The following is a 72,089-nucleotide window of genomic DNA, read 5'->3' as shown; positions in this document are numbered from 1 at the left end:
GCTTATAAGCTAAAATTAGCTTATAAGCATTTGTTACTTATAAGCTAATTTTTATAAGCTCAAACAAACACCCCTATAATTGCTTATAACAAGGGTAATGATAAGTGCTACATTGAAGAGAGCTGATGAATTACACCACTGCTGATTGATTAAATTTGTCGTTTATTATGGGCTTTATCAAATATGACCTGCAATTTTTTGCTCTATACTTGTAATACTAATAAGTAGCTATTATATGTTCTTAGGTTAAAACAGGTATGCTGCCTTCAACTGACCTAGTCCAGGTTTTCCGTCAGAGTCTTAGGGAGGTATGCTATGTATTTAAATATTTAGTTTCTTTATTTCAATTCTAGTAGCTTTGAGTTGACTTATTCTGGTAATTGAAGAATAAAATCAAAGGGGGAACTTGTTTGAATTAAAATAATATAAAAATCTAGAATAAGAATTTTATTAGTTATATATATCAGACACTATTTTGTTTGAAATTTAGAGATTTAAGTCTTATTATTACTTGTTTTAAGTTAGAGTTTAATTTTCCTAATTAGGTTTTTGTTAGGATTTCTTTCAAGCCAATATATTATATATAGAGCCTCAAGTCATTATGTGGGAGGGCTTGAAAGACTTGATGAATATTGAATGTTGGAATTCTCTTTCACTCTCATTCTTATTTTTTTCCTGCCTATCCCACATCTTAAACAAGGGTGGTGCTTAAACAAACAATTAATTCATTTTCAGAAATGTGCTTGTCAAAGGGGGTGACCTTCATGATTCATGAGATGCCATTCATATTTTCTTTGATGGTAAAGTTAAGCTCCTGTTTTTGATGTATTTCTGAAGAGTTCATGTCACTGAGACGCAACTTCTTTTGATTATTGAAGGTGAGGACTTTTATGAGTTGCGTAATACTCATATATGGTACCGGTTGCAGTTTGGCCTCCTGTATATATAGCAGCTGAGCTAGCAAAAAGTTTTCCGATGCTCTGAGCTGTTAAGGTATTTATTTATGTAGATGCATGTCTTCTTAGGTTTAGCTCTAATAGTTATGTGATGCAAGGAGGTCTGGTGACAAAAAAGCTTTGTTTTTGTTTACAGTATTCTTAATTTACTGATCACCTAAAACAGTGGGATGTACAAGGAGTTAGATATCTATTGTGTGAGTTGTTATTTACCAACTTTTTCGCCAGTAGTACTAGCTAGTAGTTCAGTTTATGCCTGGATTTCTTGGTACATAGTTTGTGTCAATGTTTGTGCTTTGACGATTGAACCTTAAAGATTCACCTTCCAGTCTATTTGTATATAGAACCATGTTCCTCAGGCTCTATGTTTTTTGTGTGTCACTCATTTCTTTTCCTTCTTTTCGATCAGCAAACCAATTCTCATAGGTGGGGCTAAAAGCTTCATTGAAACTGCCCTTGGAAATGGACCTCAAGCGCCCTTTGGTCACCTACTGAGGCTAAAGAGTACATCTTGCAGGCAAAAGGCATTTAATTCAAGTGACTTATTTTTGTATGCCGTCACGGATACACGGACTAATGTTCATGGCATTTGACCCGAGCATGTTTGAAAATTTGTCGTCTCCATGGTGTACCTCTAGTGATAAACGACAGTATTGATATTACCGTTGCTTGTGATTGCCTTTGCCCTGAAAACACCACAGGAAGCCCAACAAGCTTGGATGGATGGAGCTGATGACATTGGTTGTGGCGGAGTCTACCCAATTAACACCAAGGCAAACAATCTCACTGCAGGTTTGGATGGATTAAAAACCGTTACCTGTGGTTGCGATTGGTCGCATCTGATGTGATGAGACTCGGTTTGATTGTGTTTTCCTGATTGTTATAAAGGGTGTAGCAGATTATAATTGATTGTGCTTTAGTTAAAATTGATAATTGCTGAATTTATTGAATATAGTTTTAAAGTTAATATCTTCAGTATAGATATTTTCTAAATTTAATCAAGATTTCTCATTCTATATATTCACGAGTTATCTCATATTTTATGCATATCAAAATATTTGATGTGTCATTTTCTCTCTCTTATTTAGTTGAAAATTGTGGTCCAATAAGAAAAATTTATGATAAAAGAGCATAAATTATTAATGTGTATCAATATCAAGAACATCAACTGGAAAAATAATTAAAAGATATTTATATTATGAATGTGGATAAAGAAATTCAAATGGAAAATAATTTAAAAAATAATAGAATTCCGTTGTCGGGTGAGAAAAATAATTAAAAAGAACTGAATTCCGTTACCGGGAATCGAACCTGGATCTTTCGAGTGAAAGCCGAATATCCTAACCCACTAGACTACAACGGAAGTTGCGTACAGGAGCCAGCTTAAATATATTTATATTCTAAGAATAGTTCAAATCCTCCAAAGGATAGAACTTGGAATAAATTGCCACTAAAATTTTAGATTAAATAAAACATATCATATTATTTAAGTATTTATATATTTTGAAAGAATTTAATCATATGTATTCTTATTTTTAAATGAATAATTCAACATATGAAATGGCATATAAATATGTATATATGATAAGATTTTATTTAACATACATATAGGTTGCGTGGTACATCAATCTCATATAAACTTTTATACATAATTATAGTTTGTAATTATTTTTTTAGATGATAAGCATTCTAATTGGCATATTTATATTTTATGAAAGTAAAAATTAAAAATATTAAATGTTTTCTCTTGATTATTATTCCTCCATAAGTCCCAACTTTCTGGTCTTTGTCTTCTAGGCAATGAATTACTTCTTTTAATGAAACAAATACACCATTAGTTCTACTCGAGCGCTAGAATTTTTTTAAAATAAAAATCTTTCTCCAAATTAGTGTTAGAAATTAAAAATTAAAAATTAAATTTCTTTTAACTAACAAATAATTTACCAATTATATTTTATAAAAAAATGAAAATAAAATATAATGATTTTAAAAAGGAATAATAAATGTATATAAGAGTTATTTTAACTTTATAAAAATAGGAAATAAAATTAAAAAAAAAAAAATACTCTAGTGTTAGAGTCGACGGAACTCTAGTCTTTATTGTTAGAGTATTTTTTCCTAAGGGTGTGTTTGGTTGGGGGTAATCCTCATTACTCTAATAATATCATCTTGTATTACTATCATTACCATGTTTAGTTATCAAGTAATAAAAAATTTCAAGAATCCTCTAATAGTAATAGTAATCATTGTAGATCATATAGGGGCGTTTGGATCATATAATTTTTTTTATCTTAATAATAAGATTACCGAAAAGAAAGATTACATTGTAGATTATCGGGTTTAAATTATTATTGTGCTTGGTTCAATTGAGATGTATTAATAATTAATGTGTTTGGTTGATAGTAATAACAGATGTCCTAAAATACCCTTTTACTAGAATGCCCTTGGGATGTCTTGATTACATTTTACTAAATGTCCTTTAGATGATTACGAGATATAAATAATTAAGGGCTTGTTTGTTTTATTATTTCAAACCCTATTCCCTATCTTATTCCCAAAATACTTGTTTGTTTAAATATTTGGGAAACACTATTCATTTTTTTAATTACTTTTAGACCCCTAAAGTTTATTAACTTAATTAAACACCCCCAGAAAAAAAATTTAAAAATTAACAAAAACAACCCCACCACCCATAGTTGCTAGATTCCAGCAACCACCGTCAGTGGTGGTCGGAATCTGTCACAATGGCCTAAAAACGACCAGAAATAGCTGTTTATTCACCGATTTGGCCTTTTCAGCCAAATCCATGGTGGATCTGGCCGGAAAAGGCCAGATCTAGCCGTCAGCGACGGCCAAAGAAATGGCCGTCGTTGACTCTTTGGCCGTCTCTGATGGCCAGATCTGGCCTTTTCCGGCCGTCGACGGCCAGATCTGGCCGTAGATCTAGCATTTTCCAGCCAGATTCATAGTGGATCTGGTCGAAAAAGGCCAAATCGACACACCACCGGCCAAATTTGACCAGTCTGAGTCGTAACGGTAGATTCCGACTAGATTCCGACGGTGGTGGCTGGAATCTGGCACTGTGGTGGGTGGGGGTGTTTTGGTCACAATATGCAAATATGTAAGGATAATATGGGCACAACAATATTTTGTGGCATTTATGAAAATATTGATAATAAGTAGGGCAATTTTGTCAGAAAAATTAAAAAACTGAGGACAAATCTGTCTTCTTGTGCAAATTGGGTGTTTTGTAATTATTAACAAAGCCAATGATATTTTCGTCCACATTGTCCACTGTTTTGGGGCAAAATTGGACAGAAATTTGGATTACCGAAGTAATATTTTAATACCAGCCTCCCCCCAGGTAATATTATTCCCTGTGATTTATCCCCAATTTGGCACTGTTTGACATTTTTTTTCCGGAAATGTTTTTTTACAAAACAACTAATCATGGTTATCCACCCAATTTAAAATATATTACCCCCGTTATATAATATCAAACCGATCCAAACGGCCCCATAGGGGTAATTTGAATACCACCCCTTTCTAGGTATTATAGGATTATTTAGTAATTTTAATTTTATTACAATTTTACCCTAATTAATAATATAATATTATTATTATATTACTATATTATCAACAATAATAATATTAAAAAGAAGGGCAATTCAGTAAAAAACTTCTCCCATATTTTTTTTATTCCTCCTAACCAAATATATTATATTTATACCTACCAGTTTATTTCAATCTAACTAAACATATTTAATATAACATTCATAGCCTTCAAGGTAATCTATCTTCTTATTAATATAACATTTCCAATAATACAACGTTCTCTGAACCAAATGCCCTATAACTGTTAACATATAGAGAGTAAAAGGGAAAAAAAAATTAAGGGTATTATCTACTAAGTCGATTAAGAAGAGATTATATTTCAAGTTGACCTCTAAGAAAAGTTTCTTAAATAATTATTTCATTTTAAAAATATCATAAGGGTTTTTAAGTTTTAACAAATACTCCTAAATTTAAAATCACTTATATTTCTAAGAACCCAAATTAACTCTGAAAAAATTATATCAATAACATTAACTTTTGTTGATACGATTGAGATATATTAGTTTATGATGGTTTAGTTTTAGGCTTTTGTTGTGCCTAAAAAATCGCACTGATGTCACCACCAACCAATCGGAGTTCAGGAAGGCTTTGTGTCATCTAAGAGCAGTCACGTCGCCCCAAGACAGAAGGGATATGGCTATCACCAACCCAGCAGATTCAAGTTTTGTCTATGAGTGGATGAAGACCACACACATGTCCCAACTTTATCAAAATAAAGTTGATAAGGATTAAAGAGTGGTCCCCACACGTTATGACAACTTGTAAAAGCATTCATTACATTGACCTAAAAGGTGTATAAATGAGCAGTTCTCTTCACGAAAAGGGGGGTTGGGCATATAAGAGTTAGACATAGATTTGAGCTTCATTATTTCTCTCTGTAAAGCAAAGTATTTCTTCATCTTTGTATGCCTTACGGGCAATATCATAAAAAATAGTCAGAGAACAATAACAGTGTATGTAGGATTTGCTTTAAGCTTCCGAACCACTATAAAAACCTCCATTGTCAGTCTATTATTTATGTTCCTGCAATATATATAATCTCAGCTCCATATTCAAATCTCATGGATCCATCACGTGTAATTTCTAAGACTCTCTTAGCACTTTATACGTGCAAGTCGTTGGTGTCCAAAATCAAAGATCAACAGTTTGGTGGCCCATACAGGTCTCAAACCTGCGTTAGAGTTCTCCGATCGTGTGGCTAGATCTTAGATCGCACACGTCAGAGTTCTCCGATCGCGTGGCCAGATCACAAATCGCACGCGTCGGAGTTCTCCGATCACGTGGCCAGATCGCTGATCGCACGCACCAGAGTTCTCGGATCGCATGGTCAGATCGTTGATCGCACGCTCAGATCGTCTTGATCTTTCGCTTCAGATCGCATGGCCGGATCGTTGATCGCACGCTCAGATCATCTTGATCTTCAGCTTCAGATCGCTGATCTTTAGCCTCATATCGCGTGGTCGGATCGTTGATCGCACGCTTAGATCATTGATCTTCAGCTTCAGATTGCTGATCTTTAGCTCTCTGATCGCGTGGCTAGATTGCTGATCGTACGCTCAGATCGTTGATCTCGAGTTCTCAGATCAAGTTTTGTGCTTTCTGATCGAACTCTTTCCACTCATTCTAATCGAGCTCTTTATGTTCTCAGATCGAGCTCCTTATGCTCTCTGATTGAGCTCATAAGCTCTCTCGTTTACTTGAGATTGTGTGCTTTAGATCGTTCAGATCGCATGCCTTAGACTCTCAGGTTGAGCTCCTATCAGATCGCAATCAGCTCCTAGCTCTCAAATTGCGATCAGCTCTTCTCTCTGATATTGCAAACAGCCTCAGGTCATGTTCTCAACTCTCAGATCGCGATCAGTTCTTAGTTCTTAAATTGCGACTAGCTACCAGCGTTAGAAAAAATCCATAGAAATCTTAAAACAGCCCCGAAACATGCAGAAACGGTGGACTTTGGCTCCGAAAATGGCCACAATTGGGGAATTTCCCGATTTCCACGACGTAGAGCTCGGAACAAGCTTTCTGTGGATATCTTACGGGCTCCAAAACTCCTCCCAGATCAAAAGTTATGACTGTTTTAAGTTGGCTTATCTGTTGAAGGCTTCTAAGCCGTGCGTTTAGGTTTCTGACGTTAGCTCCGTCCAGGAATTCATCTACTGGACATTTCATGATAGTTATCAAATCGTGTTCAGCTTCGGATCGCTCCAAGCTCTCAGATCACAATCCTAGCTCTCAGCACCCGATCGCGCCAAGCATAGTTCGAGCTCTTCAGTTCCAGACTATAGCCTATAGTGCAACAACCATTCAGATCTAAGACATGAGTTTTTGAAGTGCAATTACGCACCCCAAAAACTATAGGGGTTCTGTTGTGCCTAAAAAATCGTACTGATGTCAGCACTAATCAATCAGAGTTCAAGAAGGCTTTGCGTCGTCTAAGAGCTGCCACGTCGCCCCAAGACAGAAAGGATACGGTTGTCACCAACCCAATAGATTCAAGTTTTATCTATGAGTGGATGAGGATCACAAGCCTGTCCCAACTTTATCAAAATAAAGTTGATAAGGATTAAAGAGTGGTCCCCACACGTTATGACAACTTGCAAAAATATTCATTACATTGACCTAAAAGGTGTATAAATGAGCAGCTCTCTTCACAAAAAGGGGGGTTGGGCATATGAGAGCTAGACATAGATTTGAGCTTCATTATTTCTCTCTGTAAAGCGAAGAATTTCTTCATCTTTGTATGTCTTACGGGCAATATGATAAAAAATAGTCAGAGAACAATAAAATAACAGTGGATGTAGGATTTGCTTTAAGATCCGAACCACTATAAAAAACTCTCTTGTGAGTTTATTAGTTATGTTTCTGCAACATATATAATCTCATTTCCATATTCAAATCTCATGGATCTATCACGTGTAATTTCTAAGAGTCTCTTAACACTTTGTACGTGCGAGTCGTTGGTGTCCAAAATCAAGCATCAACAGCTTTCTTTCCACCTAATTTTGTAAAAGTCTAATTGGACCATGATCCATTTGAATCGTTCAAATTATTTACCTAACTATAGGTTAATTTGAAATCGTAGAATTCTTTTTCACACCCATTTCTTTAGAAACTAATTATATCATTCAATTATCTCTTAAACAAAATTATTTCTACAAGTACAAAATGGATTAAAATATAATATAAAATTTCTTTTTGCACTCACCTACATTCACCTTAGTTTAGTTTTAGTTATGATTGTTACAGAATTTATATTAAAGCAAAAATCATTTTTATGAAGCATATCTTTTTTTATGTATACATAAGAATAAATATCTAATCAAATACGTAATTTGAATTATGTTTTAACACATTGATTTTTAGTTTTCCAAACAATTGTAATTTATTTTTGGTTTCTGTTTCAGTACAGCAATAGAGTCAACCCTTCATTTTTTTTTTTTTTTTTTAAATTTAAAATTTATCAAATAAAATCTATGGAAATCATTTATCTAGGATTCCACGATATGGTTCGTTGGAACAAAACAAAAAAGAGAAGATTCGGTATGGCTCATTTGAACAAAACAAAATTAGAAGGTTAGGTATGGCTCATTGGAGCCGGAAAAAAAAAAGGATCAACTCTCCTGTAGATTAATATAAATTTATGATAAAATTTTCTCAACGACCGACGCAATAGTTTAGAATGAATTGTCTTCGCATACGTGGAGCCCAAATTTCATGATATTTGTATTTCAGGTAGTTATTTTCTTTATATATTTTTCTTTTATAAATGAATTATATAACTTTCATTACTCTTGATTCATGATAATCTAATAGTTTAAAACTTGCATATTTGACATTAAGAATAAAGGTTTATTTCATTTCCCTCTTATGAGATTACTCAGTAAACTTATCAATTTCGTTTAAAAAGTATTAAGAACACCCTTATTAGGAGGTTTTTTTTATAATTTTGTAAGTGTTAAGAACATTCACTTTTCTAACTTCTCAGATTGTGACTGAGTGAGGAAGACAGTGCAAAAAACGAGTGTTACTAACACTCCTTATTTTGTAAAGAGGTTTTTAATATTTCTAAGGGGGGTGTTTTATAATAAAAGGGGTGTTTTTAATACTTTCTTAAGAAACTAGATAAATTTAATATTGAACAATCTCATAGGGGAAAAGAAAAACCCTTAAAAATAATAAATTCTAGCTTTTCATCCAAATCTATTGGATTACATTGAATAAAAAGCTAAGATTTTGTATCAAAAATTATGTTAGAATACCATATCCCTTTAATAGGAGAGAGTGTTGTTAAAAAATATTATAAGCTCCTTATTAATGTTGTTTTTGATACATTTTCAAAGAGTTTTTATTTTTTTGTAAATTTAAGGGAATTTCTAATAATAAAAAATAAAAATGGGTCTCTGTGGGAAAGGTAGAGCTATCGAGATGGCCACCCGCAATAGATTTTATATCATTTTATTCATGAATAATTAGCTTTTTCCTTTCGGCCTCGCTCGTTCGTGGAACTTGACATTTTAGGCCCCCGAATCCAACTTCCTAGATTCATTTATTTATTTTTCCCTTGTATTTCATGGAACATTACTTTTAGCATTCTAAAGGAAACTTTTTGGGTTCACCTCTACTTAGACCATCTCCCACTACAAACATCAAATTGGATCAAAATGGTTACACCATTTTACTCTTGCATCTCTAATCCATTGCACCAAATATTACACCAAAAAGAATATTTTTATAATATCTCTTTCTTTTTCTTCAGTGGGACACCAAATTGGTGTAAAACACCAAAATAGTGTCCAAATGTTAGGGCATCTACAATGCAACACCATTTTTTTACACCAAAATGGTGTCCAAATTTTGCTCCAATGTAAGACCATCTCCAACCACAAACACCAAATTAGTGCAACTTTCGCACCAAATTGGAGTGGCTTTTGGTGTATTTCACTTAGGGATGGGCACGGGGAGAGGACCCCTATCTTCGGCTTCGGCCCCGGCCCGAAAGCCCAAGCGGATTCCCCGGTCTTGGCCCATAGCCCAAGCGGGAAATTCAAAGAATCCCCGAATTAGGCCCGATCCCCGAATTGAGAATTTGGGGAATCCTCGAAATCCCCGTTTGGGGGTTTTGCATTATAATTTTTTTTAATTTATAATAATTAAAAAAAAATTATAATGAATCAAAATATCAAAATTATAATTATGATACATTATACATATATATAAATATATTATATATTAGTGGATTAATATTATGTATTATTGTATTAAGTAACAAGTATTAACATATGAAATTATGAAATTATGATTACGGACAATAACATATTATGTATAATGTATAATTTTTGTTTTATAGCATATTATGTATAATGTATAATATATAATATATTAAAATAAATTCTAAATAAATTATACCATATATATTATAATGTCTCATTAATATTCTAAATAATACATAGCATTATACATAATGTATTACATATGATACATTATACATATATATTATAATAAATTCTAAATAAATAACTATCATATATATTATAATAAATTCTAAATAAATAGCTATCATAATATAACAAGAGTAATTAGGTAATAGAATTGAAATAATGATTCAATGAGGGAAAAAAAATTTATAATGATTTATTTTTATTATAATCAATCAAAATATCAAATAATACATTATACATATACAATATATATATTATGTATTACAAATATTTATAATGATTTATTATATTTAACTTAGCTATATATATATATATATATATATATATATATATTTAATGATTTATTATATTTAATCTAATTATATTTATTATTTATTTGTATATGGTTTCATAAAATACTCACACAATTATAATTTGTTCTTGTATAATTTATGGCTTCATTGATTGGTTTCCAACTATTAAGATTAATAAAGGATTAAATGGTTAAAATTAATATATTACAAATATTTATAATGATTTATTATATTTAATATAGTTTTATTTATTACTTATTTGCATATGGTTTCATAAAATACTCATACAATTATAATTTATTCTTGTATAATTTATGAATTCATTGATTGATTTTCAACTATTAAAATTAATAAAGGATTATATGGTTAAAATTAAACCTTATTACAAATATATGTATACATATTTACACACACACACACACACACACACACACACACACATATATATATATATATATGCGGGCAAGGCAGGGCGTGGCGGGGCAGGTATTATGCCCATTAGGGGTGTTCAAAAAAATGCAAAAACCGAACCGAACCGAAAAACAGTTCGGTTATGGATCGAAAAATTAAAAAAACCGAATATTCGGTTCAGTTACCGGTTCGGGAGAAATTAGAAACGGTTAACCGAAAACGGGTTTTCTAAACCGGTTTTTCAAATATATATATAAATATATTATATATTAAATAAATAAATAATAACCTAAACTAAAATAAATTCCTAATTCACTCAATCTAAAATCCCAACCCAAATTTTTTTTTCTTAGTTCCCAATGTATTGTCTATATTTACAATTTAATTTAGGACAAAAAAAAAAAAAAAGTTCTATAAAAAAAAAAAAAGGGAAAACCGGTTCAAAACCGGTTAACTGCTTTTTTTAAAACGGTTAACCGAAAAACCGGTTTTCCCTAAAACCGGTTCGGGAATTTTCCTGAACCGAAAATCCGGTTCGGTTTAGAAAAGCGGTTAACCGGTTCGGTTAACCGCTTTTGAACACCCCTAATGCCCATCCCTAATTTCATTATTGCATCTCCAACCTATTGCATCAAATATTACACCAAAAAGAATATTCTTTATAATATTTTCTTTCTTTTTTTCTATTAATAATCAGCAATTAATTTATTTTACTAATTATTTTTGTATATATTAATTAAATATTGAGAATGGTATTTTTGTTAAATAATAATAACTTTGAATTATACTAATTTAATAAAATTAAGCATTTATTTAATCAAATATAACATTACATTTAATATAAAAAAAATTATATCTAATATAAAATGCCACAAAAAAAAAAAGAAAAAAAAAAAAAAAAACAACAACACAAAAGTAAAATTCCATATTGTTATTTTAGTTTATGTTGTATTTTCTTTTAATTTTAGTGTTAATTTATTTTGAGTTATTGTAGTTTGATATTTGCATTGAATGAAGTTTTGTTTTTAAATTTTCATCATTTTTTGAATTATATAATTATTATGAATTTATTATTATAAATATTAATATAAATAATAATCAAATTAGCATAAATACAAATTAAAAAAATAAATAACAAAAACAAAGAAATAAAATATGTTTTGTAGTAGATGAATAGTGTCACACCAAATTGGTGTGGATAAATAGTATTGCACCTAATTTGGTGTGATATTATTCATTTACATCAATTTGGTGTTGGGTTGGAGCAAAATTTTCACATCAATTTGGTGTAAAACACTGGGTTGGAGATATTCTTAACACCAACAACCACACCAAATTGGTGTGGTTGAATAGTATCATACCAAATTCCAAATTTGGTGTGATACTATTTATCCGCACCAATATGGTGTGATACTATTCATTGACCACAAAACATATTTTATTTCATTATTTTGGTTATTTTTTTTTTAATTTGTATTTATGTTAATTTGACCATTTATAATAATAAATTCATAATAATTATATAATTCAAAAAATGATGAAAATTAAAAACAAAACTTCATTTCAATGCAAATATTAAACTTCAATAACTCAAAATAAATTAACATTAATTTAAAAACACTAAAATTAAAAGGAAAGTACAACATAAATTAGAATAACAATTTAGTATAATTTTTAAAGTTATTATTAATTAATAAAATATATTATTTTTAATATTTAATTAATATACACAAAAAAATTAGTGAAATAAATTAATTGTTGAGAATTAATAGAAAGAAAAAGAATATTCTAAAGAATATTATTTTTTGTGTAATATTTGATAAAATAGGTTGGAGATGCAATAGTAAAATCACACCATTTTTGTGTGAAAGTTACACCAATTTGGTGCAATGGGTTGGATATGGTCTTACGCCAACCCAACTCTAAAAGTTATATTAAATTGATGTGGATAAATAGTAGGGGTGTTCAAAAGAACCGGTTGGAATTGGAACCGACGGGTATCCTGAGTTTGGTTCCGGTTCCTACCCAAAACCAATCGTCAATGGGTAGGTTTCGGTTCCAAATTTTTGGAACCGTTATTGTGCGGTTCCGGTTCCTATAGTTAGGAACCAGAACTAGAACCAGGAACCAGGAACCGAGACTAATATAAAATAAAATTAAAGATTAGGAGACTTAATAAAAACTTTTGTAGAAAAAGTAATGTGAATACATTTATATTTATATTTCATAACATTTAAAATAAGTTGGTTTGACTTTTGAGAATCTACTTTACAAAGTAATGGAGTTTGTAATTTTGAATTTATAATTTGTAATTTTATTTTTGTTAACAAGTGCCAGGTGGGGGATATTTGTAAGTTTTTAAGGGTTTTTTTCCATTTTAAAAACTTTCGGGGGGTTATTATAATTTTACAGGGTACCCAGAACCGGAACCGTCGGTTCCGGTTCTGGTTCAAATTTCAAGGAACCGTCGGTTCCGGTTCCTTCAAAAAGTGCAAGGTACCCGGAACTTAACACCCCTAATAAATAGTATCACATGGTGTTTTAGAGATCGCAATACTTTTCCGAAATAATTGGGTTTTAATAAAATTGATTACTCCTTTAGAGGTGTTATGATAGTAACCCACCTAGAGGAGTTCAATGATAATTTATAAAATCTATATCAATTTTAAAGATAATCATAATTTGTACACGAGAAAATCAATATTTCCAAAAGTAAAAAGGCTTTTGAAGTTTAGGATAAAGATAAACCTAAAGGAGGTAACCAAAATTAGCCCTAAACTGTATGGGTATTATCAGTATTTTTATATTTTAGTCATCATTATTTTATATTTTTTTTGTGTACCTTTTAAGTCACATCTTAGTATTACGGTTTTAGAAAGGAAGTGGAAAGGGCAAAGTTAGCTTTACCCTAGTAAGCTACCGGGAGTTACCAACCTTTGATCGGCCTCAAGGTTGACTAAAGTGTCTTTGACCATGATCCAAGGGTGAAAAATGCTCAGTAAGTTTAGTTGGATACCGTAGGGGTTTACAACAATTTCTTCCTCCAGGTTTGAGGAAAATACAAACACACCCACAGTTTTCGAATAGTAATAAATATGGGTAATGTTATACTTACAAAGATCTCCATACAAAGTAATATGACAAAAAATTAATAAAAGAGTGCATATAATGAGTTTGACTTTTTGTTTAATTTTTTTATTCATTTTTTACCATATTATTTTATATGAAAATCTTTGTAAGATTTATTTGTAAATATAATATTATTAAATAAATACATAAAAAAAATTGACTACTTTACCAATAATGACTATAATACCCTTTGTCTAATTATATTTTTTTTCAATATTTATTTCTTCAGTTTTTATTTTAACTATATAAAATTGAAGAAATAAAAACCTAAAATAATCTGAAATTTTGTTTTGAATTAGTGTCTTTTATATCATTGTACTCCACCAAGCCCCAAGGGCAGATCTACCTATGGGCTGACCTAGCTACAACTCGGGTCAACTTTTTGGAAAAAAAAAAGTAAAAATAGGTTGAGTTTGTCATATTTTTTATGTGTTAATTACAATATTTTATTACATAATTATCTGATAATCCTTAAAAATATAAAATCCATTCTTAATTTATTGATACAACTTTATTATTTCCCATATGTTAAGATACAATCAATTTATGTTTATGTAAATTTATTTCTCTCACATTAATACTAAGTAAAATTTTATCTTGTTCACTAATCCAAGTAAAAAAATAATTCATAATCCTTACATGACAAAACAATTATAATTTATATATTCTTTTTTTTTTTTCCATCAATCTTTATTAAATTTTTTTTTTTCTTCTTCTTATTAATGGTTAAAAAAAAAAAAAAAAAAAAAAAAAACCCAATGGCTATATAACAAGTTAACTATCGTGTATATACATAATTGGAAATGTACCGTTTATTATGTCCCCATAATTGTATATATGAGTCTTCTTTCTATTAATAAAAAATTATTATACCATTGTAGTTCATATAAAAAAAAATTAAATTTTATTTAAAAAGATTACCCCTCCCCAAAGTAAAATCCTGGTTTCACCTTCCACCCTCCCATTTTTATTTTATTCATTTTTTATGCAATAAATTAAATTTAGGTTCTTTTGAACTTTATTTTATTGTATAAAATTAAATAATTTAGGGTCCGTTTGGTTTGTTATTTTGGACAGGATTTTGGAAATAGTATTGGGTAGTTGAATAGGGTGATTATTACAAGGTAAAATTTAAAAATTAACGAAAAAACTCCCATAGGGTTGCTAATTTAACTAAACACCCAATATATAAAAAATTTGTAAAATGACAAAAACACTCCAACCCACCCATAGTGTCAGGTCTGGCATTACAATGCAGACCAGTTGAATATGGCCGATCGTGTGTCGATCTGACCTTTTTTGGCCAGATCCACCACGGATATGGCCGAAAAAGGCCAGATATATGGCCAGATCTGACCGTTGAATGTTGGAAAAGGCTAGATCGGTGAATTACCGACTGGTTTCGGTTGTTTGTATGCTGTTATGACAGATTCCGGCTACCACCGACGGTGGTTGCAGGAATCTGACAACTATGGGTGGGTGGGGGTGTTTTTATTAATTTTTAAACTTTTTTTCTGGGAGTGTTTAATTAAATTAATAAACTTAAGGGGTCTAAAATTAATTGAATAAAATATAATGGTATTTCCTAAATAATGAAACAAACAGCTATTTTGAGAATATGATTGGGAATAGGATAAGAAATAATAAACCAAACGGATCCTTAACTATTCATATATTTATTTTAATTATAATTTATTATATAAAATTGGTTAATAAATATTACTATAACTATAATTAAAATTAAAATTGAAGAAATAAGAACCGGAAAGAATATAAAATTAGATAAAGAGTATTATGGTAAAGTAATGAATATTTTGGGTATAGAAAACCTTGGTGTTTTTATTTTCTTCAAACCTAGAGGGGGAAACTGTTATAAACCCATTACCGTAGCTGGTCAGACACGGTAACTATACTGTATAAGATTCCGTGGCCCATACTTTATGTCTTCAAGTTAACAAGTATCTTACATTTCTCCATCAGCATATCGTTTCAATTTTCAATTCCCAAAGTGATAAAACTTGCAGAACTCAGAAACTCCGTATGGGCTCCATTGACGAAGAAAGATTGCTCTTGGAACAAGGACGCACCCAGGTTTTCCGTCAATTTTCGAAAGTTTTAATTTTGATTATATGAACAAAACCAAATTTTAGATGTTTTTGCTTTTGCTGCAATCTTATTTAGAGATTTTGAATTCGTGGAAAAGTCAAAATCCAAAGCTTCTGTTGTGGAATTCGTTTTCTGATTGGCCGTGGATCTAGTTAATTTAATTTGGATTATTGTTGATTGCATATGAAAGTATTTCTTAGACGTTGTTCGGGTAGTTGGAAATTAATTCAATTAGCTCAATGGCTAATGATATGCAGCTACTTTTCCTTTTCTTAAGTCTATATTTTTAGAGTTCTTTGATGTTTAGTTTGACCATATAGAAGCTTGAAGGCGTATTTGAACTATATGGTCATATTTTGAATTTAGTTATAGGTTTGCTTTCGAATGGTTGAATATGGTCTTTGCATAATCGGATCATATGTGAATGTGTAAACTTCTTAATTTTTTGGTTTTGGGGATGCATAGTAAATTATGTTTTCATTGTACGGCTTCTGTTCTTGGGGAATCAGAATCATTACTTGAACTAATCATACATCTTACTCCCACTATCAATATATTGTCATAGCATCATCATGGTTTTATGGAGTGACTCAGCATCTCATCATTGTTTGCTGAGTTGAATTCCTTGGGCCCAAGCTGGCTTGCTGTATCCAAAAGTAAATTTTCTGCACTTTGTGTACTTAGAGCAGTGTCAGGTTGTAGTGATTGAATGCTATAGGGTGGGTCTGTGTCATCTTAATGGGCTGCCATGAGAATCCAAGTGATTCCAATCAGGTTGAATTTGAAATTTATTAATGTAATATTCAAATTGAAGTGCTCTGTTATATGTGTGTATAAGTTGTGTTATCTTATTCTTTTTGTGTATTCTACCAATTCTATATTTTCTTTTGCTGGCATTTTTATGTGGTAATATGTCCTCTTCCTTTAATATTTAATGGTATATAGAATTGTGCACTCCAGATTGTTGGACCTGTCTCCATGTGTTTATGTTAGGGGATGACTGATTTTCTCTTGGGTAATTAAATATTTTTTACAATCATGGTTGGAAGATACTAAAAAGCCAAAGATAAGTTGTTAAATCTCTATTCTTAACGTTTGTGAAAATCCATGGATAAAAATTAAAAGCAACTAATTATTCTTATATTTTCATTGGAGTATGCCTTGTATTGTTTTATCTATCTTACTCTTGACTTCTTTTGCCTATCTTTAGAATGAGAGCAGTCAATTGTACACAGGAGATGGCTCCGTAGACATTAATGGGAAACCTGTTCTGAAGCAGAATACTGGAAATTGGAGAGCATGCCCTTTCATACTGGGTGATTTATCATTTTTCTTTATGGCACTTTTTCTTGAATATTTCTATTTCTGACGTTCTTAATCTAAAATACAGGTACTGAATGTTGTGAACGTTTGGCCTACTATGGAATTGCGACCAATCTTGTTTCTTATCTTACCAACAAACTACACGAAGGAAATGTTTCTGCTGCAAGAAATGTTACCACCTGGCAAGGCACTTGCTATCTTACACCTCTTATTGGAGCCATCTTAGCTGATGCTTATTGGGGAAGATATTGGACAATTGCTGCTTTCTCCACAATTTACTTTATTGTAATTCATCTTGCTTTAACTGCAGCTGTTTCTTTTGACTACATGTCTTTTGCAAAATTTTATGAAGTCTTTAGTAACATAAATTTGTTTTGGTGTAGGGAATGTGCACATTGACCCTTTCAGCATCAATTCCTGCACTAAAACCTGCTGAATGTGTGGGTTCTGCATGCCCTTCAGCTACTCTGGCTCAGTATGCAGTATTCTTCTTTGGGCTTTATCTGATTGCACTTGGTACTGGTGGTATTAAACCATGTGTTTCGTCCTTTGGGGCAGATCAGTTTGATGATACTGATCCTAAAGAAAGAGTAAAGAAGGGGTCCTTCTTCAACTGGTTTTATTTTTCTATCAATATAGGTGCTCTGATATCTAGTAGTTTCCTGGTGTGGATTCAAGACAATGCTGGGTGGGGTCTAGGATTTGGAATTCCTGCATTGTTTATGGGCGCTGCAATTGCAAGTTTCTTTTCAGGCACTCCCCTCTATAGATTTCAAAGACCAGGGGGAAGCCCAGTTACAAGAATGTGTCAGGTTTTGGTTGCTTCAATCCGTAAGTGGAATTTGGAGGTACCTATAGACAGTAGTCTCCTTTATGAAACTCAAGATAAAAACTCTGCCATTGAAGGAAGTCGAAAGATCGAGCATAGTGATGAACTTAAGTAAAATTTTTCTTCATCTCTCTGAGTTTCAACACTTTTATCCTTGCCAAAATATTTTTTTCCAATCTGTATGACTTTTTATTTTCATGTTACATATAGAAAGGTCATAATGGGGTGTGTATTGGACATCCACGAAAATTAGATTTTCTGTGTCTGTCTCTATCTGTCTTCCTTGTAATTTTTTAATTCAAATTTACAAATTTAGACCTTTTAACAAGTAGCCACCTAATTAGGCTCTCTCTCTTTGTGTCTCATTTTTCTTTTTTCAACTTCCAATTTAAATAGGTTCTCTCTCTCTCTCTCTCTCTCTCTCTGTCTCATCTTTTTTTTTTTTGAGCATTTGAACACAAGATAGACACGTTAAATAGGGATAGCTTAATGATATTGAAAATTAGGAATGTTGCCCTTAAAATCTTTAGATGAAATTATTTGATGTAGTTCTGAGAATAATGATAATATATGTTTTCAGTTATGTAGCACATTTCATGGAATTTCAGTATAATGATTTTACACAAGCTCTCAGTGCATCTGTAATTTAATTTAATTTGCTTGCTTTCAAATTTTGCAGGCACTTCTCACAATTGTTTTATAAAATTTGAGATTATATTCTGAATTCGTCTCTTCTAGTTTTAGATGTAAGATTGAGGAAAAATGCATTGTAATGAAACTTCTAAGTAAAGCTATAATAGATCTGTTTTATTTCTCGGTATATTGTTTAATTTCTTTTTCCTCTTTTTTGTTTGCATGACTCTAATATAGTCTTTTTGTGTATGACATTGGGATAACTTAAGTGTGCTCGCATAGAAGTTTCAATTTAAGTTTTCTTGATTTCCTTAAAGCAGTAGAAATTTTCTCCCAGAAGTGAAAAAAAAAAAGAACGAATACCCACTTTTATTGCTTGCAGGTGCCTTGATAAAGCTGCTGTGCTTTCAGATACTGAGATCAAAAGTGGGGATTATTCCAATCCTTGGATGCTTTGCACTGTAACACAGGTGGAGGAATTGAAAATTTTAATCCGTATGTTTCCCATCTGGGCTACTGGAATTATATTTTCTGCTGTCTATGCCCAAATGTCTACAATGTTTGTGGAACAAGGGATGATGATGGACACATCAATTGGTTCTTTCACCATTCCTCCGGCCTCTCTTTCAAGTTTTGATGTTATCAGTGTTATTTTCTGGGTCCCCATCTATGATAAGTTCATTGTACCTATTGCAAGGAAGTTCACAGGCAAGGAGAGAGGCTTCTCAGAGTTGCAGCGAATGGGAATTGGCCTCTTTCTTTCAATTCTGTGCATGTCGGCAGCTGCATTGGTGGAGATTAACCGGCTACAGATTGCAAGAGAGCTTGGGCTGGTTGATGAAGATGTTGCCGTGCCATTAAGTATCTTTTGGCAAATTCCTCAATATTTCTTGTTGGGTGCTGCTGAGGTATGTACATTCATTGGGCAGCTTGAGTTTTTCTATGACCAATCTCCCGATGCCATGCGAAGCTTGTGCAGCGCATTGTCACTTCTGACAACGTCATTGGGCAATTACCTGAGCTCATTTATTTTGACAATGGTAACGTACTTCACAACTAAAGGTGGGAAAACTGGATGGATTCCGGATAACTTGAATGAGGGTCATCTTGATTACTTCTTCTGGCTTTTGGCTGGACTCAGCTTCTTTAACATGTTGGTGTATGTTGTTTGTGCCAAAAAGTACAAGAAGAAGAAGGCTTCTTAATTTTTTTACGGAACTTTAAATAGAAATGGTGTGTACATAAAATCTGCATGTTCTGCAATCAGTTGAAGGTTCAAAAGCTAATCTATTTTGCTTGTAATGGTGGACTGAAAAATGATGTATGTAAAATAATATCTAATCTATTCTGCTTGTAATAGCTACACGTATGTACTTTATGTTATTTGTTATTTGTTATTGATTCCACATTTTTTATGCGTGTTCCACATTACTATTCTTATGATTAATATTACGAATTTGTTCATTTACATTACTGATAATGGACTAGTATTATAGGTGATAACTTTACAAATTTATTTATTATTATAGTACAACCTCTCTATAGTCATAATTGTGGGATTAATTAAATTTATTATTATAAGAATTTTATAATTTAATAGAGGTGTAGTTACAAGAATTATTGTTTTGATTTCGTATTTTATAATTCATGTTTTAGTAGTATTAGGATTTCAATTCATTATTTTAATAGCAATGGGATAGTATGGAAATGGATATCAAAGAGTCACAATAAAATTGAGTGATCAAATTCGACAACTTTACTACGCTAATCAAATAGATATTAATTTCTTCCTCAATAATCCAAATGAGCAATAAATCGTATATGTTTTAACTGAAAAAGAAATTTTTACTAGAATTAAATAAGAAGAGGAGGAAGATAATCTTGAGGATGATAGTATGAAAATACAAAAATTTCATGCCAAGAAGCTCTAAACATGTTTGAGAGTTAGAAATGTTTCGGTTTCAACAAGAAAATGTTCATGTTGATGGCTTATTATGTACCCGTAAGATAAAAGATGTGGTAACAATTCTAAAGTATAAATTATTGTCCCAAACAACTTTAGATAAATATTTTATTTCATCATAAACCTTTAATGTAACATAACATATATTTTTTGCGATATGCATATAATTATTACTATGTAAAGACAAGTTCCTTAAGACGAGACCTAGAAAAATTATAATTTATTACAATGTGAAATTTATTCTTATTTATAACTGGTCCAAGTTGGGACCGAAAGTTTTTATGACTACATGAAGGTTATTCCTATATAGAGTATCACTATAGAGAGGTTTTATTGTATTATAAGTTCGATAGGTTAATTTTATTACCCTCGTGAAGGGTAGCTAAGTCGACCCATTATTTTAAAACGAAACCAAAAAAGGTTATGATCTCTCACCTCCTCTAAGGTTTTTGACACTCCCATAAGTTTAAAATAGTATCCCTTACCTCCCTTATATTTTAAAAATTCTCTCAAACCTTTCCTCTATTGTTTACTAAAATAATTTGTTGGGTTTATTTGGTATAAGATGAGTAGTACGAAAGGATCTTTATCATGATATCCAGCTAGGGGTGGGCGGGTCTAGGTACCCGTCCAAATCCCATGCAATCGAAACCATGATGAAAACCGGCAGATTCCTGGGATTTGAACTGAAACCGGAATCAACCGGTTTTGGTTCTTAAATGCAAGGAATCGAAACCTAAAACACAGGTTTCTACTCCGGTTTAGGGTACCTAGGAAAATTACGAATACACCTATATTTTTCACAAAAATGACAAATATACCTTGTAAAAATTAAATAAACCCCTAATTGTTTGCAAAAATTACAAATACACCCTATAGTTTGTTTACAAAAATTGCAATTTTTATCTTCTCCTCCTCTTCTTCTCCAAACCTTACCGCTAAAATTTTTAAACTTCAAAATGATTACGAGAGGGAGCAGATCAGAGAAGGTAAAGAGAAATTTTCAACAATTTGATTCATATCGCGATAGTGGCCTTAACAAAGAAATGGTTGCTTGATGTGTGATTTCATAAACATGCATATTTAGCAAGTGCACTAGTCGGAAAAAGTAATAAAGTGATGAATAGAGTATTATTCCCATGAGGATTGAGTGCTAAGTATTGATTTTCCTAATTTTATAACTAATTGAAGAACACAAAAAATTGGATTTGCAGGAGCTACTAAAAACTAAATTAGAACAAAACAAAAGAGACAACTAAATTTAACACAATAAAAGCAACTCAACAACTAAATTCAATTTAAGAAGAGAGGTTAGGGTTTCGATTTCACCAAGTTACTCCAATTCAACCTAATAATCCTATTATCTTCAAGTTCACATGCACGAATTATAAATCGGACTCCCCAGGTTGTAAAATATACCTTTTTCAGGTTATAATTTACTACTTATCCCTATTAAACTTTCGCACCCAACAAATTGAAATTTAATGGTTCAAAGTCCCTTAAGCATGTGGAATCCTATAAAGATTTTATAGATTGCATTTGTCTATCTCTAGTTTTTTCTCAATCTATGGTGTTTACCTCAAGAAGCTAACACATGAATCACTTATCAGTCTCATCATGCTCAACATTCATTTGATTAAAAAACCCAACAATAAAATGCAGTAAGAACAAAGATAAACACTTAATCCATGCAATAGAACCCAAAAACAACAAGATATTATAAATTAAATCATTATAAACAAAGATCCATCAAAACCCACCCTAACCCAAAAACGAGTTAGTTCATGTTCAAAATGGACATAAACATTAAATACATAACAAAACCAGAGTTCAACATCATAAAACAAGAAAGGGAAAAGAAACTTCTCTAATTTGGAGATCCAAATTCTTCCAATCTTCTTCTCCTCTCCCCCATTTCCCAAAATGTCAACCTCCCTCTCAAAATGAGCTAACTTTTTCTTAAATAGTCGCCTAAAACCCTAGGACCCAATACTATATAAGAAAAATGCAACGTTTTAACAAAAACTTAAAATTGCAGTTTTCACCGCGGCAAAGAAAACATCTCGCTGCGACATCGACTTGAGTTTTACTGACCCCCGATTCCAAAGGCTAGCTTGTCGCAACGAAGAGAAAACCTTGCCACGGGGAACTTCTTATCTTCTTTACTAAATTTACGGAGCTACCCTCTGCTTGCTTATTCACTTGAATCTTTGATCTTCTTGATCTCCAATAGGAACAAACTCCGAAGGTGCTTCCAATCAGCATCATAATTTCTCGATCTTCTGAATTTCGCTCGGTTTCGGGTCTGGAAACTCATTTTGCTTTGTTGTGTTCCAATTACACGTTTTGGCCTGAAACATAAAATATGCAGAATTAAGTAACAATTCAGGCAGAAAACTTGTAAGAAGTATCCAAAAATCCTACAAAATCATATAGAAAAATAGTATAATCCTAGGATTATCAAATACCCCCAAACTTAAGGTGTACTCATCCTCGAGCATCAGGAACAAAGTGAAACAAACGAAAAACAACATAAAACTAAAATAGCAAGGGAAAATTAAAATTAAACACAAAAGAAATGCCTAGAATTGATTGCAAATGCAAGTCTAAAAAATTGTTGATACATTATTACAAGAAAATGCTTAGCACTCCAAAAAGTCATAAATTGAGTTGACTGTCTTTCTCTATCGGTCTCCTAAGTAGGTAGTCCCCACTTCAATCCACCTTCCGTCCCAGATTATTTTATGCAGAAATGTAAAGTTTATCAAATGGTGGTAGACTCCATAAGCCTAAGTATAGAACCACTCTCTATTAATGTAGGCTAGATATTGCTAAGGATCAACAAGTCTTTGTAAGCTTGTAACGTTAAGCTTGGGTACGTGGCTAAAAAAAAAAGATACGAAAAAAAAGCAAGAGAACTCGGTTTTCCTCATGCAAACACAAAGAGCTACAATAGTCCCATTTTCCTTCTCAATCACCAACCAAAAGTATCAACCCTTTTTACAATCCAAACTTATGCACTTCTTATTTTTGTACTGGAAATGCATAAGTAAATCAAGAACTTTAATTGAAACTATATATAGAGTTTTTTTTTTTTTTTGGTTTAGAACCCCAAAAACAACAATGCAATCAGAATGGGGTTACTTGCCCCTTTTAATTTACAACCTCCAAACTTTAACTTTTTGATCCATCAGTTATTCACACACCTCCAAAGCTCTTTTATGTTATACACAAGGTCCTAAGTTCTCCTAAAGGATATGATAAAGTGTTTAGGGTAAAGGGGTTGGACAATTTAGTTGCACGAAAGAGAAATAAGGCAATATATATATATATTATCAAAAGGCTCAAACAGGTGACTAGGGACAATTCATTTATGGGTTGGCTAAGAAGGCTCAAATGTTCCAAAAAATTGCCTCAATCATTTCCTCAACAATGTCTAATCCTAGAATTTTGCCTCAAACACCTCTCAACTGGGTTCTAGAGTCTACCAACATTATCAAGACTTTACATAGCTACATAAGCATGCCAAAAGAATGAACATTGCGGTTAAACCACTCAACAAACCTTAGGCTAAATCAAGTCAACCAACATAAACTTGAAGAAATGCTTCGCATCTTCTATAAATAATATTCCAACAATCAAAATCTCTTCATGAACTTATGCAGTTAGTCTAGGCAACAAAAAATAACAACAAACACCCAAAATCAAAATACACAACTTCATGAACTTATGCAATTAGTCTAGGCAACAAAAAATAACAACAAACACCCAAAATCAAAATACACAACGCAAAAACCATAAAACACACAAAGATGAAAGTCAATTAAAACATGCAAAAATTTTCTAATTTTTCTCTACCCCCCAAACTCAAATGACATTGTCCTTAATGTCAACCGATAATGAACATAGGAATGGAAAAACAAGCTTAAGGTTATGAGATACTCCCCCGATTAATCCATGAAGATCGAAATGAGCACAAAATCTAGACATCGCTTCATAGTTTTCTTTATCAGCAAAATTTGTAAAAACACATAAAAACTCAAGGGTCCAAAATGTGTTAGAAAACCTCACAGATTATGGAAAAATTACATCTCATTCTCAAACCTTAGAAAACTAAACCCTAAAACCTAAGAATGCAAAAACAAAGTAAATATAAATACATGAAATAAAATGAGTTCTACTGTACAAAAATAAAACAAAAACAAAAATAAACGTGTCTCAGGTTTCATTCATCTTCATCCTCTCCCTCATCGTTGTCATCTTCATCCATGGCATCATCAGGAATTTGATCTTCATCTTCTTGCCAATCTTGCCATTGGAAGTTGAACACATTTATGCCCAGACTGGTGCAACACTTATACTGCATCTCGTACAAGATTCGGGTTTGATCTCCCAACTAGTCTTGGCATCTCTCCATTCTCTTCACATTGGTTAGAATTTGTTGTAGTAGATCTTTTGTTGTGGGTGAGGGTGCAGGTGTAGTTGCAGTGGGAGTTGATCTTGGTCGTTTTGAGCTTAAGCTAACTCCTTCAACAGTAGGTTTATCTTTGAGTCTCTAGACATAAACTTGGTTGAGGATTGGGGCAGGATGAATAAGCAGTTTATCATCTCTTTTGAACTCCAACTTTCATACAAATCTCTGTGATGAGATGCAGGAAAGCATAGCTAGCTCTCACTGGTTTGGTTGCATGCCTTATATTTTCATTATAATCTCGCCCACATCCATCTTCTTTCTAGTTGCAATGGCATAAAGTAAAATGGCTCTATCTGCATCCACTGAACTATAATGTGTCTCTGGAATCAGCCTCGCACAAATGAAGTATTGCCAAATTCTAGCTATAACTGTCAAATTAGTCCCCTTCAACTTTCTCCTTCCCTTCTTAGTGATCTCCTAAGAAGTACCTGGCTTTGCTATTACCCTGATTATATCCTCAAAATCAATGTCCTTAGCCTTGAATTCCAAGTAACCATCATGTTATATTGGCCTAATTTCATAAAATTCATTGATGATCCGGGCACTAAATGGAACTTTGACACCCCTCACAAACATGCCCAGGGTCACGCTCAGGGAAGTTAGCATAAAATTCTCGTATAATGGGTGTTACGACTAGATGCTTAGGTTGTAACGCCCACATCAAGGTACGTAGCTTTATTTATGCCCTAATACCCTTAGTTGACTTTTGTTAAAGTTATCTTGAACAAGTGTAATGAAAATTCCCTAAAATTTTATTAGGGGTAAAATGGTCTTTTTACTCATAATTAGTTGAAAAAGTGGGGAGTGAAAAGAGATAGAATAACATGGAGAAGTTACTAAAAATAAGGGCATTTTGGTAATTGAGTAAGGGACATAGATGGAATTTCATAGAAAGTGCAAGAGTAAAATGGGAATATACATATATATATTATTTTATGATATTAAGAGTTGAAGTAGAGAAACCCTAGCCACTCTACCCTCCATTCAAGCCATTCTCTACCCAAATTCTCTCAAATTTCTTCATTAAATTTCCAAGGAAATTCATAGCATTTTGGCTAACTTTTGATAGATTTTCAATCCTAAGCATCCAAAGGTAAGATTCTTGCACAAAGAAATGAGATTAAATTTTAAAGTATTGAATTCTTATGGTTGTATATGCTTAGGGTTTGAGAAGGAGGAAATTCTACCAAAGAGAGAGTATAGTGTTGGAGTTGCTCAAATTCAAGGTAAGTAAACTTAATTTGAACCTTAATTTGAGCAAGACTTTGTTGAATGAATTTTTTTGCATGTTTGTATGTAATGGTATGAGAGAATTATGGGCTTTTTTTTATGTTTATTGATGTATAAATTCTAGCCATGAGAAGTAGTGCATGGTTATGTGATGATTTAGTGAAGTTGTGGAAGATTTTTGGAGTGTAGAGAAGTGATAAATTCAGCCATGTTTGATACTCAATTTAGTGAGTTTTTTGACTCACAATTTGGTTGAATTAGAGAGTTGTGGAAGTGTAGCCAACATGGTAGTAGCATGTGCATATGAATTATTTGATAAAAATCCTAAGAGAAAACATGTTACCATGGCTGGCCTGTCAAATCCGTGACCTTATGAGTGCTTTTTGCGAATCTTAACCATCGAACTGGGTTGAGATGTAAACATAAAAGTTGTAGCCCTTTATCTAAGCTTTAAAATGAGACCAAGATCATAGCAATCCGATATGTATAGCTCAAGATATACCTTCTTGAATATGACCTGCGCAGAATGGCTACCTCAAAGTACCTCCAATTTATTAGTTATTTTTAGTCTAATAATCTATGATTGATTTCAAGTATGAGAATATTGTTTTTAGAGAATACTAGTTCCATAATGATATATTTATATGCCATAATGCATTCTCACATTTGCATTTAGAAAGAATAGCAAAGAATGATGATATTTCCATGCACATACAAGTGTATGAGAATATTAAAGAACAAGAGAAAGAGAGTTTCGATGAACTGTAGAGAATTTCTTTTATGCATGTATATGCTTATATATGAAAATTTTTTGATGGAATGGATACTGAATGATGATTAGAATTTATCCATGAGAAGTAGTGTTTAAGTACTTGATGTTTGATGAGAGTTTGGATGAATTATGAAAGAATTGGAGTATAATTTATGGAGTGTGAATCCTGGGCAGGTTTGACGTTAATCTTGGTGTGTTTTATTCCAAATTTTGGTGGCTTAGAAGAGAGGTAGAAATGTAGCCAAATTAGAGTTGATGTGTGCATATAAATTGCTTGATGAAATGTCAAAGAGAAGTGCATACATGATTATGATTATTTGATATCTTGAGATGAGTTGGTAGATGGTAGAGAATGACATGTTCACATTCCATATTGCATTATTGCATCTAAACATGTGAATTTAGTATGATTAATAATTATGATCCCATATTCATGCATACATTCTCATAAGAGCATTAAAGAGCAATAATGAACATTAAAGTTAAAGAACAAATAGAAAGAAATGAGAAATATTAAAAAAGTTCAAATCTGAAATTTTATATAAAGAACTGTAAAAAAGATAAAAGAAGAGATGGTTGTTGCGATGGGGAACCCGTGAGTGACATAGCCCTGCATGCACGCCGCCTTTAGTGAGTGGCCTCAGAATTTAGAAAGAAGAATTGTACAGTCTGTTAGAAGTGCATGTGGATGAGGACTGTACCCAGAATTAGAGAATACACTCACACGGCCAAGGTTCCAAATCCATGCCTCAATCGAGTCCGATCGGCAAGAGAAAGAATAGAAAGAAAGAAAAGAAAAGAAAGAATAGAAAGAAAGAATAGAAAGAATAGAAAGAAAGAAAAGAAAAGAAAGAATAGAAAGAATAGAAAAGAAAAGAAAGAATAGAAAGAAAGAATATAAACAAAGAAAGACAGAAAGAAATGCTAGAAAAGAAAGAAAGAAAGAAGTACAGAAAACAGAATAAGAAAAAAATAGAAAAGAAAATGTACATTTTATGCATTTGTGCATTTGCATCATACCTATGCATGATACCATTCTTATTATTATGAGTAGTGAGAAATTAGAAACAGAGAAAGAATAGAGAAATAATAGAGAAAGAACAGAGAAGAATACAGAAGTGTGATGTAAGGAAAGGAATTTAGAATTTAAGCAACGGAGAGAGAAGAGTAACATAGTAGGTTTACTTATTGAGCAATTAGTGCTCACTCCGTTGTTTTTAATGTTTTTGCAGGTAATAGGTGAGATGCGGTCGCTTGGAACGTCACACAGTGGAAGGGTTGGGCAACACTGTTGAGTTGATGTTTTATGACTTTATTATATTTTATAAAGATTTGTATTTAAAGAAAAATTAGTTATGGGCCCATTATTTTATACTCATCTACATGTATATTTTCTTATATATATTTTGATTGTTATTTTCCAAGTATACTAGCTAGAGAGTGAGTATTACATAGGTTCTTCCAAAAAGGTTACCCAATTCCTTCCTGTTGCCCAATTTTCTGCAAAGGTACTAGTCATCTCTCTCACTAGAATAAAACCCTTGCCCTTTTTCTGAAAGGCTACTTCATAACGCTATTTAGCCTTAAAATTTACAAACATGTTGTCTACTTGCTTGCCCTTACCCTCGCAATGTTTTAAGTGACATTTTTCTCTCGACACAATTTAACAAAAATCTACCACTTTTCTTAACCCAACAGAACCCACACTCAATCAACACAAAATTTCAACAACTCACCAATTCAAGTACGCACACTTCTCACAACCTAACAATCAAATCTTTAATTCAACCACAACAATTCGAGATTCACAATCAACCCCCAAAATCACCAAACTTCCAAATGCAGTTTAACGACTTCAATATCACAAACCCAACTTCCTCAACACAAATCAATTCAAAATCAACACTTCCCAAATCAAAATCATTCCATAATTCGCAGCAATATCCACAACTCAAGCAATTCAATCAATTTCTCAAAATTAAAGCATCAAAAACCAAAATTGATCTAATTCAAGGCTAGAGAACTTGAAATCTTATCTCACCCACAAAGATTGCACCTTCAGTTTCACCAATTTTTGCCCAAATCGCAAGATCCCCAATTTTTGGAAAACCTAGGGTTTCCAAAGTTTCTTCAAAATTGACCAAAATTGTTGCAAAGGAAGGTTGTTTGAATGTTTAGGGATGTAATGGAGTGGATCGGTGCACGAAAATTGAATGGAAAAGGTCGGAATTTGAAAAGGAAAATTTTTGGTTCTTGGAGGCTAGGTTGAGTTCTTGTGAAAATGGGAGAGAAAAGGTGAGTTTATATAGAAAATGGACTTCATCGCGGCAAAGAGGAAATTTCTTTGCGGCAAAATTCTTCAATATCGCGTCAGACTTGCTCGATGTCACGGCGAAAATCTTTTTCTTGTCGCGGTGAAATTCTGGAAAATTTACAATATCAATCATAGTGCGTACACTATTGCAACGAACTTCTTTTCTTGCCGTGGCGAAAAATTGAAAACCTTAATGCACTACGATGGTAGTGTATATCTTGCCGCGACAAAAATTTCTCCTCGTTGTGGCAAAGTGTGGAAAATTTTATTTTCATGCCAAATTTCAATTTTTCACCTGAAACACAAAAAGAAAAACAAAATTAATTACTTCCTAAGTCAAATAAAGCCAAAACAACATGTAAAACAAATAAAATCACACAAAATTGAAAAGGCTTGGGTTGCCTCTCAAGAAGCGCTTGTTTATAGTTGAAAGCTCGACTTTCTCCTTGGATCTCATTCTAGAATGTAAAGCTTGATGGGCAATGTCTTGCAACTCAAAGCTCCATCAATGTATGGCTTCAATCTTTGCCCATTGACCTTAAAAGTACCTTTTTGCTCATGAAAAATCTTAACTACTTCATATGGATGAACTTTAGTAACTATAAAGGGTTCGGACCATCTTGACTTAAGTTTTCTGAGAAAAAGCCTAAGTCTTGAGTTGTATAGCAAGACTTTCTAACCACTTCAAAGTTCTTCTTCAATATATGCTTGTCATGCCACATTTTGGTTTTCTCCTTTTAAATTCTTGCATTTTCATATGCTTGGTGGCGAAACTCATCCATTTCATTTAGTTGAAACATCTTTTCTTCTCCGGCAGCTTGTAAATCCATATTCAACATTTTTGCTGCCCAATAAGCTCTATGCTCCAATTCCACAGGCAAGTGGCACGCTTTACCAAACACAAGATGATATGGGGACATTCCAATTGGTGTTTTAAATGCCATCCAGTATGCCCACAGCGCATCATCTAACTTCCATGACCAATCTTTCCTCGATGCATTTACCGTCTTCTCTATAATTTTCTTCAATTTCCTGTTTGACAATTCAACTTGTCCACTCGTTTGAGGATGGTAAGGTGTAGCCACTTGATGTGTCACCCCATATTTTCCCAATAAAGCTTCAAATTGCCCGTTGCAAAAGTATGTCCCTCCATCACTTATAATAGCCTGTGGTACTCCAAATCGAGAGAAGATATTCTTCCTAACAAAGCTTACCACTACTTTAGCATTATTGGAAGGTAATGCAACTACTTCTACCCACTTTGATATGTAGTCCTCCGTAACCAAAATGTAGGTGTTCCTGAATGAATTTGGGAAGGGTCCCATGAAGTTAATCCCCCAAACATAAAAAAGTTCCACAACCAAAATATTGTTCAAGGGCATTTCATTCTTTCTTGAGACATTCCCACTCATTTGACATTGGTCACACTCTTGAGCAACTCTAAAGGCATCCTTAAAAAGATTCAGCCAATAAAATCCAGATTGAAGGACTTTAACTACAGTTCTTGTTCCTCTAAAGTGACCACCAACTTCCTTTTCATGACAATGCCACAATATGCTCTCCATTTCTTCTTCTGGCACACACCTGCGTATCATCTGATCCGCACAATGCTTATACAGAAAAGGTTCTTCTAAAAAATAGAACTTCAAATCAGAAAAGAACTTTTTCTTTTGTTGGTAAGTCATATCCATCAGAAGCACTCGAGATGACAAGTAGTTTGCAATATCAGCATACCATGGTGCTTATCCAATTTTCATCAATTGTTCATTCAGAAATGTGTCTTGAATTTGGATCTCTTTCTCATCCTTTCTTTCTGGTTTCTCAAGTCTTGATAAGTGATTTGCCACTACATTCTCCGACCCTTTCTTATCTTTGATTTCCAAATCAAATTCTTGAAGGAGTAGAATCCATTAGATAAGTCTCGGTTTTGCTTCTTGCTTTGCCAAAAGATGCTTGAGCGTTGAATGATCCCTTTAGATAATGACCTTGGTACCTATCAAATATGAGCAAAATTTGTCAAATGCATAAACAATTGCCAAAAGCTCTTTTTCAGTGGTAGTGTAATTCAATTGTGCATCAATCAATGTTCTACTAGCATACTGTATCACATGCAAAACTTTATTCTTTCTTTGCCCTAAGGCTACCCTATTGCATAATCACTAGCATCATATATTAATTCAAATGGAAGTTCCCAATCGGGAACCGTAATAATAGGTGCAGATACTAATAATTGCTTAAGAGTCTGAAAAGCATGCATGCAATCATCATTAAAATCAAATAGTGCATCTTTAGGTAACAAATTGCACAAGGGTTTAGAAATATTAGAGAAATCCTTGATAAATCTTCTATAGAACCTGGCATGTCCCAAGAAACTCCGAATAAATTTGACATTTGTTGGAGGTGGCAACTTTTCAATCACTTCAGTTTTGGCTCGATCCACTTCAATTCCCTTCCTTGAAATCCAATGTCCAAGAACTATGCCCCCTTGAACCATAAAATGACACTTCTCCCAGTTTAACATTAGGTTAGTGTCTTGACATCGCTGCATAACAAGAGAAAGGTTAGAAAGACAATAATCAAAAGAAGAGCCAAAAACGGAGAAATCGTCCATGAACACTTCAAGAAACTGTTCCACTGTATCACTAAATATGGACATCATGTAACACTGAAAGGTGGATGGTGCATTACATAACCCAAAGGGCATCATTTTATACGCAAATGTACCATATGGACAAGTGAACATTGTCTTTTCTTGGTCTTTAGGAGCAATGGGGATCTGTTTATACCCTGAGTAGCCATTTAGGAAACAGTAATAGGCATATCCTATTAGTCTCTCCAACATCTGATCAATGAATGGTAGAGAAAAATGATCATTCCTTGTTGCTTTATTCAGTTTCCTATAATCAGTACACACCCTCCAGCTCGTGACTGTCCTTGTTGGGATCAACTCATTGCTCTCATTTTTCATCACCATGATGCCTCATTTCTTTGGAACTACTTGTACATGACTCACCCAATGACTATCTGAATGTGATAGATGATTCCCGCATCTAAAAGTTTTACCACCTTTTTCCTTACCACTTCCTTCATAGAAGGGTTCAATCGTCATTGTGGTTGCACTCTTGGCTTGATATCATCTTCTATAAGGATCTTGTGCATGCAAAAAGATGGAGAAATGCCCTTTATATTTGAAATGGTCCATCCAATTGCAAACTTGTGCTCTCTCAATACCCGAATCAATTTCTTTTCCTTCAATTTACTTAAGTTTGCATTGATAATCACTAGAAAAGAATTAGATTCACCAAGATACACATACTTAAGATGAGATGGTAAAGGCTTCAATCCAAGCTTGGGAGGTTCTTCCAACTTTGCCTTATCCTTCTCCTTACTCATGTCCAAGTCTTCAAATTTTGAATCCTAGATGGTGTTCATTGGTTGAAGTGCTTCCAAATACTTAGCACACTCATTCTTCCTTGGCTCGTCTTCCTCGGTAGTTTTGGATTTGGAAATGCATGCTTCAAGAGGTAGTTGAGGATGGATCTCTTCAAATGTGTCTTTTACTACTCTATCAACCACATCAACCCCAAAACATGACTCTACTTCCGATGGAAATTTCATGGCCTCAAACACATTAAAAGTTACCATTTCATCTTGGACCCTCAAAATCAATTTTCCTTCCTGTACATCAATTAAAGTTCTTCCTGTATCAAGGAATGGTCTTCCCAAAATGAGCCGTATCTCTTTGTCTTCCTCCATATCCAATACAACGAAATCTGCAAGAAATATAAATTATTAACCTTGACTAACACATCTTCAATAATACCTTGTGGATGCTTGATCGGTCGGTCGGCAAGCTGTAAAGAAACCATTATAGGCTTTACTTCACCGATCCCCAATTTCTCGAAAACAGAAAAAGGCAATAGATTTATGTTAGCATCTAAGTCATAAAAAACTCTATCAAATGTAACATCTCCTATAACACAAGAGATAATGAAACTCTTTAGATCTTTGAGCTTTGGTGGTAACTTCTTTTGCAAAATGGCATTGCATTCCTCTGTAAGCATCATTGTTTCTTTCTCTTCCAGCTTCCTCTTGTTTGAAAAAATTTCCTTCAAGAACTTAGCATAACTCGACATTTGTTGCAATGCATCTGCAAAAGAAATGTTAATATGCAGTTTTTTGAAAACATCAAGAAATTTAATAAACTGCTTATCTTGATTTTGCTTCCTTAATCTTTGAGGGAAAGGAATTGGAGGAATGTGGCGTGCCAACTCTGGTGGTATTTCAGGAAATGGAAATTTTTCCTTCCTTGACTTCAACATCTTTTCCTTCTTTGGTTCTTCTTTTCTGGGACTTGTTGGCTTCTCTTCAACAATGATCTCTTCATGACTTCTTGCTCAGATTCTTCATTCTTCTTTGGTGGGTTCTTATCCTTCCTTTTTGGTTCAACTTCCTCTAAGATTGTTCCACTTCTTAAAGTTATAGCATTTGCTTGTTCACATGGATTTTTCATCGTATTACTTGGTAAGGAACCTTCAGCTCTCTCATTCAATTTTTCAGCAATTTGACCCATTTGCACCTCCAAGATTCAAATAGACGCTTATTGATTTCTAAAATTTGACCGCGTCTCATTCATAAAACCTGTGGTTTCTTGCATGAATTTTCCAAACATATCCTCCAATTTCGATACTCTCTGCTCAACTGGTTGATGGTTCACCCCTGATTGATGGCTTGGCATTGTCCTTTGATTTAATTGATTCTTTTGATTGTCCCAGGACAAGTTTGAGTGATTTCTCCAATGAGGATTATAGGTGTTGGTTGGAGAATGGATTGTTCTGTTGTCTTTGATTCCCAGCCAAATAGTTGACTTGCTCTGATGATGAGGAGGATGAAGCAAAGGTGTTCCCCACTTAGCAATCAATGCTCGCAACACAAGTTACATGTTAGTTGAGGTGTTTGAATGTAATTAACATGTATACCTCCAATTTGTTTCTAAAGCGTGGCAAGTTGGGCTGAAATGATTGTGTAAGTATCAACTTCATGAATACCCATGGACCTCTTCGGCACTATTCTATCATCCAGTCCTTGGTAGTTGTTATTTGCTAAAACTTCAAGTAACTCTTGAGCTTCCACCGGTGTCTTGTTCTGTAAAGCTCTTCCAGTTGTTGCATCTACTATTGTTCAAACATTTGGTAGCAAACCCAAATAGAACGTTTGGACTTGCATCCAAACAGGCAAACAATAGTGTGGACACTTCCTCAACATTTCCTTGTATCTCTTCCATGCTTCATACAATGATTCATGGTCACCTTGTACAAATGAAGTAATGTCATTTCTCATCTTTGTCGATAGCGCTAATGGATAATACTTGTATAGGAACTTCTGTGCTAGATCATTCCACGTCGTGATGGTTCCAACGGGTAACGACATTAGCCATCCTTTTGCCTTATCTCTCAATAAGAATGGAAACAGTTGCATTCTAAAAGCATCATTTGTCACCCTGTTGTGCTTGAATGTGTCACAGATTTCCAAGAAGCTGGCTATGTGCATATTAAGATATTCTTTTAGATCACCCCCAAATTGTACTGATTGTTGAATCATTTAAATTATAGTAGGCTTTATCTCAAACTTATTCGCCTCAATAGGCGGTCTCGTTATGCTCAGACTACACCCATCAACTTGTGGAAGTGAAAACTCCCTCAAAGTTCTATTTTCAACCATCTCAATCATTCTCGCCTCTCTTTCTCTTCTCTTTCTAATGAGACTTCTCGCAGTTCTTTCAATCTCTGGATTAATAGGAACCACTGGATGATTTCTTGCTTTTCGCATAAACTACTAAGAAAAAGAGCGTGAAATCACAAGCAAACAAAAATTAAACTAAAACAATTAAAACTGAAAATTAAACTCCAATTTAGCAAAAACTAGAAAACTTCAATATTAACACAAATCAATCCCCAACAACGGCGCCAAAACCTTGATGCGTGATTTCACAAACATGCATATTTAGCAAGTGCACTAGTCGCAAAAAGTAATAAAGTGATGAATAGAGTATCATTCCCACGAGGATTGAGTGCTAAGAACCAATTTTCCTAATTTTATAACTAATTGAAGAACACAAAAAATTGGATTTGCAGGAGCTACTAAAAACTAAATTAGAACAAAACAAAAGAGATAACTAAATTTAACACAATAAAAGCAACTCAACAACGAAATTCAATTTAAGAAGAGAGGTTAGGGTTTCGATTTCACCAAGTTACTCCAATTCAACCTAATAATCCTATTATCTTCAAGTTCACATGCACGAATTATAAATCGGACTCCCCAGGTTGTAAAATATACCTTTTTCAGGTTATAATTTACTACTTATCCCTATTAAACTTTCGCACCCAACAAATTGAAATTTAATAGTTCAAAGTCCCTTAAGCATGTGGAATCCTATAAAGATTTTATAGATTGCATTTGTCTATCTCTAGTTTTTTCTCAATCTATGGTGTTTACCTCAAGAAGCTAACACATGAATCACTTATCAGTCTCATCATGCTCAACATTCATTTGATTAAAAAACCCAACAATAAAATGCAGTAAGAACAAAGATAAACACTTAATCCATGCAATAGAACCCAAAAACAACAAGATATTATAAATTAAATCATTATAAACAAAGATCCATCAAAACCCACCCTAACCCAAAAACGAGTTAGTTCATGTTCAAAATGGACATAAACATTAAATACATAACAAAATCAGAGTTCAACATCATAAAACAAGAAAGGGAAAAGAAACTTCTCTAATTTGGAGACCCAAATTCTTCCAATCTTCTTCTCCTCTCCCCCATTTCCCAAAATGTCAACCTCCCTCTCAAAATGAGCTAACTTTTTTCTTAAATAGTCGCCTAAAACCCTAGGACCCAATACTATATAAGAAAAATGCAACGTTTTAACAAAAACTTAAAATTGCAGTTTTTACCGCGGCGCAGAAAACATCTCGCTGCGACATCGACTTGAGTTTTACTGACCCCCGATTCCAGAGGCTAGCTTGTCGCAACGAAGAGAAAACCTTGCCACGGCGAACTTCTTATCTTCTTTGCTAAATTTACAGAGCTACCCTCTGCTTGCTTCTTCACTTGAATCTTTAATCTTTTTGATCTCCAATAAGAACAAACTTCAAAGGTGCTTCCAATTAGCATTTGAATTTCTCGATCTTCTAAATTTTGCTCGATTCTGGGTCCAGAAACATAAAATATGCAGAATTAAGTAACAATTCAGGCACAAAGCTCGAAAGAAGTATCCGAAAATTCTACAAATATCATATAGAAAAATAGTATAATTCTAGGATTATCATTGCTTTAGTGGTGGCCATAAACTCTAGAGTTAAATTCAGTGACAAACAAATCAATGCCATCCTAGACGAAGTGTTCCATACTTATGGCGAATTCTTTGATGGTGAAAAAGGCTTAACCTTTGATGGTCTGTTACGCACCTATGATGATGGTGTTGGTGACGTGGATGGAGACTTCAATGCGTTAGGGTTGGAGCTGAAGAAAGTAAAGGTGTTTCAATGGTATCTGAAGCTTCTTCGTTGTCAATTGTTAATGAAAGGGGAAATTCGAATAGAGGAGAATAGCAACAACTAATTCAAAGAAGGGAAGAATGAAGCAAACTAATTCCAATTTTTTTCCCCAATTCACAAATCATAATTTCTTATTCAACAACTATAATTATATAATAACCCCCATTGTTTTATGAAATATCATTTAACTCTGAGTTCTTAAGCCGATTCCCATCTGGGTACTCAGATCCTAGTTTCGGTTCCAGTTCTGGGGTCAGTTCTGGTTCCTAACATCGGTGGAACTAGTACCAAAATCGCATAGTGTTGCCTCCATGTAATTTATATATTTATGTTCTCTAAAGGATGAATAGAGCTTGTTCTATCTTACTGCTCTGCAGGATGTGTCCAAAGTGTAGGTATGCTTCGTGGCTCCTAACTGCATCACTTTAGAATGAAATCGATAAGTGAAATTATGAAGGGGCTCAATGTTACCTTGGTATAAGTCGAGTAATAAGGAATAATTTTTTTTTTTTGTTTCCTGGAATTGATTTGTTAGTTTCATGCAGAGTTAGTCAAACATCTGATGTTGTGCGGTGGTAGCCTATTATACCAAGTTTGGGCCACTCCTTCAAAAGTCAAAGGAAGAGTCTTGCGCATAGCATCTCAGAACATGTCTTGAATGTTGGTGAGTTCCTTGAAAAGGCAAACATGCTTGACAAGGTCAGCTTGGTCGATGTACATTGCGATATAGGCATAACAAAATGCCTTGGTAGTCAAGTTTCTTGGATATAGGTGGACAAGGGAGACTCTAAATCCTAGAGTTCTTCTACTTGACCCTTGGTATCTGTGTGAGATCTTTTTAGTTGGAGCAATTCTATTTCCATAGCTCAGATCATGTCAGCCTATTGATTATCTTCAGGGCTTTCCTTGACTTTGGTATGTGCCTTAGAGTCTCTCCCTCTATATAGCATCAAACGTGTGCCTTGCATCTCTTTCGTGAAGGTCTGATTGATCCCTTCTCGAATGGATTGTGTGGCTTGTAGTCATAGACCTTGGTGATTGGGAAAGTGCCTGCCTCTACTGTTGGTGCTCTAATGCATCAGAGTCTCATTGGTTAACCTACTCCTTAATATTGATAGTTCTTTTACACTTCCTCCTTGCTTCTTGCTCTTGGTGATCTTCATGATTAGAATTGACCCTAGATCCCTCAAGACCTTCTTAAGGGCTGCTAAGGTTTTTGTTTTTAAGGGCAACGGTGTGTCCATTGTTGAGATTTCCTGGCGATGCCTTTATTGCGTTTTCTTGGGAATTAAACATATTGCGGATCTCGTTTCCCAACTCTGTGAGTAACTCTTGGGGTAATTCTACCCTCAACGACTCAAATGTACCAATCTTAGGGTTATAATTGACGATTCTTCGGTTGTTGTGACCAAAATGCCAATGGGGTTGCCACTGCCACCTTGGACGATATCACCAATGTTGGTAGTGGTTGCTGTGGAGTTCAAGGCACTTTTGTTCCCAATTTACTTTCCTTTGGAAAAGTGTGTGGTCACCGTGTTTTTATTACGACTTTCTATTTGCTTCCCCACTGGCCATGTTAGTTGTTTTGCCAAAATTTGCACCAAAGATGAAATTACAGTCTTGTCTTTTGGACCACGTTGACTTTCTCACATTGCCCTCGGATTGGCTTCCTTGTTGTCATCAGGAATTACAGTGCTGCTCTTGCAAAACTAACAAGATTCCTACGAGATTGTAGGATTAGAGAAAGGTGAGAGGCTAATAAAGTTGCAGTCAAGTTTCAATTGGAATGCTCAAGTAAAGGGCTTTTCCATTATGAATTATCGTAATCATCCCATGTCATTAGCCTCATTTTATAGTGAAGTGGAGAGAGGTTTAAGAGAATATTTCCCTTGGTGGAGTAAGAAATCAAGTATGATGATGAGAGTGGGTATCTATATTCTATATATATCTATAATCCTAAAGCATGGGTTGTTTGATTGACACATAGGATTTTCAAAGCTCTAGAATTGCTCAATTTTGTCATCCAAAAGCTATATAATTGCTCAATCTTAATCTTTTGGATTTGTTCTTGACACGTGGTTGGATGTGATTGGTGATGATGTTGTGTTTGATATTTTTTAGTATAAATTAATAGCATATATTGGACATCCAAAGGTCTAATTAAAACTTGATTAATTTCACAAAAACACAGATGCTTCACATTCACATTCACGTACAAACGCTTCAAATTGGCTAAAAGAGGAGTCGCCATTGTTTCTACCTTTCTTTCTCGATATCTGAACTGAATTAGAGTGTCATAAGTTTTCTCAATTTCTCTTTGCTTTTTTCTTATTTTTCTTGGTTTTTATTCATATTGAAAGCTAGGGTATCTTTGATTAATGAGTTGATCAAATTGAATTGGACGTGTAGTTATCGCAACGAGGATGGAGAGCCGACAACATACAATCAAGTTGGGAGCCATCTCCCGAGTATTTGTTTATTTGTGTTTTTTCGTGGATTTTTTGGGTTAATTTTTGGTACAAAATCACAGTCAAAGTACAATGGAAGGCAAGAGACTGAGCTGGAACTTGGTAATTTCTTTTCTTTTATTCTATTTTCGTTTGCATTTTGTTTATTAGTGTTTGGATGGCAAGAAACTTGAGGAAAAATGTGACATTGCGTGTGTTGTGTTGTGGGGTTTTACTGGTTTTTTTTTTTTTTTAATTATTTGAAAAGATCAAACGGATTTGATTTGATAAATCTTTTATCTGTTGGAACGTTATTCAAGGAAAGGAGCTGCTAAGCCCTCAAACTGACAAAATGGTTTTCAATTAGTGCTATACAACATCTATCTTAATGGACTGCTATTGTACCGAAATATATGTTTTAGAATAGCATGTGGAGGGTAGAAACTTAGTAATATAATGTTGGATGGTAATATTGATTTGTATGGACCATATGTAAGTTTTTGTCTCTCATTAATGCAAATATGTTTTCTTCATAGTTTTCATTGAAATTTACTAAATATAGTTTCATTTATGTGCTCATTTTTTTCGGGCTAGACTTTGCTGAATTATGGGGGAAGAGGAACCTATTCCGTAGGTTTTACCTTTGGTTTCCTGTATCTATATTTCACGCGTTTGGCTATTTCTAATTTTCATTAATATTGAATTGTATGGACCATAAGTAAGTTTATGTCTCTCATTTATGTAAATATACTTTCTTCATAGTTTTCATTGAAATTTACATAATATAGCTTCATTTATGTGCTCATTTTTTCAGGCTAGACCTTTGCTGAATTGTGGGGGAAAGAATCTGTTCCGTAGGTTTTACCTTTGGTTTCCTATATCTATATTTCACATGTTTGGCCATTTCTAATTTTCATATGAATTTATATCTCATTTTTTGGAATATCTATATGATTTCTCAAGTTGTTCAACTAACTGTTACCATATGTTTTACAAGTCTATGAATGGTAATGCTGTAAACCTGACTGATAAAAGTGACCATGTTGTAAACTTGGTTGAAAAAAGTGACCATGCTAAAGTGAGGAGACTTTGAGGTTGTTTAACAAATATTATCTTCATTTGTTTCAGGTTGGTTTTACCATCTGATGCATTTGCACTAAAACATGAGTGAGTTGATCTAGCTTCCATCATAAACATCATAACAACACAATACAAGTTTGGTTCTCCACAAACAATATCAACCAACAATGACTCCAAAACTCCAATACAAGCTAATCTAACCGAACTTAACAAACCAAACAGCAAATAAATAACACAATGAAAGTAACAACCAACCTCAAGGTTTAAAGACAAAGCCACTCGCCAAGAGATCCAAATGTAAAGGGTGAGCCACCGGTTTGGATTTTCCACTACCAAGTTTAGCCAAAGCTTGGATAAAGGATTGAAGAAAACTCTCTCAAGAGCTCAATTTCTCATTCATAAAAGCTAACCCATTACAAAGTATAGTTGGACTTTATATAGCCTTACAAAATAGTGCCCACAAAATAATAAAAACATAAAATATAAAAATTACACATAGAAAGGGTCAAATATGGCGCCCTTACGAAGAGAAAGCTAAACACAAAATACAAGGGCAAATGGGTTACATAAAAGTTGGACTAGGTCTTCCTTAAACTAAACAGAAGTGAAATGATAGATTCTTTGATTTTTTGAAAGTGGAAAGGGGACAAACAACCGTCGAAATGTCATGGAGTGTTCTTTCCCGAAATGGAAAGTCTTGAGTTGGCATTGTCATAGCTTGTCTCTTTGACTTTTTGATCCCATGTGCTTGCACCTTCCCCTATATTTAAACTTTCCCCCCATTTGACTCAATGGTTCCCATGAGATTAAATTGTAGCCAAATATTGGATTAGGGTTTACGAATTGGGCTTGGCTTGCCTTGGGCCACGTGGGCTCATCTTGTATGGCCATTTTGACTTGGGCCAAATGGTATTGCTCATCTTGCATGGCCTTTTTGACTTGGGCCGAATTGTCTTGAGATGCTATGATTGTTCTCTTGACTTGGGTCGAATTGCCCTGGACTAATTACCCCTTGGATTTGTCTTGATCCGTATGACAATTAGTGGGCATATTTGCATCACAATCTCAACACTATATATAATTTTTTTTTTGGTTTGGTTTTGGTTTAATTTAACACTTATTATTTATGGCTTTAGTTGGAGCAAGCAAGATGTAGAAAAGAAGAAGTGGAAAGAAAGCTTCCAAAAGGTCAAAATTCAAGGTTAGCATGAATTTTAACTGTTTGTATTTGATATTGGTTTGAGTTTTTTTTCTTAATTTTTAATTTTATTAAATCTTGGTTCCTTACAGTTGATTTATGAGTTGAAATGATAATAGACTAAAAAATTATTATTGATTGAAATGGACAAAAATGCTTTTTGACGGTTTTACTTATTACTTAGGAATTCGGGTTGAGGAGGTTAACTACGAATTTGTTCTTCTATTATGACGGTTTTACTTATTACTTATAGGGATTCAGGCTGAGGAGGGTATCTACGAATTTGTTCTTCTATTATCCCCTTGATCCTACTGTGTTTTTGTTTAAGTATTTTTATGATATATTTTCTTAAGTTCTTTGTTTAGGTTTCTTTGATTATAACGAAAACATTGGTGATGTCCTGGCATAGAAAATGGTTTTTGTTATTGGCAAAGATGTCCATGTAGAATTTTGAGGTTGTTTAACAAACATTATCTTCATTTTGTTTAGGTTGGTTGGATAAGAAAGTTTCCAAAAAGTCAAAATTCAAGGTTAGCATGAACTTTAACTGTTTGTATTTGATATTGGTTTGAGTTTTTTTTTCTTAATTTTTAATTTTATTAAATCTTGGTTACTTACAGTTGATTTATGAGTTGAAATGATAATAGACTAAAAAAATATTATTGATTGAAGGGGAAATGTGTGTACTCTTCTAAATTATCAAGAGTACTAGATAAGACATAAATCTTCTGGAGGTTTTACCTTTGGGTTCCTATATCTATATTTCACATGTTTGACTATTTCTAATTTTGATATGAATTTATATTCTAATTTTCAAATATCTATATGATTTCTCAAGTTGTTTAACTATCTGGTACCATATGGTTTACAAATCTGTGAATGGTAATGCTGCAAACCTAGCTGATAAAAGTGATCATGCTGTAAATTTGGCTGAAAAAAGTGACCATGCTGTAAATTTGGCTGAAAAAGTGACCATGCTAAAGTGAAACTTTGCTTCACTATTTGTATTTAGCTAGCATGAAATCATATAAGTTCTTCAAATACCCTATTCTTTCTTTGAAGTCTAAAATTTTTTATTTATTCACCTGACCTCATGAATCATACAGGGTGTGTTGAAGTAGTTGGCTACATTAAGTGCAAAGAAGCAGCAAACTGGGAAGTGTTACCTGAAGGGGTGAGCTACCCACTTCCCTGATCATTTTGTTACCTGGTCTATCAGCTTCATATCATCTTGCAATCTCCACGATACCATTTTCCCATTGTAGGTGAGGCTAGAAGCACAAACAGGTTTTTGTTGGTTTTGTGAAAATCCTCAGGTTAGTACTTTCACCCTGCTGTAAGTTACCATTCAACAATTACTAAAAAAATTTGATGAAGAGTTTGTGATGCAAGTAAATGTAGAAATTGTTAGTTCCATTTGAGATGAGAGGATATCAAGGTGTTTATAACTTGGAAAAGAAGGTACATATGATTCAACAAGCTGGTACTTGCATTTTCTATTCGTGTCTGAATTGGGACTGACTTCTGCACCTATCACAGATATATGAAGCTGCAATTAGGGGTCTTACTCTAATTAAAAGTCGCCTGCTAGTAAGATTTCCGCTTCCGGATCTACAAGATCCTTTTTCCTTCGAAACCAGGATCTATTTCTACATAAGTCCCTGAAAAGGAATCATCTATGGTCGAAAAATCATCAAATCTTATTGTGGCCATTGCTNTCTAGGGCAAGAACTAAGTTGTTTGGGGTGATTTTGGTTCCAAAAAGAGTGAATTTTTGAGTTAGGAGAACGATTCTTGGCAGTCTGAGGTAGTTGATTTTCTAGTAATTCTCTGGGGTTTTGAGGAAAGAAGATAGGGCTAAGTTAATAAATGTTGCCATTCGGCTTGTCTCAGTGTGCTTGATCGAGTTGGGTGAAAGTTTCCAAATCAAGTGGAGTAAGCTCAATCTAAGTGGTGTTTGAAGTGTCAGGGTTTACTAAGTGTCAAGCATCAGCTTGGGTGAGCCGAGTGGTGTAGAGATGGATAGTAGTAATGAGTATAAGACTGCCTCCACCATGGTTTGGATGACAAGAGATGGGGAGCTCCTTGTGGTGATTGAAGGTATTTTGGTGGCTTTGGCCAAGCCTACCTCTTTCTAGTCAAGTGGTGACTTCTTTAATGGTTAAAGTGAGATGTGGAAGAATCGGGTGTAGAGCTAGGTAGTATTGAAGATGAGCCCTTGACAAGTGTAGGCTCTAGAGATTGTCTTTCAACTAGTGTAGGTTTAGGGGTTGAACTGAGCTGACTGGGTGGTGGTATCTTGATTATGGAGTATCTTTCTCTTCTAACAAAGGAGGATGAGTGGAGAATAAGGACGATGTATACATTCCTAACTTGGAGGAGATCAGGATCCCCAAGAGTTAAGAGAGGGTCGATTGTGATATGCCAGGCTAGGTGAGCATGTACGAGATAAATTTCTCTGATGGGTTGAGGCTACTCATTCCTTGATTGGTCTGAGAGGTGTTGCATCACTTCATGATCATGCCAACCCAACTCATGCTAAATGGATGGAGATTGTTGATGTCGCTAGAGCTCCTATGCGCCATTAATTGACTTGGGTTTGGGTTGCATGAACTCCTTTACTCCTACTACCTGAAGGAGCATGACAAGGACAAGAGGAGATATGCCATCACCTTGAGGTCCGATCAGATTCACCTGGTGACATGTCTCAAGTCGAGTGATAAAAAATGGAAAGAGAACTTCTTCTTCCTAAAGGGCAAAATAGTCTTTGGTGAGAGAGGGCAGGGTGACATACCCTATACCTAGAGAGCTACCGGTGAGTGCTTCTTAGCTTGTCTTTGTGCTTTAATAACTAAGTCTTATTTTCCATGCCTTTTGTAGATCTCTCATTCAACCAAGTTGGGCAGAGTGGAGAAGGATTGGCTGAGACCACAAGAGAGGTTCTTGCCATGCCGAAGGAGAAGCGAGATTGGAAGGTGGTGCTATAACAGGCGAACCTAAGGGTGAGTCATCTTTGGGACGGAGTAGCGGCTAGCCAAAGAGGTATCCATTTCACTTCGTTGAAGTGAGGGTGGCACATGCTACTAATTTGCTACTGCAATCACTTGCTTTTTTGGCACTCATTTCTTCACCCTCTAACACTCGAAGAGTTTATCATTACAGAGAGGTTGATGAAGAAAGGGATCAACGTAGATATCTCGAGTGCAAGAGAGGTAGTTATGCAACGTCGAGCCAAGAGGAAGAGAAAGTCAATGTCAAAGGAGAAAGTTTGAGTGGAAGGGATCGACTGGACAAACGTTAGTCGGGGCTAGGTCATCAAAGAATGTCCAAATTGACGAAGAGGGTGATAAGCTGACCATCACCCTCTTGACCATAGCTACCCTCTATTCCGTTGCAATTGAGATGAGGGACCTAGCCGATTCCCTTCTTCTCCCCATAGATAAGAGTCAACTGACTCAAATGGGATCATAGCTATGGCTAAGTGGGAAGTGTCGCGACAACTTCAGGTATAATACGACCATTGTATTTTTTTGTTAAGTTCTAACTCTACTGACTGAGTGATCATGTGTAGGCTTTGTGTGAGGGCCTATTTTTTAAGAAAGCTACGATGGCCCAAGAGGTGCGAATCCAAGAGCTGACCAAGTCTAACACCTATCTACGCAAGCGGGATGCCACGACCTAAAAACAAGCGAAGGAGAGCACCTCCAAATTGCGGTTGACCAAGGCAGAGCTAGCTGAGGCGAAAAGGAAATTGGCTAAGCAAGAGAAGGAGTCAACAGCTCTCATAGAGCAATATTAGTCTATTGTTGGGGATGCTTTTATCAAGGCCTATGCAAAACTGATGAAAGACTTTAAGGCTAGGAACACATCACACTAGAATCCTGACAAAGACATCAAACTCTGGGAATAGATCAAAGCCAATTCAGCCAGAGAGGAAGGTCTAATGGACGATGACCAAGCTAACTGGATCCTAAATATCAAATGAAGGAGTTTGTTGAGGATATGGAAGGTTCCCTCGCAAGGTCAACTGATTTTTCTCTTCAAGACAAGCCGGCTGGGAGGAAGTCTATTGAGAAGGGGAAGGAGATTAAACCAGCAGTGGAAGAGTCGGTTTGAGATGATGAATTGGTGCATGACGCTTCTTAGTTTTTGTACCTAGCTTTTCTTTATGTTTTGAACTCGTATTTTTGGGGTTCTTAACACCCTTATCCTTATAATTTACTTAGCCTTTTGAATGTTTTGTTGATGTTTTTCCATACTTGTCTTTTCTTGTAGATGTGTAACTTCCATTAAAAGTATAAGTGCCCTGAGGCTAAGTCAGTGTGGACTGACTGTTTGTTTAAGCTGAGTCAGATGAAACCGACTGGATGTAAGAAAGGCCGAGTAACCTTAGGTGAGTCGGTTGGACCGATTGATTATGGTAAGTTTGAAATTTTATTCGAATTTGGGCCTTGTATACCTAGTTAGTATGAGCCGACTGACAGTGTGAAGGGTCGAATTCACTTAAGCGAGTCGGTTGGACTGACTGATTGTGGTAAGTTTGAACATTATTCAAACTTAGAGGTGTGGTGGTTGAGTTTGTATGAGTCAACTAAAAGTGTAAGGGTCGAATGCCCTTAAACTAGTCAGTTGGACTAACTAGTCGCTGTAAGTTTGAACTTTTTCAAACTTGAGGCCTGGTGGCCAAGTTGGTATGAGCCGATTGAAGGTGCATATATGTCAATACTTGGAATTTTCGCTCAATAATACTTTTATTAAGTAAAACATAAGTGCCTTGAGGCATTATTCGACCGAGTCGATTGACGATGGAAGGGGTGGATAGGCCCACTCATCCCTTTGAATAAAATAAAAATGGAGCTAAACTGTGACCTATCAAAGTGATGGCGCTTAAGATGGATGACATTCTAACTATTGCTAATGTCTTTACCTTGTGGAGACTGAAGTTTGTAGGCACCCTTACCAGCTGCTTTAATGATCTTGTATGGTCCTTCCCAAGTAGGGCCAAGTTTGCCAGCATTAATCTCCTTGGTGTTCTAGAAGACTTTGTGAAGGACCCAGTCACCCTCTTTAAAGGTTCTTACTCAAGTATTGCAGTTGTAATGTTGAACGACCTGTTATTGGTAGATGGCATTTCTAATATGGGCTTGTTCCTGGAGTTCATCGATGGTGTCCAAGTTGTGGCATAGGTTCTGGCCGTTGGACTCCTCATCCGTCCACTGAAGCCTGGGTGATGAGACCAACACCTCGGCTGGGATGACTGCCTCTGAGCCATATGTAAGGGAGAAAAGTGTCTTACTAGTGGATGAGTGAGCGATAATTCGGTAAGACCAAAGGACTCTTGATAGTTCATCCGCCCATGCACCTTTAGTTTCCTGAAGGCACTTCTTCATAGTCTACATGACTATTTTATTGGATGACTCGCCTTGGTATGCTGTATTGACAGATCACATTCTTCCATATGAAGTTGTTTACCTCTTGGTCTCTGACTTGGGTGAATGCTTCTACTTCAATCCACTTGGTGAAGTAGTCGGTGATTGCAAGCATGTATAATCGTTGCTTGGGTACCACTAGGAGTTTGTCGACGATATTCATCCCCCATTTCATGAATGGCCAGGGGGTGAGGATCGAATTGAGTTGCTTAGGTGAAAGGTGCAAGACATGGGCAAACCTCTAACAACTGTCGTACTTCTTGACATAAGCAGTTGAGTTAGACCATATCATGGGTCAGTAGTATCTGGCTGTGATCATTTGGTGGGCAAGACTACGTCCCCTAGCATGATTCCCACACTCGCTTTCATAGATCTCAGTGAGGATATACTTAGCTTTTTTGAGAGTGATGCACTTAAGGTATTAACCTGAGAATGATTTCTTGAGGAGCTGACCCTCGTGGATGGTGAATCTGGTTGCCTTAGCCTTGAGTCAACAAGCTTCATTCTTATAAATAGGGAGTTCATCACTTTCTAAGTATGGAAGGATAGGTGTCATCCGTGAGTTAACTAAGTCAATGTCCATTACTTCAGAAGGTTCTTTGGGGGTGAGTAGGGTTTTAGATTGGGGTTCTTTCTAGTTGGCTAGCCATTGGAGAAATAAAAGAGGGATGGCTGTTGAGAATGATTCTTGAAAAGCTGAGCCGAGCCAAGGTTGGCTAAGGCATCTACATGTGTGTTTTCAGTCCTTGGTATCTGGGTGATGGTGAACTCTTCAAAAGCCAATTAGAAATCTTTAACTAGGGATGTCATCTTGGAATCTCGAGCTTGGTAGGTGTCTTAAAGCTGATTGACTACAAGTTGGGAGTCGGACTTGACTACCAACTTTGTTATCTCTATGTCTTTAGTGAGTAAGAGACTAGTTATCAAAGCTTCATACTCGGCTTCATTGTTAGTGCACTTAAACCCGCATCAGATGGCTCTCTAGATGACTTCCCCTTCAAGGGTGATTAAGACTATGCCAAATCCACTTCTATTCACATTACTCGACCCATCGACCAAGAGAGTCCACTTTGTAGGTATGAACTTGTGCATACATAGTAACTCCCTCTCTACCTAATGGAAGTGTTAGGCGTGAAATCGGCTATGAAGTTAGCTAACACTTGTGACTTGATGGCGGTGAGAGGCTGGAAGGAGATGTCGAACTTGCTTAACTCCACAATCCATTGGGTGAGCCGACCCAAGAGCTCTAGCTTATGTAGGATCTTTTTAAGCTAAGAAAGTGGTGAGGACAACTATGGAGTGGCACTAGAAGTAAGGTTGGAGCTTTCTGGACGCATGGATGAGTGCGAGCGCTAACTTTTCTAACTGGTTGTATCGGGTCTCAGTGTCAATGAGGGACTTGCTTACATAATAGACCAGTAACTTTTTTCCACTATCCTCCTAAACTAAGATGGCTGCGATGGCTATTTTTGAGATAGCGAAGTAGGTGAAAGTTTCTCCCTTGTTGAAGGCTTGGAGAGGAATGGAGGTAGACTTGGCAAACAGGCAGGCCGGGCGAGTATGGGCCGAGTAGTTACAGGTAGCGGGTAAAATGGGCATGGGTCCACGGGTCAAAAAATTTCACTGGTCAACCCGCGGGTCACCCGTTTATTTTGCTTTTTAAAATTTTTCCTCTCCTATTTTTTCTCTTTCATCTCCGTCTTCTTCTTCCTTCTCTCTCTCCAATTCTTATATTTTTCTCCCTCCCTATTGCATATTTTTTCTTCTTTAGTTTGTCTTCTTCTTCTCCCTTTCTCCAATTCTTTTTCTTCTTTTTCTCCCTCTCCACTTTTTAATATTTCTTCTTCTTCTTCTTCTCCTCTTTCTCTCAAATTCTTCTTTGTCTTTTTCTCCCTCTCCCCTTTTTCATATTTATTCTTCTTCTTTAGTTCATCTTCTTCATCTCCCTCTCTCCAATTCTTCTTCATCTTTTTCTCCCTCTCTACTTTTTCATATTTCTTCTTCTTCTTCTTCTCCTCTTTCTCTCAAATTCTTCTTTGTCTTTTTCTCCCTCTCCCCTTTTTCATATTTATTCTTCTTCTTTAGTTCATCTTCTTCATCTCCCTCTCTCCAATTCTTCTTCATCTTTTTCTCCCTCTCTACTTTTTCATATTTCTTCTTCTTCTTCTTCAGTCTTCACCCTTCCGATTCTTCTTTGTTTGATTAAGAGAAGAGATTGAGAGAAATGTGGCGTCGGTTTGTGTGTAAGAGAGATTGGGAAAATGATTTTAGGGTTTTAATTTTTTAATGATTTTTTAAATAAAATGCGGGTACCCGAGGCACCTATGGGCATTACCCGGCCCACCCATATTTTTCACAGGCGGGCTGGGTACGGGTAAAATTTTCACGAGTAAATTTTAGGGGTACCTGTACCCGCCCATTTGATGTGAGTACCTGTTGACCTGAAGGTACAAGTACCTTTTTGCCAAGTCTAAGTGGAGGAGATGTTAGGTACCTCTTCAATTGTTGTAGGGCTTTTTCACAAGTTAGGGTCCATTCAAACTGCTTAGACTTTCATAAGGCTGCGAAGAAGTGGTGACCTTTGTTGACTGACCGAGAGATAAATCGACTTAAGGCTGCCACTCTTTCAACAAGGTGTCGGATATCTTTGATGCATGAAGGTGAAGGTATGTTTAGGATGGCTTGAATCTAATCAGGGTTGGCTTCTATCCTACGCTACGCCATGTACCCTAAAAACTTACCAGAGGAGACCCCGAATAAGCATTTAGCTGGGTTGAGCTTCATATTATAATTCCTAAGAACGGTGAAGGCTTGATTGAGGTGCTCTAAGTGTTGCTCGACTATAAGGGACTTGACGAGCATGTCGTTGATGTACACTTCCATTGTGTCCTGCAGGTGTTCTATGAACATCTTGTTGACAAGCCGTTGGTAAGTGGCCCCAACATTCTTAAGGCCGAATGACATCACTTTGTAGCAGTAGATGCTTCTCTCTGTAATAGAGGTGGTCTTTTCTTGGTCATTCGAATGCATGAGAATCTGATTGTAGCCTGAAAAGGCGTCCATGAAACTGAGCAACTCATGACCGATTGTGGCATCGACTAGCATGTTGACGTGAGGGAGTGGAAAGAAGTCCTTGGAGCATGCATTGTTCAAATCCGTGAAGTGTTAGTGTATGCCCTAGGAAACAATCGTGTTGTCGGTTCCAAGGTATTATGTTTTGTGTATATATATATGTTAATGTATATATTTTGTATATACATTTTTATCTTATTATTAAGAAAGTGTTCTTATTTCGCATGTGGTTTATTGCTTCATTTATATATATGTATTACATGTGAAATGTCCGGATGATACAAATCTTTAGAAGATCAAAATCATCAAAGTATTCCTTATAGGTAATATTAATTGGGCAATAATATTACATAGTAGGCATGTTGAATTCCTTCATAGAATACCATGTGATGGTATTAGTGTGGGCGATTATAAAGTTATATCACTAGGGCATTAGCATGAATAAGCGGTTAGTGAACTGTTTATCGAATATGGCCATTTATGATGAATCACATGGACATTAAAAATGTAGTCAATGATTCATCATAAGATCGTATTAGTGAATTATTAATCCTTAGACCTGAGATATCACGGTTGGATTCTACATAAACACATATGGTTCATATGGTATATAAACACGAGGCTAATCATGTCATGTGTTAATAAGCTGATTTGGCCATGTGTTGTTTATGTGTGAGGACAAGTGATAGTCAAGATGGGATTCATTAACTTGGCATGGATTGATATCAAGTTCCTAGACAAATGTCAGGATACATTAGAAAAAGGAAATCTCTGGTCAGGGTATATAAAATGTTACCTAAAAGGTTGTTTCATTGCGGCACATTACATATGTATTGATTGTCAATTAGATATAAAATTAAGATAAGGATTTTGACATACCATGAATCCATTCTTAATTGGGATTAGACAACAGAAGGATTTGATTATATATCGTGTATGATTATAAAAGGGTTCGTTGGAGTATATCTTCATTCTGACTTAGGGCTTATGGAGCATTGCTAGATGCCTACTATACTCGGTGGGAATTTTGTTCATAAAGAGTTATGACAAAACATATCGGAATAGACTATGATATTGGGCCTACGGCTAGGCCATAGTGAACCTAAGAGGTCACATATAAAAACTAAGGAGAATGGAGAAATAGCCAAAGAGAGTTGATTATCCAAGGTTAACTAGCACCTACCAAGGGTAATAAAGTTATTTATATTATTATCATTGAATTAGATTCAATGGAGGGTTATATTAGTTATTATGAATAATTTAAGAGTTAAATTGCTAATTGGAATTAAATGGAATTCCAATTCATAATTAATCATTTTTTTTATATTATTTTTTATTTTATTATTGGTTTTATTTGTAATCATATTAACAATTTAATGGTTAAATTGTTATTTAAACAATTTAAGAGTTAAACTGTTAATTGTGATTAAATGTTAATTCAATGTTATTATTTAAAGAAGTTTAACAACTTCATAATAATTATGGAATTATTTACAACTCCAAAAACAATTATGGAATTGTTTAAGGAGGTCCAAAACAATTATTGAATTCTTTACAATGCTACATATATAAAGAAAATGATATATCAATTTTAAGATAGAGATCAAAATTTCTAAGAACCCTAAATGTCTCTCTTGGCCTAATTCTTCTTTTACCTTAGTGTGGATACTTTTTTGTTTAATTTCTCTTGAAATTAAAAGTCTCCAAGGTTGCTAAGGACTTAAGGTAACAAGTTATACCTTACTTGTTTTCAATTTGATTGAATTTTTTTTGGAAAATATGAATATACATGTTATAGTATCACTTGCATCATTCTCCATGTATTCCATCTTTCATAAAGTCTATGTAGACTCGCCATTTCCCATTCTTTTTCTTGACCACGATCACATTGGTCAACCAGTCAGGGTAATGCACCTCTCGAACTAAACCATTACTTAATAGCTTGTCAACCTCCTCATTGATGACTCGATATTAATCTAAGGCAAACTTTCTTCTCTTTTGCTTGACTGGGGGATGGTCATGGTCTACTTGGAGGTGATGGGCGATGACTTCTAGGTTGATGCTTGTCATGTCTGAATGGGACCATGCGAAGCAGTCATGGTTTTGCTTGAGGAAATCAATAAGCCTCTCTCTTACCTCAGAACTCAGTTGGGAGCCAATCTGTGTCTTTCTATCAAGATGGTCAGGGTGTATTTGGACCTCATCCAACTTTTCCATGGATGGTTGGTTCGGCTTGACTAGAAGAGTTAGGTGAGTCTATAGTTTCTATAGGGCATGGGACTTACCCTTAAAAGTGTTCTTGTAATAGTCTATCGAAGCTTTAGGATCTCCCATAATCTCTCTCACTCCTCATTTGGTGGGAAACTTGACTATTTGGTGGAAGGTAAATGGGACGGCTCTCATATCATGGATCCAAGGGTGACCAAGGATGACATTGTAGGGTAAGGGACAGTCAAGGATGAGGATGGTGGTCTAGTGGTTCACACCGTTGGATAGACAGGAAAGGCAATCTCTCTAATGGTGTACTTTTATTTGGAGCTAAACCCAACTAAGATGGTTGGGCACTGGCTGATGTCTGACTCATCTAATCTCCATTGTCTTTATGGCTTCCAGGAAGAGGATGTTGGATGAGGAACCTCCATCCATGAATATTATTCACGATTTGTAGGGTGATGACAAGGGCATCATGATGTTGGACAATTTGGGTGACTACTCATCATCTTTGAACTGGATGACCTGTTTGGTTTATGTTTGTGAGGGTGGATGGAGAGAGGGGGCTTCCAGGTGATGGTTGGCTCAAGCATGTCTCTTGGCTAAGGAATAGCTTACCACACTTACTTCTAATCCACCGGAGATGATGTTGCATAAGCCTTTTGGTTTTATATCTCGGGAAGGGGAAGATGGCTCTTTGTTACTTCTGTTGTTGACGTTGTTCTTACCCTTGTCGATCAACAGGTCCTGAATGTCACCTCTTCAATAAGGCTCAAGCCCCAAACCTTAGAGTGATGCAATCAATGGTATTATGGCCATGGTCATGGTGAAACTCATACCATTTAGAAGTGTCTCTCTTGATCTCAGGGTTAAGTTTAGTTGACCACTTTAAAGTCGACCCCATCCCCTTTAGGCCAAGTTAATGTTCAGGTTGTACTCTACGATTATGAATGGAGTAGAACTAGATGGTTGGTTTGCAGGTCGGGCTTGTTGGCAATCATACGGTCTCCGGTTGTTTCTACTAGAGTTGTGTGGTGGGGTTGGATGATGTGGTTGATACTAATGAGGTTTTAAGCGTTTGTCATTTCGCCTCTGCTGGCAGTCATCATATGATGTGTGTCTCATTTGGTTCATTTTATCCTCCTGCCATCTAATTTGGATGACAGCTCGGGTTAGGGCATCTTCCATGGTGTTACAACGAAGCTTGGTGAGGTCTTTATAGAGTTCTCCATCGAGGAGGAGCCCTTTCCTAGAAGTATCTACTAGTGTTTAAAGATTACAGGATGGGATGGAGATCTTCTCTTTGTTGAACCGACCAACATATTCTCGAAGTGGTTCTCTCTGATGCTAGTAGACCTAGTATAGGTAGGCTAACAACTTTTCAAGTTTCTTACTACTAATAAACTGTTCGACGAAGGTGTCAATGAGCTAGGTGAAGGAGCCTACGGTGTTATGGGAGAGGTTATTGTAATATTGGAAAGTTGGTCTAGAGAGATAGAGTTGAAGCTCTTACACATGCATGCTTCTCGGGTTTTTGGGTATGGAGGCGACAAACATCCGTTGTTTATAGGAAGCAATATGGTTATGTGGGTCGGTTATGCCATCATAAGGTCTCATGTTGGGGATGGTGAACTTGTATAACATCTCAGTTAGGGCTATGGAATCCAGAAAGAGTGAGCTGACATAGCTATAGGGTAGCTTTTCTTTACTGGGGTGAGTACTCCGGGTATGCGCCTCATCATAGCCTCCATGTCAGCCAATTTTTTTGCTAATATTTGCTCAAAGGGTGTGGTGGTGGACAATAGGTTTGCATTGATGGCTTGGTGATGGGTTTGTCTCCCACTCAGCATGTTAGGATGAGTTGAGTCATAAGGTGCGGCATGGGAGTTGGTCCCATCATGGTTGATTATTTGGGGGTTAAGTTCTCATTCATCCCTTCAGGATAAGTCATCTCGAGTGTGACAATTTGGGTGCTCCAACCGATATGAATGGTGAGGGGGGTACTTTGAGGGCCACTTAACCTGTGAGGAGGAGTAGATACAAGTGGTGTTTGGTGGGGGTGTCTACTCGACCCTTGTAGAAGAGTTGAGTCGAGTAGAGCTTGGAGATAGGAGGGATCAATCACATTCGTGTGGATGGGATGGCTAATAGTGGCCGTTGTTTGTAGATGCTGGTTGGGGATAATTTGAATGACTTAGTCAAGGGTGAGTGATGGGTCAGCTGATAGGGGTCAGATGAGTTTATTATGGTGGGGACGAAGTCATCCATTATGGATGACTAGAGTTAGGAAGACTGAGGCTCTGAAGCAGAGGATTTGGGATCTAGGGTCACGAGAGGTTGCATGGAGTTCAATGGGACGCGAAAACGGTTCTCTGGTACCTGGTTGAATGGGAAATTGAGAGCGTGGAATTGTGTTACCTTTTCTCTTAGGGTTTGGTTCCCAGCCCGAATGTTGGCATTCTCGGCTTCCAGTGTTATGACCTTATCTATGTGTTGTTGCATTAATGTAATGAGAACCTCGACTTTAGCCATGAGGTATACTGACGCAATGTCTGTGGTTTCAGCCATGACGTGATTCTTTGTAGAGTAAATTGTCGAAGAAAGGTTGATTGCTAGAGGCCCCATGGTGAGCGCCAAACTATAGACGATAAAATCTACGATTACAGAGAGGTTTGATCCTATGAGGTTAAGGTCACTAACAATCTGTTGAACCTGCACACACAAAGAAATAAGTGTGAAGCTTACATAAAACACTGGTGTGGTGTCTACCATAGGCACTCCGACGCTCAAGTAAGCAAGGCTGAAAGAGACTATTTTATGAGGGCTTAAGGGAAGGAAAGGTTACTGGAAGTTTAGTCGGAGACTAGAAGTACGATGAAGGTGTATAGTTCTCAAAGAGCAAGAACTTAAGAGATAGTAGGTGGTAATGAATACTGGATGCCAAATGAGAGATTATTTATATAGTGATCATAAGGTCTTCGAATCCTAGTAGAATTTTGAGTCCATAATGGTAGAGTTCTAGTAAATAGGAAGATTCCGAGTTACTTGCCTTTGTAGGAGTGAGAGTCCTAATTCACATAAGATTCAGGATCTTGGGTGAATTAGGATAGAGATAGAATAGAAAGTAGATGTATTAGGGTTTGAGTAGGCCTTTAGGCCTTTAATAGATATCCTAGACCAACAGATATGGGCCTAGATAGGCTAATGATGAGGCCCAATTTGAGTGACCCAATCTAGAGAGAAGGTAGGTCAGTGTCATGCGTGTGGCCCGTGATATGAACCACGATGTAGGCCCAACCGGAATTGGGCCATGACCTTGGGCTACATAGTAGACTTTTCATGCTTGGGCCCGGTAAGACCCAACACGATTTTTGGCCCATACAGTGTGCACCCTTCAAAATTATCAAAAGTACAAGATAAGACATAAATCTTCCGTAGGATTTACCTTTAGGTTCCTATATTTATATTTCACATGTTTGGCTATTTCTAATTTTCATATGAATTTATATCCTCATTTTGGAATATCTATATGATTTCTCAAGTTGTTCAACTAACTATAACCATATCGTTTACAAGTCTGTGAATGGTAATGTTGTAAAACTTGATGATAGAAGTGACCATGCTATAAATTTGGTTGAAAAAAGTGACCATGCTAAAGTTCTTCAAACACCCTATTCTTTCTTTGAAGTCTAAATTTTTTTATTTATTGGCCCGACCTCATGAATTATACAGGGTGTGTTGAAGCAGTTGGCTATTCACTTTTTGGAGTTGAAAACGAATAACATAAAGTTGAGTGTTTGAGCTGAGTGATGCCTTTAGTGTCATATCCTTTGATGATCATGTGATCAGCATATAAATGTAGGACAACCAGCTACACTCCGGCAAAGAAATAAGATAGAGAGAAGACAATTAGTGACAATTACAAGTGCTCTTGACCGTACCAACTATTATTCCTTTTCTTGGACCTAGAAAAACTCCTAGGAGCAAGTCATTATTCTTTTTTGAGTTTTAGTGACTTTAGGTATAACATATTCACTAGCCTTCTCATTCTTAGATGATTCAGAGTCACTTACCTTTTTCGATGGCGAATGTTCAATAAGAGTTTGTACCAACTCATTTTCAATAGCAACTAGTATTTGTAATATTCTTCTCAAATATGGTCTATAGTTCATTATTGAATATTTTTGGCTTTTCAACCATTTCGCTTCCTCGAGAGAGTTCACATCATCTACACATTTGATGGGTGCAGTCGATATCAACTAGAACGTATCCATCACAGTTTTAGAGTTAATACGCTTACCTGCATTTTAAATGGTTAAGCTATTCAACTCTCTATATTTGACTGCCTTGTCGAGATCCAATTGATCTACATTCTCATGCGTTCTATTATCACATGCACCAGAATTCTCAGGTTCAAGAGCATGTTTTTCATTCAAACTTTCGTTTGTATTTTCCTTCTCTACCCTTGCGCACACTAGCTTAAGGCTCGTTCCCTTAGAAATTTCTCCTAAAGCTAGAAAGCAATGCGGATTAACACAAAAAGTCTGCTAGAAAGTATTTTATTTGAAGAAATGAACAAAACTAAAATTTCTTAAAATCATTCAAACGGGAATTTCTTTAAAGAAAAATGGTCTCTCAAGCTGGTTCAAAGCACTATTTTAGATAGGAAAAATCCCATTTCATTGAGGTTTTCTATTCTAAAATTCCTTATCCCCATTGAGGGAAGTAGCTAACCTAACTTCATATGGATTAGTAAGGATCAACTGGGAATCAAACTCAACGTTGCCAGCTCCAAAAGTGAACCTGGAAGGCCCACCGGTAAGCAAAGATTCAAATTTGAGATTGGCAGAGAAATGGCCCGTGCGAGCACGAACAAAAAGAAGGTGCAAAGCCGTAGTGTACAAATCTCATGGGTCAATATCTGCTCAGTCTCTATTAGTAGCTTCAATAGCCTTCAAGGCTTTTCATTATTTCATACGATTGTTGAATTGGGGAAGTCCGGATCAATTTGTCAAAAGAGAAGCCATCTCAGTCTAAATGGAAGTCAACCAAGTAGTTTCATAGGAAGAAATTTGAAAGTAGGCGCTGCTAAGTGCCCAGACCCAGAATTCATTGAAAATGGAGTTCTTAGTACCGGTCAAGTAGAAATAATATGAATAGCAAGCCAGCATTATATTTATTGATTGGAAATAAGAGTCTCCAAAGAGAGGCCCGAGCGAAATGAAGTTATGCTAAATGAACGAATTTTCCTAAATGCCCTTGTTAGCTATCGCAGGAAATGGTGAGGGCTCAGGAAGTGAAGCAAACTCAACCAAAGGACAAGTCTATTCCTACTTCATTTTCTATTCCCGATTCAATCTTCACCTTTCCTGAATGAAGAAAGAGAGTAAAAGAGAAGAGATCAGTGTATTAGGTATAAAGAGGAGAGAAACTGTCTTTGTTCGTTTCGATGGAAGAAAGCCAATAAAACAAATAGGAAGAGAACTATGCAAGCTTATAATTAAGTAAATATATAAAAGCTATCACCACCTCGAGTAGTAAAACAAAGTCGTTACGACTATGTTACTAACATAGAAAGCTATGAATTGTATTCATTGATAAGAGTGATCGCTTTCTACCATATGTAAGTTTTTGTCTCTCATTAATGTAAATATGTTTTCTTCATAATTTTCATTGAAATTTACATAATATAGCTTCATTTATGTGTATATTTTTTTAGGCTAGACCTTTGTTGAATTGTGGGGGACGAGGAACCTGTTCTGTAGGTTTTACCTTTGGTTTCTTATATCTATATTTCACATGTTTGGCTAGTTCTAATTTTCATATGAATTTATATTCTCATTTTCAAACATATATATGATTTCTCAAGTTGTTCAACAAACTGTTACCTTATGATTTACAAGTATGTGAATGGTAATGCTATAATCCTGGCTAATAAAAGTGATCGTGTAGTAAAATTGGCTAAAAAAAGCGACCATGCTAAAGTGAAGGAGACTTTGAGGTTGTTTAACAAACATAATCTTCATTTTGTTCAATTTGGTTTTACCATCTCGACTCTATATATAATTTTGTTTGTTTCGTTTTTAACACTTATTACTTATGGCTTTAGTTGGGGCAAGCAAGATTCAAAAAAAGAAGAAGTGGAAATAAAGCTTCCACAAAGTCAAAATCCAAGGTTAGCATGAATTTTAGCTGTTTGTATTTGATATTGGTTTTTTTTTTTTTTTTTAATTTTATTAAATCTTGGTTTCTTACAATTGATTTATGAGTTGAAATGATAGTAGACTGAAAAATTATTATTGATTGAAATGGATAAAAATGCTTTTTGACGGTTTTACTTATTACTTAGGAATTAAGGCTAAGGAGGTTATCTATGAATTTATTCTTCTATTATGACGGTTTTACTTATCACTTATAGGAATTCGGGCTGAGGAGATTATCTACGAATTTGTTCTTCTATTATCCCCTTGATGCTACCATGTTTTTATTTAAGCATTTTTATGATATATTTTCTTAAGTTCTTTGTTTAGGTTTCTTTGATTATAATGAAAACATTGTTGATGTCTTGGAGTCGAAAATGGTTTTTATTATTGGCAAAGATGTCCATGTAGAATTTTGAGGTTGTATAATAGACATTATCTTCATTTTGTTCAGGTTGGTTTTAGCATCTCAACACTATACATAATTTTGTTTTGTTTGGTTTTGTTTGTTTTGGTTTTAACACTTATTACTTATGTCTTTAGTTGGAGGAAGCAAGATGCAGAAAAGAAGAAGTGGATATGAAAGCTTCCATAAAGTCAAAATCCAAGCCTAGCATGAACTTTAACTGTTTGTATTTGATACTAATTTGAGTTTTTTTTTTTTTAATTTTATTAAATCTTGGTTACTTACAATTGATTTATGAGTTGAAATGATAGTAGACTGAAAAATTATTATTGATTGAAGGGGAAAGGTGTGTACCCTTCTAAATTATAAATAGTACAAGATAAGACATAAATCTTTTGCAGGTTTTACCTTTGGGTTCCTATATTTATACTTCACATTTTTGGCTATTTCTAATTTCCATATGAATTTATATTCTCATTTTCAAATATCTATAGGATTTCTCAAGTTGTTCAACTAACTGTTAACATATGGTTTACAAGTCTGTGAATGGTAATGTTGTAAACCTGACTGATAAAAGTGACCATGCTATAAACTTGGCTGAAAAAAGTAACCGTGCCAAAGTGAAGCTTTGCTTCACTGTATGTATTTGGGTAGCATGCAATCATATAAGTTCTTCAAACACCCTATTCTTTCTTTGAAGTCTAATTTTTTTTATTTATTGGTCTGACCTCATGAATCATATAGGGTGGGTTGAAGTAGTTGGCTATTCACTTTTTGGAGTTGAAAACGAATAACAGAAATTTGAGTGTTTGTGCTGAGTGATGCCTTTAGTGTCATATCCTGTGATGATCATGTCATCAACATATAAAAGTAGGACAGCCAACTACACTCTGACAAAGAAACAAGATAGAGAGAAGACAACTAGTGACAATTACAAGTGCTCTTGACCATACCAACTATTATTCCTTTTCTTGGACCTAGTAAAAACTCCAGGGGGCAAGTCACTATTCTTTTTTTTTTTTTTTTTTTTTTTAGTTTTAGTGACTTTAAGTATAACAGATTCAATAGCCTTCTCATTATCAGAAGATTCAGAGTCATGTTAGAATAGGTGCCATAGAGCCAATCAATTATTGTAATATTGACTCTTTGTAATAATGTTTATTAATCAATAAAAAACAATTTCTATTATATCTTGTAAATCATAATTGTATGTATTGACATATGTCCTTAGAATGGTAGAACCATGACGAGGGTATCAAGTGTTTCAAATATTGATAGTGAAAACCCTATGATCATATATGGTGGCCATTCTTGAAATGTTTGTAGCCCCAGCATTATTCTGACTAAGGACACAGCTAATACGGTAAGGTTACAATAGTGTTGAATGACCCTGTCAAAACACAAAGACTAATCTCACTTATCAAGGTTGTTTGCTGACAACCTGGTGCAACACATGAGTGCTTACTATGGGCAAGTTCAGCAAACAAACCCACCAAAGGATTCCATATGGATGGTAACCCTGGTGTCTATGGAATAAATCCTCTAACGGATGGTGGTGCATGTGATCCTTAGACTTGAGATCACTGCAATGTCTTGTGCACCAATTGGTGTAGTTTGACACTAGCCCAACGTTGTTCTATTCAGAGCTATTAGAACGGTAGTGATTGGTTGCATCGAGAAGTGTATCAAGACTATGGTGGATCGACAGAAGATTCATCACTCTCAGGTACAGGAGAAGTTATCTCACTATGCAATTTAGTCAATGGCAATGACACTAAATCTATGGCCATAATGGGATTGAGTTGTTGCTTAATCCAATTTATTATTCTAGTCATTGGTCCAGTAACTGAATACAAAGATATCAACGATATCTGAGGTTGACACTATTTCTGTACCTCAGCCTTGATAGGATAACGAATGATGAAAGGATTTGATTGCACAGTAACCATATCATTGATATGTAGCTATTTTGTTGAATCTGAATCATCAGGTGGCCATGATGTCTTGCTAGGGGTCAATCTTGGTCTGTGTGTAGTGAGATGATTAATTGGTGTTAATTGCGATACTACTAACTGTCGATATGATAAGGAGCCTATAGGTCACACACTTAGAAGATAATTTAAGAATCAGTTTGTGAAAGGGGTTTTTTGTCTTTTAGGATGAAAGGGTATTTTGGTAATCTCATAGTGCAATTAAATTTGCTGAGGTTGTTGCTTATATTGAATTTTAATATTGAAATTAAAATTAGTGAGATTATATTTAAAATTAAAATTAGTGAGATTATATTTAAATATATGTGCGCATATATTTAAATGGATTATTATTGCTAATTAAATGTTAATATATTTTAATATATTAATTGATTTTAATAATAATAATAATTAGTTAAATTTAAAATACCATTAAAGGGGTGTTTGGTTGTAACGGTGGATTAGGATTGGAGCCCATGGTTATTCCTAAGTGGAATAGGTTTTAATGGTTGCACTATTTAAGTGCAACTTAAAATTAAAACAATATACAATAATTCAATTAAGAAAACCCTAGCCACCCACTCCCCTCTCTCTCTCACATTTTTGCCTTGAGTGAATCAAAGAATTTTATTCTTTTTTATTTTCTTTGATTCTTGATACTTGAAGCTTTTTATTGTTCTAGCAAAACAATACAAAGGTTTTACATATTATCTTCATGTGGAAGATGTGAGTGCGATTCTACATTGAATCGGGAAGCAAGATCAAATCAAAGATATTTGAAGGAACCTCCAAACGTTCGTAAGTATTCTAATCCTTGTATGGATTAGTTTTTACACAAATTTAGTTTAACATGTAAATGTTATAATCGTTGCCCAGATTTTGGGTTTAGAGTAATGATCGATTCATTTTAAATTATTTTGTGTTTTTCCGCTGCACGAATCTGGTCATTTACTTACAAGTCACTTACCTTTTTCAATGGCGGATGTTCGATAAGAGGTTATACCGATTCATTTTCAGTGGCAGGTAGTATTGTTTATATTCTTCTCAAATCTGGCCTGTAGTTCTGAATCTTTTCGACTTTTCAACTGTTTCACTTCCTCTAGAAGTTCACATCATCTACACATTTGAGGGGTGCAGTCGATATCAATTGGAACGTATCCATCACAGTTTTAAAGTTAATATGCTTGCCTGTATCTGAAATGGTTAGGCTATTCAACTCTCTATATATGGTCACCTTGTAAAGGTCCTATTTATCTACATTCTCCTACGTTCTATTACCACATGCACTAGAATTCTCAGGTTCAAGAGCGTGTTTTTCATTCAAACTTCTACTTGTATTTTCCTTCTCTACCCTTGCATCAGGCACTACCACACTAGCTTGAGGCTCATTCCATTAGAAATTTCTCCTAAAGCTTGAAAGCAATGTGGATTAGCACAAAAAGCATGGCAGGAAGTATTTTATTTAAAGAATTGAACAAAACTGAAATTTCTATAAATCGTTAAAATGGGACTTTCTTTAAAGAAAAATGGTTTCTCAGGCTGGTTCAAAGCCCTATTTTAAATCTCATTTCGTTTGGGTTTTCTATTATGAAATTCCTTATCCTTACTGAGGGAAGTAGCTAACCTAACTTCATATGGATTAGTAAGGATCAACTAGGAATCAAACTCAACGTTGCGTGCTCCAAAAGTGATCCTAGAAGGCCCATAGGTAAGCAAAGATTCGAATTCAAGATTGGTAGAGAAACGGCTCGTGCAAGCACAAACCAAAGGAAGGTGCCAAACGGAAGTGTACAAATCTCATTGTCAATACTTGCTTAGTCTTTGTTAGTAGCTTCAGTAGGATTCAAGTCTTTTCTTTCTTTCCTATGAGTGTTGAACTGGGGAAGTCCGAATCAATCCATAAAAAGAGAAGCCATTTCAGTCTAAATGGCAATAGACCAAGTACTTTCATAGAAAGAAATGTGAAAGTAGGGGTTGCTAAGCACCCCGACCAGAATTCATTGAAAATGAAGTTCTTGTATCGGTCAAGCAGAAATAATATGAATAGCGAGCCAGCACTATATTTATTGAATGGAAAGAAGGGACTCTCCAAAGAGAGGCCCGAGTAGGATGAACTTGTGCTAAATGAACGAGTTGTCCTAAATGCCCCTTGTTAGCTATTACAGGAGGTGGCGGGGCTCAATAAGTGAAGTTAACCAAAGGACAAGTTTGTTCCTACTTTGTTTTCTATTCCCAATTCAATCTTCACTTTCCTGAATGATGAAAGAGAGTCAAAGAAAAAAGATCGGTGTAATAGGTACAAAGAGGAGAGAAACTGTCTTCATTCAGTTCAATGGAAGAAAGCTGAGAAAACAAATAGGAAGAGCACTATGCAAGCTTATAATGAAGTAAATATATAAAAGCTATCACCATCTCGATCAGTAAAGTTAGTAAAACAAAGTTGTTACGGCTTTGTTACTAACATGGTCAACTATGAATTGTATTCATTGACAGGAGTGACCGCTTTCTACCATATCTAAGTTTCTATCTCTCATTAATGTAGATATGTTTTCTTCATAGTTTTCATTGAAATTTACATAATATAGCTACATCTATGTGCTCTCTTTTTTTCAGGCTAGACCTTTGTTGAATTGTGAGAGAGGAGGAACCTATTCCATAGGTTTTACCTTTGGTTTCCTATATCTATATTTCACATGTATGGCTATTTCTAATTTTCACATGAATTTATATTCTCATTTCCGAATATCTATATGATTTCTCAAGTTGTTCATCTAACTGTTACCATATGGTATACAAGTTTGTGAATGGTAATGTTGTAAACCTGGCTGATAAAAGTGACTATGTTGTAAACTTGGCTAAAAAAAGTGACCATGCTAAAGTGAAGAAGACTTTGAGGTTGTTTAACATCATTATCTTCATTTTGTTCAGGTTAGTTTTTCCATCTCAACACTATATATAATTTTCTTTTGTTTGGTTTTGTTTGTTTTGCTTTTAACACATATTACTTATGGTTTTAGTTGGAGCAAGCGAGATGCAGAAAAGAAGAAGTGGAAAGAAAGCTTCCAAAAAGTCAAAATCCAAGGTTAGCATGAATTTTAACTTTTTATATTTGATATTGGTTTTATTTTATTAAATCTTGGTTACTTACAGTTGATTTATGAGTTGAAATGATAGTAGACTGGAAAATTATTATTTATTGAAATGGATAAAAATGCTTCTTGACGGTTTTACTTATTACTTAGGAATTCGAGTTGAGGAGGTTATCTAAGAATCTGTTCTTCTATTGTGATGGTTTTACTTATTACTTATAGGAATTCAGGCTGAGGAGGTTATCTATGAATTTGTTGTTCTATTATCCCTTGAAGTTACTGTGTTTTTGTTTAAGTATTTTTATGATATATTTTCTTAAATTCTTTGTTTAGGTTTCTTTATTATAACAAAAACATTGTTGATGTCCTGGAATAAAAAATGGTTTTTGTTGTTGGCAAAGAAGTCCATGTAGAATTTTAAGGTTGTTTGACAAACATTATCTTCATTCTGTTCAGGTTAGTTTTAGCATCTCAACACTATAGTACATAATTTTGTGTTGTTTTGGTTTCAACACTTATTACTTATGGCTTTAGTTGGAAGAAGCAATATGCAGAAAATAATAAGTGGATAAGAAAGCTTCCAAAAAGTCAAAATCCAAGGTTAGCATGAACTTTAATTGTTTGTATTTGATATTGGTTAGGGTTCCTTTTATTTTATTTTATTTTATTTTTTTACTTTTTAATTTTATTAAATCTTGGTTACTTTTAGTTGATTTTGTTAGAGTAGATACCTTAGAGCCAATCAATTATTGTAGAATTGACTCTTTGTAATAATGTTCATTAATCAACAAAAAGCATTTTATTCTATATCGCGTAAATCATTATTATTGCAATATGTATTGATATATGTCCTTAGAATGGTAGAACCATGACAAGGGTATCAAGTGTTTCAAATCTTGATAGTGAGAACCCTATGAGCACATATGATGGCCATTCTAGAAACGTCCGTAGCCCTAGTATTATTCTAAAGCAAGGGCATAGATAATACGATAAGGCTATCATAGTGTTGAACGACCCTGTCGAAAGGCAGTGACTGATCTCACTTGTCAAGGTTGTTTGGTGACAGCCTGGTGCAACACATGGGTGCTTGCTATAGGTGAAAACACCGCAGCAATTTCACTGGACTGACCCACCAGAGGATTCCATATGGATGGTAACCCTAGTGTCTATGGAACAAATCCTCTAACAAATGGTGGTGCATTTGATCCTTAGACTTGAGATCACCGGAGTGCCTTGTGCACCGATTGGTGCAGTTTGACACTAGCCTAACGCAATTCTATTTAGAGTTGTCAATAAGATGGTGATTGGCTGTATCAAGAAGTGTATCAAGACTGTGGTGGATAGACAGAGGATTCATCACTCCCAGGTACGGGAGAAGTTATCTCACGGCGCAATTCAGTATATGACAATGACACTAAAACTGTGGCCGCAGTGGGATTGAGTTGTTGCTCTATCCAGTTTATAATACAGGTCATCGGTCCAGAAATTGAATACATAATATCTAGAGTAACCGAAGGTTGACACTATTTGTATGCCTTCGTCTTTTCGAGATAACGTATGAAGAAAGGATCAAATTGTACAGCAACCATATCATTGACAGGTAGCTACTTTGTTGAATCTGACTCTATCGGGTGACCATGATGCCTTGCTAGGGGCCAATCTTGGTCTGTGTATTAGTGAGACGATTAGTTGGTGTTAATCAGGGTACTATACACTACCGGTATGATGACGAGCCTATGGGTCACACACATAGAAGATGATTTAAGACTCAGGAAGTAAGAAGGGCGTTTTCTTCTTTTTAGGCGAAAGGGTATTTTGGTAATTTCATAGTGCAATTAAATTTGCTGAGGTCGTGGCCTTTTATTTAATTTGTTAGAAAAATTAAATAAGTGAAATTACATTTAAATATGTGTGAGCATATATTTAAATAAATTATCATTATTGTTATATGTTAATATTTATATAATGATTAATTAAAATAAATATCTAATTGGGAGTGTTTGGAAACAAGGGGTGTTTGGGTTGGAGCCCAAGCCTATTCCATATGGGAATAGGGCAACTAAATTTTACTATAAAAGAAAAAGGTTATTTGTAAAATGCAAGAGATTTTTCATTAGTTCATTTTTCATTGTAAAAGAAAAACACACAGCCCCTTTTCCTCTCTCCCACGCCAGATTTGGTTTTTACCTAAAATCAATTTCTCTTCATTTCTTCTTGATTCTTAAGGCTAAGAAGGATCTAGCAAATCCCTCCTTAGTTCCTTGCAATTGTCTTCGTGTGGACTACATCGGTTCGATCCTACACTTGGGTCGATAGCAAAACACGTTCAGAGACAAAGTTGGAGGAGCCTCCAAACGTGCGTATGGTTTCTTAAACTCTAGATTAATTTTCTGCAGATTTAATATATATTGTATAAACTGTAAATTTGTACCCGGATCTTGGTTCTAAGGAACGATCCATGTTATTTATGTTTTTGTTTTCCACTGCAAAATGGGTCGTTTACTAACAGTGGTATCAGAGCCTTGGGTATCAATTTTTTTACAGTTTATTTTATGAACTATAACATGTATTTGGTTGATAACATGTTATTTTTGAAAAATCTGCAAAATCTGAAGAATCTGCTTATGGATGAATGATTCAAATGATAAATTGGTTTAATAATGTGTTGATGGAGTTATATTGGTTGGTTGATGTCTTGGTTGAACGTGTGTGCATTCGATTTGATTTGGATTCGTGTTATTACACAAAAACTGCAAAAAAAGGTGAACCGTTCATATTAGGGATTTCCAGGTTTCGCCAGGGCGAAGATTTATCTTCACTACGGCGACGTGCTCCCTGGAAATTTTCGTTGCGGCGACGTGGCTGCTACCCCAATTTTGCGTTTTTTCGAAGGGATCGAACTGTAGTTTTAATAACCTATAAAGCCAATGATCATTCTGCACATTTAAGAGGGTAATTAATAAATAACCAACCCGATTCAAAAATTGATTGTTTTTTGAAATGTATGCTATGTACTTGTTTTTATATTGCATGGTGCCCGGTACATGAGCCTTAGACCTATGGTGAATGTTTTAAAATTTTTTGGGTATGTATGGTTGTAAATTTATTAAATAGGGCCTGCGTGTCTTGCCTTTCTCCTCTTCTCAATGTACATTCTCTTCTCATCTTATTCCTCTCGAATGTAAATCGAGGTTTCTAAATTTGTTGATGTAAAATTAGTTTAAGATTAATTTTATTGTAAATTTAGAATGATGTGTTTGTAATGTACTTAAAGACGGAGCAAAGGACGCGGCAACCATACTTGAAGACTCAAGATATTTATCATAGGACCCCTAGGTGACCCACCGATTCCTCTAGGCTCGAGGAAATCGGTTTTAGTTGGGCCCTGTACCAGCACGTTTTAATATTGTGTTTAGAATGCATGCTAAGGTTGAATGTTGAATAACATGCCAAACAATGTCATTCTAACAAAGATAATAATCTGGTGAGACGTTAAATAACAAACCCTCAAATAAAGGATATTAAGTCACGTAAGCCTTCCATCACCATGGTTTTAATCAAACCACTGTTCATCAAAACCTTGTTCGCCAAAGCAAAGGGTACACTTCTACTAGTGGGAGGTTAAAATGCATTGGATTTTTCCTTAATGGTGATGGGTCGACTTAAAATGACGGTTTTGCTTGCTCGCCAAAGCGAAGGTTGATAAACACATCATAGGCATAGTAGAGCAATATACATATTGTGTGTATGTGGTGACATGTAGTGTCCACTCTACTGATACTGAGAATCACACTTGGGACAATGATTGGAGCCATTGGATTGTGTGATTGGCTTTTGGCTTTTCACATTTTAGGTTGATAGTGGGAGCTATCAACTGGTGTGGATTAAGTTTCTTGGCCTACCTAATCAACTTATTTTGGCTTTTCCCAAAGCGAAGGTTTGAAATGGTCGGTGGGATCTCAGTCCACTAGGAAAGTCAACGGACTTTCCCGAGTTAATAGTGAGGCTATTGACTTGAGTAAAATAGTGGGACATCGTTTAATAAAAGACCATATTAAATATAATGAACTCTATAATGACTTTATTTTTCTGCAATTGTAATTCACCAAAATGAGCATTATGAACCTGCGACCGATAATCGAGAAAGAAACAGGTGGATGGATCCAATTTCTCAGACTGGTATCGTAATCTTCGGATTATACTCAGTCAGAAAAGAAATTGTATATCCTTGCAAAGCCATACTTGGCTGAGCTTGATCCTGATGCCACTCAGGAAGTAAAGTATACTTATCAAAAGTTCCTTGATGATGCTGTAGCGTTCAATGCTTGATCTTAGCATCGATGATACCTATGCTGCAAAAGTAGCATGGGAATATGGACGCTTCTTCCATTTTCTACACCTCAAGGAGCTTTTCGAAACAAATGCTCGACATGAGAGGTACAAGGTGTCGAAGCACTATTTGGAGTCGTTCTAGAGGGATCCTGTAACAACTGCTGTAACTAGTAAAATGCTTGCATATAATAATAGAAAATGGGCCCAAAACTTTTCTTTTATTATTGTAATAAGTCTTTTATACACAAAGAGTTATTATTTTACAAAATGCCATTTAAAAGACAAAAACAGGGGAACAGTGTAGCTATTGCTCCTCGCTGCTGACGCCCTCCGACTGCATCATCGCCTAGATTTGCACCACAAAGGAAAATGATGGGGTGAGCACAAAATAATGCTCAGTAAGTAAACTCACCTATCGCTATCCCCGTAACTATTTTTCTTAATTCCTTCCTCACACTTTCTTTCTATTGTTTTCTATAATGTTATGGCCTCATCTTACCAGAGGTACAGCCGGATGGCGTTCATGCAACATCATCTCACTCTCATGACTGTCGGGTGGAGTTCACACAGCAACAACTCGCTCTTAGTGACTACCGAGTGGGGATCACAAGCATCTACCTGGTTTTCATAACTATCGAGTGACGATCACAAAGCATCAACCCTTTTCTAATAACTATCGGGTGACGATCACAAAGCATCAACCCGTTCTAATGACTATCGGGTGACGATCACAAAGCATCACCCGTTTCTACTAAAATCGGGTATGATCACAAACATCAACCCATTTCACTAAATATTGGGTGACGATCACAAAGCATCACCCATTTCTAATGACTTCTCTACTCTAGCACTTCTTATTCTCTCTACCCGTAGAGTATTTGCATTCACAAAGTTCTCTACTCGTAAAGCAAGTGCTACACAAAGTTTTCTACTCTTCTAAGTCACTTCTCAATGCACTAATGCATATGGATGGTTCATCTCCACTAATGCACTTAGGAAATGCCAACATGCAATGTTGCAAAAATTAAGGTTCACTACTCATACTCAAACCTCTACTAGGCATTTCATCAAACAACTCAAGTGTATAACACGACTACTATAAGAATAATTATATGTCTTTCTCTAACCATCCAAAATGGGAGAAACTCCCTCACATAGCCATAAATCCTGTCATAGAATAACACTGCCAAAAGGATTTCTCAATATCCTTCAATTCCACTCAAACTACATTCCAACCCACATCTCACTTCTCATAATTGAAGTGTATGAACAACCATAAAGCAATAATTATCTCCATTTAAATCTTAATAACAGCATATCACATGTTATACATCCACACATAATGCTATTAACTCTCTATTCAAGAAAGTTCTCAAATCTCTACTTGGGTTGGGGTTTACTTACCTTGTGATGGAGAGATCTCCCTAGCTCTTCCTTTCTCTTGGTTTGCTTGATTTTCCTCTACCCTTAAACACTTAAACAATTCAACCAAAAGACCTCAATATGCAAATATACATAAATCTCACAAAACTTCAACCAAAGCAAGAATCCTTATCTTAGGATGCCTTAGATTGATTTTCTACCCCAAATCACTCCAAAAGCCCTCTAAAAAATCCTTGAACAATTGAAAGAGAAATTGAGAGGAAGTAAAAAGGAGAGTGGCGGTGGAGAGAAGAATGAAGGGTTTGCAATGACTTAATTCCTTTTATACAATTTATGCACAAGCATTCCCATTTGCCGTTACTCTTCCTTGGGAATTCCATCTATATCCTTTGATTCATTACAACACATCCCCATATTAACATATTCTCCAAGCAAATTCCTTACATTTTACTCCCACTTTCCTACTAATTGGGTTAAATGGTCAAATTGCCCTTAGGGAAAAAAATATCTAAAACTTAACAACATTTTGTCGGCCCGTCGCCGCGGCGAAAAGCTTCTCATGGCGGCAAAACTGTCCCGTATGCTTCCGGCTTCAACACCTCTTCACCCGCGGCGAAGATTCTTCTTCACCTCGGCGAAGCCTGGAACACTAAACTTCTTCTATTTTCAACCAATTTCAAGGCAAGTATTCAACATACTACTCAATCAAAGGCCAACCAAACAAATAATACTAATAAACCGACTCAAATAAGAGCAAAAGGAGAACATTAGCTACGTACCTCAAGTGGGGCGTTACAGATCCCAAGTTGTCGTCATGTGCTCAAGATGATTGACATATAGAAGGCTTGAGACTTTGGGATGTGGCTTGATGCAGAATTACAAATGGATTTAATTCTGCAATCCTTGCCTGACTCTTATGCTCCGTTCATAATGAATTTCAATATGAACACGATGGAGAAACCCTATTAGAACTTTTGAACATGTTGAGGACTGCAGAGCAGGACTTGAAAAGTCCAAGCCATTTTATGGTTGCTGCCAGTAAAGCAAAGGGTAAGGCCAAACCCAAGCCCAAGCCCAACCAAGCCCAAGCCCAAAGGACAGGTTACCTTGGTCCTAAGAGTGGCATAGGGAAGGGCAAGGTAGTCTACTTCTTTTGTGGTAAGCCTGGCCACTGGAGGAAACACTGCAAGGCTTTCCTTGCAAGCAAGAATAAGTCAGATGCTACACTTCAAGTATTTTTATGATTGAGATTAATTTCCTCCCTCACATCTTGGGTCTTGACACAGGATGTGTACTCACATTTGTATTGTTTATAAGGACTAAGGCAAATAGAGTGCTCGCCAAGGAGAGGTGGACCTACGAGTTGGAAATGGAGCACATGTGGCTGCATTGGCTGTAGGACTTACTGTTTATCTTTGCCTATGGGCTTGTTGTTGAACTACATAACGTTATCACGACCTTCTATTCTAGAATATTATTTCAGTATCTGTTTTGTATATATGGAGTATCATTTTGAGATATCTAATGGATGTTGTCCTTTAGTTTGAATGGTATTCTTTTTGGAATTGCAAGGTTATATAATGGAATATGTTCTTGATTTAAACAATAAGGATATTCTCAATATTAAAACCAAGAAAGCTAAACATAGCGATCAAACATAACATATCCCTGGCACTGTAGATTGTGTCTGTTATAAGACTCGCATTGCAAAACTTCAAAGGGATGGAGTTTTGGACCCTTTTGACTTTTAGTCATTTGAGGTATGCGAGTCATGCCTTTTATTTAATTTGTTAGAAAATTAAATAATTGAAATTCATTTAATATGTGTTAGCATATATTTAATAAATTATCATTATTGTTAAATGTTAATATATATATTATTTATATATATAATATATATATATATAATATATTATATATTAAATATATATTAATGGTTTTAATTGAGATAATGATGATTAAAATAAATATCTAATTTGGGTGTTTGAAACAAGGGGTGTTTGGGTTGGAGCCCAAGCCTATTCCATATGGGAGGGCAACTAAATTTTACTATAAAGAAAAGGTTATTTGTAAAATGCAAGAGATTTTTCATTAGTTCATTTTTCATTGTAAAAGAAAAACACACAGCCCCTTTTCCTCTCTCCCACGCCAGATTTGGTTTTTACCTAAAATCAATTTCTCTCATTCTTCTTGATTCTTAAGGCTAAGGATCTAGCA

At 35.2% G+C, this 72,089-nt stretch overlaps 2 protein-coding genes and 2 non-coding genes across 4 annotated transcripts; 2 read left to right on the top strand and 2 right to left on the bottom strand.

The window, feature by feature from the left end:
• Nucleotides 1–2,246: 2,246 nt before the first annotated feature.
• On the bottom strand, nucleotides 2,247–2,319 carry TRNAE-UUC. The gene has a single exon. It is a non-coding gene; the product is annotated as a tRNA-Glu (tRNA).
• Nucleotides 2,320–15,833: 13,514 nt separating this feature from the next.
• Nucleotides 15,834–20,051, top strand: LOC116113535 (protein NRT1/ PTR FAMILY 8.3-like). The gene is made up of 5 exons (XM_031399684.1): nucleotides 15,834–15,933; nucleotides 17,159–17,264; nucleotides 17,339–17,556; nucleotides 17,655–18,211; nucleotides 19,116–20,051. Exons 1-5 carry the CDS (start codon nucleotides 15,883–15,885, stop codon nucleotides 19,936–19,938), a joined length of 1,755 nt encoding a protein of 584 aa, XP_031255544.1. The 5' UTR covers nucleotides 15,834–15,882; the 3' UTR covers nucleotides 19,939–20,051.
• Nucleotides 20,052–32,903: 12,852 nt separating this feature from the next.
• Nucleotides 32,904–34,059, bottom strand: LOC116113531. Its single transcript, XM_031399681.1, has 3 exons — nucleotides 33,807–34,059; nucleotides 33,310–33,636; nucleotides 32,904–33,259 (listed from the first exon to the last, which is right to left on the bottom strand). The coding sequence occupies exons 1-3, from the start codon at nucleotides 34,057–34,059 to the stop codon at nucleotides 32,904–32,906; spliced, it is 936 nt and encodes a 311-aa protein (XP_031255541.1).
• A 663-nt stretch (nucleotides 34,060–34,722) lies between these two features.
• LOC116113543 lies at nucleotides 34,723–34,829 on the top strand. Its single transcript, XR_004125430.1, has one exon. It is a non-coding gene; the product is annotated as a small nucleolar RNA R71 (small nucleolar RNA).
• The last annotated feature ends 37,260 nt before the right edge of the window (nucleotides 34,830–72,089 follow it).

This window comes from Pistacia vera, unplaced genomic scaffold (genome assembly GCF_008641045.1).
Source record: "Pistacia vera cultivar Batoury unplaced genomic scaffold, PisVer_v2 Contig680, whole genome shotgun sequence".
Taxonomy (NCBI): domain Eukaryota; kingdom Viridiplantae; phylum Streptophyta; class Magnoliopsida; order Sapindales; family Anacardiaceae; genus Pistacia; species Pistacia vera.
Note: the sequence above shows the minus strand (reverse complement) of the source record. Positions and strands in the feature narration are given on the sequence as shown.

Bases quoted from the DNA above. Each gene is read 5' to 3' on its own strand.
- LOC116113531 (XM_031399681.1), bottom strand. From the start codon at position 34,059: ATGGGTCAAATTGCTGAAAAATTGAATGAGAGAGCTGAAGGTTCCTTA. The intron at 33,637-33,806 runs GTTGAAGTCAAG...TTTCTTTTGCAG, and splicing joins GAACCAAAGAAGGAAAAGAT to ATGCATTGCAACAAATGTCG. The intron at 33,260-33,309 runs GTATTATTGAAG...TATTTCTTGCAG, and splicing joins ACCGATCAAGCATCCACAAG to ATTTCGTTGTATTGGATATG.
- LOC116113535 (XM_031399684.1), top strand. From the start codon at position 15,883: ATGGGCTCCATTGACGAAGAAAGATTGCTCTTGGAACAAGGACGCACC. The intron at 17,265-17,338 runs GTGATTTATCAT...TCTAAAATACAG, and splicing joins AGCATGCCCTTTCATACTGG to GTACTGAATGTTGTGAACGT. The intron at 17,557-17,654 runs GTAATTCATCTT...GTTTTGGTGTAG, and splicing joins TCTCCACAATTTACTTTATT to GGAATGTGCACATTGACCCT.